The 71,371-nt window shown below is 42.8% G+C and overlaps 3 protein-coding genes across 19 annotated transcripts in view; 1 reads left to right on the plus strand and 2 right to left on the minus strand.

Annotated features, from left to right (window-relative positions):
* Positions 1 to 3,076: 3,076 nt before the first annotated feature.
* On the minus strand, positions 3,077 to 29,337 carry PIAS2 (protein inhibitor of activated STAT 2). The gene is given in 15 exon segments (XM_039566617.1): positions 3,077 to 3,187; positions 3,189 to 3,353; positions 4,033 to 4,070; positions 5,915 to 6,054; positions 8,234 to 8,405; positions 8,829 to 8,962; positions 9,563 to 9,723; positions 10,566 to 10,639; positions 11,207 to 11,312; positions 13,256 to 13,390; positions 16,703 to 16,793; positions 16,888 to 16,938; positions 17,534 to 17,618; positions 19,882 to 20,356; positions 29,235 to 29,337. Coding segments are annotated over 15 exon segments (1,875 nt in total). The 5' UTR covers positions 29,259 to 29,337; the 3' UTR covers positions 3,077 to 3,163.
* Positions 29,338 to 35,196: 5,859 nt separating this feature from the next.
* On the plus strand, positions 35,197 to 64,055 carry KATNAL2 (katanin catalytic subunit A1 like 2). 14 transcript variants are annotated; one of them, XM_019291985.3, is made up of 18 exons: positions 35,258 to 35,345; positions 41,219 to 41,473; positions 41,653 to 41,798; positions 42,184 to 42,350; positions 44,382 to 44,424; positions 44,834 to 44,957; positions 45,241 to 45,288; positions 45,931 to 46,026; positions 46,537 to 46,635; positions 47,422 to 47,499; positions 50,680 to 50,778; positions 51,337 to 51,400; positions 52,628 to 52,746; positions 54,835 to 54,926; positions 56,446 to 56,556; positions 61,876 to 62,116; positions 63,193 to 63,295; positions 63,614 to 64,055. In XM_019291985.3, the coding sequence occupies exons 2-18, from the start codon at positions 41,444 to 41,446 to the stop codon at positions 63,751 to 63,753; spliced, it is 1,800 nt and encodes a 599-aa protein (XP_019147530.3). In that variant the 5' UTR covers positions 35,258 to 35,345; positions 41,219 to 41,443; the 3' UTR covers positions 63,754 to 64,055. The 14 variants fall into 14 exon arrangements, with proteins under 14 accessions (XP_020440807.2, XP_019147531.3, XP_019147537.3 ...); XM_020585218.2 differs by lacking the exon at positions 41,219 to 41,473 and having other exon boundaries at positions 35,197 to 35,345; positions 44,834 to 44,855; XM_019291984.3 differs by lacking the exon at positions 35,258 to 35,345 and having other exon boundaries at positions 35,492 to 41,473.
* A 1,347-nt stretch (positions 64,056 to 65,402) lies between these two features.
* HDHD2 (haloacid dehalogenase like hydrolase domain containing 2) overlaps positions 65,403 to 71,371 on the minus strand; it is a 13,646-nt gene continuing 7,677 nt past the window's right edge. For all 4 annotated transcript variants that reach the window (XM_039567262.1, XM_039567261.1, XM_039567263.1 and 1 more), the window contains 3 exons: positions 68,563 to 68,779; positions 67,751 to 67,814; positions 65,403 to 66,548 (listed from right to left, as the gene is read on the minus strand). In XM_039567262.1, coding sequence (XP_039423196.1) covers positions 66,445 to 66,548; positions 67,751 to 67,814; positions 68,563 to 68,779 — 385 coding nt within the window. In that variant the 3' untranslated portion in view covers positions 65,403 to 66,444. The remainder of the gene's footprint in view (positions 66,549 to 67,750; positions 67,815 to 68,562; positions 68,780 to 71,371) is intronic.

The raw sequence follows: 71,371 nt of genomic DNA on the forward strand, positions 1-71,371 counted from the left end.
GTCAGGGACTTGTGCAGAGCCACAAGGTCCCCCCTGAGCCTCCTTTGCTCCAGCCTGAGCCCCCTTTCCCAGCTCCCTCAGCCGCTCCTGGGGCTCCAGCCCCTTCCCAGCTCCGTTCCCTTCCCTGGACACGCTCCAGCCCCTCCATGTCTCTCTTGTCCTGAGGGACCCAGAGCTGTCCCCAGCACTGGAGGTGCCTCAGCAGTGCCAGCACAGGGGACGGGCCCTGCCCTGGGGCTGTGTCACACTATTTTCTGATTTAGGAAATGCCTCAGTTCCTGCTGCTGGACAGGTGCAGAATCTCCTGGGGCTGGTGTGGTGGTGTTAGGCAGCAAAGTCCTGCCTCCATAGCTCTGTGACAGCAGAGTATACAGAGTATGAAAACCAGAAGCCACCTCAGGCTGAGAGCCTTGGGGAGGGAGGGTAGAAGCTGTCACTAGAATTTTAGCAGCTAGTTCACTTCCAGAAACAGCAGAAAAAAATCACAGCAAATGAATGGGTGAGGAAAAGAGGCCAGTTGGTGCAGCAAGGCTTTCACTGCATGCTAGTACCTGTGCAATAGGGAGGACTTTGTGTGTCAACCTCATCCGCTTTAGTTCCCTTCTGCAGCTGGCTCGAAGGTGTGCTTGATACAGCTCACCAAAGCAGCAACCATAAACTCCCACAGTGCAAACAAAGACGCAAGAAGTCATCTAACCTTTTCTCCAAGATTCTTCTCGTGTTAGAAGTTCTTGGATAGACATTCTGATGCGTTTTAGGATGTGTTGAAAGAAAAATAAACTAAAGCCACACCAAGCTACACTGGCCAGTTTTGCTTAGCAGGGCAGCAGTAGTGCAGGCCCTACCTCAGCTGCAGCCTCTGTCCCCCTCCCCACCCATCCCAACAAATTCCTTGTTCTCTTGTGGAAGCAAGAGGACAGAAGGGGTACTGCACTGCTCAGACCCCTTGGTACACCCTCACCCTCAGCAGAGTTAAAGGATTTAGGGGTTACACAAGCCTTATAATTACTGGCACTGCAGGAAAAGCACTCTTCTCAACACCTGCTTCACACTGGGGCCCGTGACAATCCAGGCTCACATGTCTGCAGCTCGCACTGCTGCTGTCAGGGGTCTGGAAGGTTTGAAGCTAAATGCACACAACAGCTGAAGAACACAATCCTACCTCGGCCCCAATTACTGCCTCCTACACAGGGCACAGTAATTTACAAAATTGCAGCCATACTTTATTATGCCCTGAGTGGTTTAGAGCACATCATAAGATGGACACTTGTCCTTGCTTCACTTTTCTAATGTACCTGGGAGATGTTCTCATCCCCTCAGCCCATTCAGCCACACTTGAGTTTGACATTAAGAGCACAAACAGCATCTGCACCAGAGACCAGTTTTAAATCTTTTATTCAGAATTACTTTGGAACCTCTTTCCACACTCTACTTATAGGTCAAGTCGACGTGCAATGGTGATGCAGAAAGTACTGATCTGCTGCAGGCCATCAGGAAAAACTTCATGAAAAGCATGGTTTTATTGGAAATAAATCATGCTAGAAACTGATCCTTAACAGATACAAAATATTAAACAGATAAGAAAAAAGAAAAGAAAGATTGGATGCACTATTAAGACCAACATGTGAACTCAAGACTGCTGTGAAAAATCATACAAAAAAGGCAATAACAAACAGTAATGCAGCATTAAAGGTGGGGGTACAGGGCAGACAAGAGTTACAAAACATCCTGTTTCAATATTTCTCATCCACGTACTTGGTTCAAATACTGTAACAGTACTGGAAGGCAAAAAGCACCAGACATCCAACTAAAGAGATAAGAAAAAAGGAACATAAAATTAGCAAAAAAAGTAAGATCTGGTCATTAGTGAAGGAATAATCTCAAATACAGTTACTTAAAACACAACACTTGGAAAAGCTGTTATTTCAGCATACATAGACAATACCATTATTCCAGCTCTATGGAAATGACTTGGTTTTCCTAGTCTGTAACCTCTTCCACATACAGTACTGCTGAGGTTATCCCCAGAGGTGTGTGTGGGCAGACACTGCATACACACAAACAAAGCAGCACGGTCATCACAGGAGTAAAACAGGGGGAAGTTGTTCCCTTTGAAGTAGAAAAGCAACAATCAGGAGGCCAGGAAATATGGGGCAAAGCATCATTAAGCCCTAAACACACAATTCAAAATTAGGTGGGGACACTGCGCAGCTATGGCTTCTATCTCCTAAAAAGCCAAGCCTCCCTCACAGTCCACATGGAATACAGAAGCTACTGAAGAGACAGAAACCATAATCAAGAAATCCTAGAAAATCCTCCTGCCCTGGAGAAAGCAATTCCTATTTTGTCTCCTTAGAGCTGCCACAGAAAGCAGCTGCACACTCAACTGTATACTGGGAGTTTTTGGTGGTGGCGAGGTGTCCCAATTATAACATGGGGGCACAGAGACTGTGTGATGCAGGGTTTGCATAGATAGTCTGTCCCCTTCCTAGCTCAAAGAACATAAAGAGGAAGAGGTCACAGCTTAGGCTCTAGTTGCATTTGTGAAAAACATGGAACTAGAAAAAAATAATAACCCCAAACAACTCCATTTATAGAGGCTTCCTGTACGTCCCCAGGTGAGGGGGAGGTGGGGAACAAGACATATAACACATGTCATGGCTATTTCAAAGCTTCATTCTCTTAATGAAGTTTATTACAGGCCCCAGTGAAAATCTTAAAAATTCACTAATTCTTACACTTCTGCACCTTTGTCCTAATTGCTGTCCTAGAGTGATTAAGTGCTTTCCTTTATTAAAAAAAAACTCAGTTTGTTTTTACATTATTGCTGTGTTTTACAACAAAATTAAAAATCACTTATGGAATCCACGCAGCAACAGAAAGTCAATATCCCCAGAACAAACCAAAAGCATGAACACGTGTTCTCAAAAGGGCCTTTTCTATACCAGCTATTCAATGAGGGGGGAGGGTGGGGGAGAAAAAACAACCAAAAATCATCCTATCGCTTCTCCTCCTAGCATCAACAAATTCACCCCACTTTCCCAGGAGGCAAATCGTTTCAATAAATATCAGCGTGAGCTCCGAGGTGCTGGAATTCCAGGGGGTAAGGAGGAGCAGCAGCAGCTGTGTGCAATGCCTGCGGGGTCCCGTGCTGCCCCGAGGGTCAGTCCAGGGAGATGATGTCGGGGCGCGCTGCCGCCGCCGCTGCTGGTGATGACGCCGGCCTTGGCCTGGCCCGAGGAGCTAACGTGCGTGCTGCTCTCGTGATGGCTGGTGGAGGTGATGATGCTGCCAGGCGTGCTGCTTGTTAAGGTTGAGGTGAGACTATCCAAAAACATAGGAGGACAGTACTGCTTGAAACAAACAATGAAGAGTGAAGAGACTCACTGCACGAGGGAAATGTATGCTCTGAAGATACATCTTCCCCACACAAGCCCCAGACATGTTCCCAGTGGGACCTCGGTAAGGCACACAGAGCAAGAACCAGAGTTCTGCAAGTCACTGACAGACCAAGAGGGGACAGCAGCCACAAGCCCTCCTCCCTCAATCCCCCCCTTTTTGTTCTCCAGAATGGTTTGGGTTGGAAGGGATCTTAAAGCTCAGCTCATCTCATCCTATCCCCTTGCCATGGGCAGGGACATCTTCCACTATCCCAGATTGCTCCAGGCCCCATCCAACCTGGACACTTCCAGGGATGGGGCAGCGACAGCTTCACTGGGCAACCTGTGCCAGGGCCTCACCACCCTGGGGGTAATGCAAGTTAGGGCTGAGCATGTGTTTGCTTTAGAAGGCAAATTATCAGTAAAGAAAGTTTCCAGGCCTGGATTCATCATAGAAAGGCTAAACTGTATCCTCCTTAATGCATCTTCATTACCAGTTCTTGCTAGGAAAACAGGTTTTCCAAGTCTGTGGTTAGGTCTAAGCAAGTGAACTGCAAACACAGTTTGGATGATGGCATCCTGATAATTACTGGAGCACAACACCACAAAAATCAGCCTCAAAAATTAACTCCACAGAAGATCAGAAACATACCTGTGAATCAACTGGGATTAGCGAAAGAAAATCCAGACCTAGGAAGAAGAGAAGGGTAATAAATTAACATGTCTCTCTTTTATGCATGCACGACAAATTTAAGGATTTGTTTTGGTGGTTGTAGAACAGATTTTGCAATTCATACAGAGTTTCTAAATGGAATATACCACTGTGACACCACTCTCAACGACTACTTCAGGCAGCAGCAAAACGAGTTATCTAGTACAAGTGGCTCTTTTTAAGAATGAGGATGACATAATGATGTATTATTCACTGGATATTGCAGGGTGGTTCAATGTGGTTGCTTAGATGGAGGTTGCCATTTGGAGCTGTTGGTTCATAATGCAAGTTTCACTGCATATTGTACCTGACTTGGCCAAACTGGGACATGAAGAGTGTCATCACATTAAAGATGCTGGAATGAAGTAAAGTCACAACATGCACAAGTCCAAAAACAAGCAGCAGGTCTCTTCCTCCACCCACGGGCAGCCAATAAGGAAACATTTCTAATATCATCCCCGTTTTGTGTCTAGACAAATAAAAGGAACGAAGAAGAGGAAACTACAAGTAGTTCAATGTATATCCTCTAAGAGCAGTGACAACTAGTGTCCATCTTAAACACCATTAGCATGTAAGCACTTAGGGCAAGATGTTTAGAATTATGAAACCAATGAAATTACCACATTTTTTGGTTGGTTTTTTTTTTTTCTTCTAAATATTGGCCTTGTGTTTGCTATGTCAACAGAAAGAAATGGTATACTCCCTCCCTCTCCCCTCACCTCCAAATCTCTTCTGGCCTGTGACATCTCTCCTCCTCTTCTCCATTAGAGAAAAATTTTGAAGGAGATTTTAAAGTTCAGCTGCATTTACAGAACTTCTTTTGTCTGTGCAAGTTCTAGAACTTCAGTTGATAAGAGCTGGACAACAGTTCTAGACTTCTATTCTCTCAGCACATTCTCCTATCCAATTTGGGAAGACAACTGATTTCTTAACAAGGGAGAAGTGGAGGGAGGGAGCAGTAAGGGAGCCAAAATGGAGAGAGAAACAAGGGGAATGATATCCATCTCATTGCCAAACTGGTGCTGAAAGAAGAGGAAAAAACCCAGAGATGTTGCAGGGGAGGAATGGAGACAGGCAATGGAGCAGGGAAAGGGGAAGTACAGGAGGCCAAAGTGACACCTGTCACCACAAGTCACCACTTCCTGGGCTCTGGGTTTGTTACAGCCGGCCAAGAGAACCCCCAGAGTCCCTATATACAGTGTTCTTTTCAAGGAGCCAGGATAGAAAACAATCAGTATCCCCACCTTTTGTCTGATATTTAGCAGCAGTGTTGAAGAATACATCATAGGCATTTAGGGTATGTCTAGGTAAAGAAAGTCAATAGAGGTCAGCTCACAGATTGTAGCTCACCTTAACCTTTTTCATACAGTCTAGACAGAGCACCACTACAATCAGCTAGCAGAGTAACTACACTGAGGGCTGGGATGAGTCAGCACCCTCACACCTCTAGTAACTAAAACAAGCAACTACTCTCACTTGCATCTACAACACATAACCACCAAATGTTTACACAAAGTCTGGCTGAGCATGGCAAGAGCAGTTTCCGGCTGCCGTGCCCAAGTGCCAATTTGTACCCCAAAAGCAGTGTTTGTCACATCACTGTTGCAAAATGCAACCTGAAAATGGGCAGAAAGCCTGTACTAGGCTTGTCTAGACATCACATCAGTGCAATACTGCATATAGACTTGTTCCATTAAAAAAAAAAAAAACAAAAAACAAAAAACAAAAGCAACCAAAGAGTTAATCAATTCTTCCAATTTTTACCCACCCCATAAATTAATACTGCTGTCAGAACACCCATGAAAAACACTCAGCACCTTACCTGGCAAGTCTGATGAAATACTGGATATTGGTGGATGATGGAATGGTACTGGGTAGTCTGTTAATGAAGGAGGAATAGCAGCAGCATCGACCGTCGTCACACTGGGCACTCTGGCAGTAGATGGCTGATACATGAGAACCCTGTTTCAAACAGCATGGGAAATTACAAACAACCTGGCCGTTAGTTGCAGAAGGGAAACCATGCACTGCTGTGCACTCTCATTCACAAGTCACCGTGTGACAACACAACTATAGCGTGGCTACTCACTACCAGTACTCCACTCTAATTTCCTTTTTCATAACAGTCTTCATAATAACATGACCGTATCTTGGCTCTCAACAGCAGCTGTGACATAAGAGCAAGTTGGCATTAAAACAAAGTACAGTGCTGGAGTCATTGGCAACAGTCAAAGATAGAAATGGGTGTCTGTGAGCAACCACAGAGGGATGTGCAGGTGACCAGAGCCAGGAGGAGAGTGCTCCATTCAATTTCTCCACAGAACTGCTGCTCGGTGCCCACCTGTTACACCAAGGGCATGACTGACTGTTATCCTGCCCCACAGGATGACATAGATAACACATGTGGGAATTAAATATCAGCCTGTCTTTACTCACAGCCTCCAGTTCAGCTCTCTAGGAGCATGCCACACCCTCCTGGCAGAGCAGTTACAAACACCACCACAGGTGCTCAGGCACCAGCCACATACATAAAACAGTTCATGAACTCCGTATCAGGTGGAAACAAGCAGAATTCTGCTCCCAGATGCTTCGCATCACTTCCTCCAGCCATCAGTGCTATACACTCATCTTCCTTCCCAGACTCCTACCTGTTAAGCTACTTTTGACATCAGAAGCTTGAATTTCAGACCCTCCCTTCTCAGGCACCTCTCATACTTCAGCCTACACTGTTGCTGCCTCTAAGAAGACACCCCAGTTTTCCCAAAACTGGCATTCAGACAACACTGTTTAAAGCAGGTAAGATATACCCCAAAAGCCTGGCTTTGATTTGGATTTGAAGAACGAAAATATGCCATATCCATACCCAAAAAGCAAGGAAAATACATGGGTCACAGAGAGACAAGAAAAGTCAGTCCTCCTACAATTACAGTTGCAGGTAGCCATCTCAAACACAGGAGCACAGAAGAAGTCTTGGCGCCTTCTGAAACTTCATTAAGAGATGTATTTGTAGCTACATTTTCTTGTAAAAGTAAGGAAGAGTCTCTTGCAGAAGGACTCGTCCACAATCCTCACAAAAAAGCAACAGCATTTCAGTCTCACTGCTGAAAAAGGTTGAAGATGACCAACTATTTGCTCTCCAAGGACCACACACACATTCCTGTGGACTAGAGACTCAGCACACCTGCTCATTACTTTTGAAACAGAAAGGGAACCTTCAAAACAGAAGGGGATTTGGTTTATTATTATTATTTTAGTACAAGACATAAGCCACTACACAGAGAGACAGACACACACCTCATGCAGGCAGCAACACTAACTGATGAGCCATTGTTAAAAGCTGAGCTTGGAGCAGTGAGTGCTGGTGAGCCTGACCAGTGGCCCCCACTCCCTGCAGGTCTGGGCTGCCCCAGGGGCCAAGAGCAGGAACATTATAGAAGCTACAAGCAGCACCTGAGTCGAGGTGCACAGATCAGAACAGACAGAAGGTGGCACAGCAGGAGAGAAGCTGGTCAAGCCTGGTGCTAAAGTCAGGCCAGACTACAAAGATGGAGCAGTTGCCAGAGGACTTGGGCAGTCATCAGTTATGCTAATCAAGGTGCAGGACTGACTGATGACCACAGCCAACAACAGCATCCAAGACGTTCCAGAATTTAACAGAGAGATGAAGGAAAAGCTTATCTTGACTCAAAACAGCAAAGTGGCTCCCTTCCAAGGCTGACAGGATGGATGAAACACAAAACACAGCCTCGTCCCCTGGGCACTGGAGCAAATTAGATAGAGAGTACAGCAGACAGCAAGAGAAAAGCCTTTAAGATGACACTAACTCAGCAAGAATGCATAAAGTTCCTCCACTTGGCATAATCTACTTTCTCAGAACACTGCCCATTAGCTTAGTCAGCTTCCTTTTCTATGCAGAAATGTCCCTGCAAACACAGCAACAGTCAGCGCAAGTCTTTTGTGAGGTGTAAAACTATTTAATAGTGTTTTGCCTGTACAAAGTTACTGTATCAATACAACCTTCTACAGGAGAGGCCTAGACATTCTCCTCTGCAAGTGTAGAGCTGGATTCCAAGTCCATTTCTCTACAGATCAGTTTAGCTGAGACATTACAGAATAACAACTAACTTTAAAATTGACAAACCCTTTGGTTGGGCTTCCGTGTATTTCAGACATAAATATGCACTTCCGTTTGGCTGGAGGATCTTCCTCTTCATCAGAAGAGCTTTCTATTGTCAAGTCGATAACATCAACTTTCTTCTTGTTTACCTCACTGGCCACTGTCACGGAACATGGTTTGCTAACAACACTGGAACCTGAAGAAGAAAATAAAAATCATTGTTCTCCAAAAGCTGGTGATGTCAGCAGTTTCTATTTGCAAGAGAACCAGGAACTCAGATCCTGTGTAATAGATCACCTTTGTGGCCATTACAAAGAATGTTATGCCCCAGTACCTGCTTTATGACTCTTCTGTATCAGACTATTAAAGAACAAACTTTTGTTTTCACTTATCATTTTAAGAATGTAAAACAAAAGGAACCTTTCATTTCCTTAACTGCTATTATAAAGAGCAAAGACAAAGACGAAAAATGCACTCTTAGAGACACAACTCTTTCTTTTCTAGTTTAAATTAGAAGAAGGTTAGAAGTAGTAAGCCCTACACAAAACAAACACCAACAGCCACATGCATTATCCAAGCACCTTGTGCTGGTTTGCAACCAGTACCCAGATGTACATACTTTCTATTTTGGTGCATTGTGGACTTGACACTTTCACAGCTTCCTTCTTTGGCCTCATGGGGCACCAGGAGCCATCTTCCTGGAATTTGATCTCATCCACATCTGAACATTCATTAAGGATTTCCATAAAGAGGCTGAAAAAATAAAGTTTCACTTTTGATTCTAAGTGACATTTTTATTCTAAGTGAAAAAGAGACACAGAAAAATCTAATTATGATCACCTTCTACCCACTGTGTCTACTCTCTCCCTAGTTCCTCTTACCCGAAAACCTGTAATTACAGCCATTGCAGATATCAGAAAATATTATCCCAACCTATCCATAGTTCACTCCAACACTATTGCAATGCACAGATTTACATACTGAAGCAGAAATCATCATCCCTTGAACCAAGTTAGACCACTGTTATCAGTTAGAAGTTACATTTTGAAGTTAACACCTTTCAGGGATGGAGACATGTTTAAAGGAAGATCTACCCCCAGGTGTCACATTTACATTTCTCCAGAGGAAATATCCTGAGACTCAAGAGTTTGATGGTGCAGTTAGGAGAAAAACTTATATAGTTCATTACATGGGAAGAGAAACTGTTTAACAGAGTTTAATGGTTCCTCCAGTCTGAAGTATTTTGACAAAAAGAAAGTATGAAGTGGCTAAAACTCAAGTCACATAAGTAGCTACTGAGTACATAATGAAAAATTTTAAGTAACTGTGTAATCTACAAAGGCAGTCTCTTACCCATCTAGTATTAGGCTCTCATAAGCTGCCTTTTTGTCACAGACAGGACAGATCCAGGTAGGCTTCTTTTCATTCATTTGAAGATAAAGAGCAGCATCAAAACATTGCAGGTGTGTGCAAGTCACAGCCCGGCATGGGATTGTCAGTCTCATTTTTCCCAGCTGCAGCAGATGCATTTCAAGGGTGTCAGAACAGAAGACAGACAAACAGGCCTGAATGGTTAAGAGTGAATCCAGAGGCATTTGGTGAAACAGCTCTTCCTGCTCACTACAGAGGTGCCCAGGGCTAAGGGTGCCGCAAGCAAATCCACCCCATCAAAGCACCCACAGTGCTCTTAAAAGAAAAATTAATCCCTGCCCCAAGGCTTCACCACGCTGAGAACAGTCAGGAACATTTTTAATGGACTTGAAACAATGTTATTTACAGGATTTCATTTTTATTAAACAACCTACTGAAGCACCCACTTCTACAATTTTCTTATAACCCAGTATTTCAGGTGTTTTCCTGAGCTCTGTGTACTACACTCAGAATGACCAATTTCTTCTTGGAGAAGAGAATCCCCAAGGCAGCATTACCTTACTGTAAGGTGATCAACTTTTTTTAGTTTGCTACTGTAGCTACAGTATAAGCAAAGCCACCAAGATGAGGAGATAAGAGGTTTTAATTGTCACTGTATCCTTTAATTACTCTGTCAGCCTGCCAGATTACCCTCAGCACCTCAATATAGGAGATTAATCCTTCTACAGGCCTCACTGTGCACAAGCAGCAACATGACTCAGTGCATCACAGCTGAGGCATTCACAGTCCTAAACCACAGCTGGGTGACTGCTGCTACAATCGGGTGCTTGTAGATGCACCCTTCTCCCCACTATTTTATCTTGACTTGTTAATATAAAATACAAAGCCAGTGAGGTTTCTACAGCAAAGCCTTTGAAAAGCAGCCCAATTCTGCACTACAGATGAAAATATGAATCTGTATCTGGAAGTTTCCAGCCATACTTACAGGACACATCAGAGAGACCCGCAGACTGGTTGTGGCAATCTCACTATCAGGATCTGCAGTTAGTTTTTCTTTAACTATTAAAATAAATAAAGAAGTTATACACAGAGATCATTATTTCAAATGCTAACCTTGATTCAGCAGTACATGCACTTTTCTTCCAGCTATCTAAAAAAATTAAGCATCTAGGAAACTAGTTCATAAACAACAAAAGTTTCACTGTTTATAAGCAACTGGCAAACTGCATCACAACATTATCTGATGTTGTTTGACTGCAGATGCAGTAACAGCCATACAGAGCAAACTCAACCCAACATGTGAAGAGATAAATAAAACAATCAGGACTGAGTGAGGTGCAAGTGAAGAGAACTCAGGACATCTAGCTGCACCTCACAGCCCAGCACAGTAAGAGGTGCTCATGGCATTCCCATAAGCACATTTCAGATGAGACCTCTGGGTATGCTCCCTAAAAACTCTCACTGAAAAAGAGTGTGATGCCTCACCAGCAGCCAAAGGAACCTGTGAAACCCTGGGCATGGACTTTCTTTACAAAATACAGCAAGTCTCTTCTGTATTACCAATTCTAGTTTTAAAGAGCCACTGACCACCCTCCAAAAGTACAGACAGGCAAGTTTATTACTTACTTAGTGCTCTGGAATGATCAGGGTTTCTGATACCTTTCATTTTCAACCTCTGCAAAAGCATAGCTGAGGTGAGCTGGCGAACCAGATACACAGACATGGAGTAATTCTACAAAAAGAAGGATTAAAGATTAAATGCTGATTTCATACACTACTCCCCCTATGACAATAGCTCACTATTTACTCTAGTTGTAGCACACAGTAAAAACAAATGTTTCTTTTTGCTTAATCATTATTAAGAGCATTGACAGACAATTTGAATTCTGGGGAGGTCCAACATTCTGCCAGAATTCTCTGGCCAATCAGGTCTAATTATCCTGCTCCAGTTATAACTGAACTAAAAAGTAATTCCACAACTAAGAGACAATCTGGGCTCTTCTCCTGGAAAGATAATTTATATGTGACACATTTCATACATGTAGTCTTTTAAGAACTTCTCACATTGTGTCTCCTTAATCTTCCCCTTTTTTCCAGTGTCAGTGGGGAGCTCAAAGGATCACATGACAAAAGATAAACAGTCTTTATGGTATAAACAACACCTTCAGAAGGTACAGAGCTGCCCCAGTTTCTTTGTACCCTTCCTTTAGCTTGTTCTGTACTTCTAAGCCCAGCCTTGTTACACCATGTCCATTCCACTGAGCCTGGCCCCATTTCCCAGCATTTTCTACTCCTCCCTAACTCACACCACTTGTCAGCTTCTTTTGTTCAGTGTTCACTCCCTCTTCTAGGTCACTAATGAAAAGTCTGCAAGCCCCAGTGCTGCAGGATAATAATAATGGTTTCATCGATTTAACAAGAACAACCTGTGACCTCTTATTTCCACTCTCTGCCAGCCACCTTCCTATAGCTCCTACGCTGCCTGGATACTGCACAGGAACTTCAAACAACTCCTACAAGCCCTGCTCCTCCTTTACCACCTATAGGAAAATCAGCTCTTACCTAGAGAAGCAGATAAAGTGTTCTAATTGCACATGAAACCACTAAGAAACCCAGATTTTTGGGTTTTCCTTAACAAATGGCCACCTGTTGCCTACAGAGAAGATTCTGTAGGCTCAAGTCTGCCCAGCTCTGAGGGGTTTACGACCCCTTGGCTCAGCAGCCCTCCTGTATCAGCCCAGTCCATGCCAACAAGCCCTTACATGACACCCTGCGCTGTTCCCCAGAGTCTCACTTTGAGGATGAAAAGCAGCAAATTCTGGCACCAGCATTAAACCACAGAACTTGCTTCACCTCTCAAGGCAAGGGGAGGATGTCCAAGCATTCCGAGTCATCTGCTTCCATCAGAGTATATTTTGGCAATACAGGGAGGAAAGCTAGCAGGCATCAGCACAAGAGGCCAAGACCACCCACAGGACTGCAGCCATTTTAAGATTCTGTGCTTTGACTGGGAAGCAATGGCTCAGATCTTTCTCTCCATCCCTGTTCTAGAAAATTGTCTTTTGATGTCAGCATTGCCCTTCACTAATTTTTTCAACATTAGCTTTCAATCCAATTTCTTTTTAAAATTTTAATATAAAAGCTTATACTGAAGTCTCTTTGAAACATGTGGTATCTTTAGTCCAGAGCATTTGATTTTGAAGAAAAACTCAAAGAGAAAACTACTCTGATAACTGAATCCAGATTTTACACACCTGCTCACAGATAAAGCAATCAATAGTTCTTGACTTGCCAACAGCTGGAAAGGTGCTGCAACAGTTATTCAAACCTATGATGAAGTCAGAAATTCCTTGCACTCTCCTCTTCTTTCCTTAATAAATCTACAGGGAGATTTACTATTCACACCACAAATAGTTTGTTATCTTTGACATGAAATTCAGGAAAACCTAAAAGCAGACCTTCTAATGTGAATCCTCTAAGAAAATCTTCCCATCTGTATGTGTATCTCACACACATGTTACTGGAAACTACCACAGTTACAGTTGTTTGCTGGCACTGATAGCAAGTTCAGCCACCTAACACAAAACACTTGCCAGCCACATCAGGCAGTAGGGGAACAGGAATGCTCAAACAGATTTAGATGACTTCCCACATCCTACAGAACATGCAGGTTACCTTGCCAATTTCAGAAGCCCAGGAAATGGAAATCTGATTTGGCACTGCTGACGACAGCCTAACTAGAGATGTGATGTTCAAGGGGCGCCCAGGTCGCTTCTGTTCAATTCCATTTTTTGGTGGTGGAGCATATCCCTGTGGAAAAAAAGGACAATTGATGTGTTACCCAGTCTTCCCACTGTACTCTGAAACTGCTGACACAGATTTGTTAAACAAATCTATGAGAAGCAGGTAAACTTCAGAGGCTCTCTACTCTGGAGAGCAATGCCAGCATTTATGCTGAGAAATAATCAGACTTTCACAATGTAACACCGTAACTCAAACATAGTTATAAGGCATTTGTTGTTTTAACTGGGTTTTACAGAAGTACTGAAAAGGTGAAAGAGAACAGTTTGGGTCCAGCTGAGTTCACTGGAAGAGTAAAAGGTCACATGGATGTTTTGTCCCTTTCCTCCCCATGCCCTACTGGAACAGAGTGAAACATCACAAGGTCATAGCCTTAGTCACAGAGTAAGTAATGAAGACTTTACTCAGTGTTTCACACACTGAAAACACTCTACTGATTAAGAAACTATTACGTCTTGTTCCAAGAGCTCCACATCTCCTCAGTGACTGCTTTGCCTCGTATCAGTTACACCTGGCTCCATTAGCAACAGGTGTCACCTGTCCTCTGCCAAGGCCCCTGAAGAAGGACTGTATATGGAGTACCAGCTGTATTTAAGAGATCATAGAATCAGAGTGGTTTGGGTTGGAAGTGACCTTAAAGATCATCCAGTTCCAATGCCCTCACCATGCAGTAAGCCTGCAGATTATTGCTCTCGCCCTGCATCTGTCACGATGAAAACAAGCCACTCTGCCGCAGCTACCCTGAGAATCCCTGCTCTGAGCTCACAGTCAGCCTGCAGTCACTCGTCTCAAACTCATCCTGCACCTGAAGGACGCCAACAAGATGCAGCTCTGCATCTTGCACAGACCTTACTGATGCATTTCATTTAGTTCAAGGCAGTGTTGTTTTATACTCAAAACTCACCCAGAAAGGATATGCTGGGAAAAAAAGTACGTGGTTTTTTAACCAGAGAAACACATACATTCACAACCTAGTGCTTGGGAAAGCAGGTACTTTGAAAGATGCTAAGTCTGGAAATGAAAACAAAAATAATTTAAAAAAAATTAAATATAAGCAGCCTCTTCCACTCACTAGCCCAGTGTGCCATGAGTGCTTTACCCCAGAACACACAGGCAGCAGACATATGGGAACTGCTGACAACTTCATATTTAAAAGACAGAATGATTTCAAAGGAGACTGAATGCAAGTTCTCTTACATTTCCAATTTTTTTCTTTTAGAGACAGACTCTGCAGTGCACATGCCTCGTTTCAGTGAAGCTTTCAGTGTTTTCTTCCACAGAGCCTGTTCCTGAGAACAGATTCACTCTCGTACTCCTACAATTTGGTACCTTCCCTTCCTATCCTTCTAGGAGCACTCTGCTTGCCTCCCAACCAGCATTGCCAGGCAATGTTTAGTCAGGCTGCCAACTCTAGTGGCAAAGCACTGCCAACATTATTTGGGCCTTCAAGTCTTCCATGGCTCATCAAAGAACCGCACCACTCAAGGCAGGTATCATCTGCTACAGCAAGGAAATTCATCAAGAGAAAGCATAACTGCTCATTTATTTGGCTTTTCTCAGTGACACAGATGCAGGAATACAAGGAAACATGGTGTTAACATGAGCAAGACCTGGAGGAGTACTGGCACATGGGCAGCATTTCTCTGAAGCTTCTGGTAAGGACTGCAGGCAAGGAGATGACCAAGAATAATTTACAGACATCTGCACAGGCATGAACTGCCCTACCAGGCAAAGACAGAAGTTCACTTACGAACTGTGCAAGTGGACAATAGAAGCTGGCACCACTGGTTAATTACCTAACACTACTGCGACAGACAACAGTGGTCTTTGAGGCAATGAAGTTATCTTACATTTGCTGCAACAGAAAGGAAGTGCCAGATGATGCAGAGAGACCAAATCAACAAAAAAAGTCTGCAGAAGCCTTCAAATGACTATTTGTCATTCAGCTCATAGTGAAAGAGGAGGGGAAGGGAAGTTGTCAAGACAATAGTGATTTATTCACTTTCTCACCTAAAGTTTGGCTGAACAGATTAATGAATCATCTTACCATGTGCAGGAAGAACCTAGAGGATTTGGGTCTAAAGCAAAGTAATAATCCAAGATTAATATTAGTTTCTGCTACAACTGTGACATGTTACACACAAAATGGAGAGAACAGCAGGGTGTAAACTATATTAACAAGACTGAGAATCGGCTGACACTGATGTCCACAAGATAACATCAGACCAAATTCTTTTTGGTTGGTTGCTGAAAGACAATCTGCAGAAGAGAAAACCCACAGTTACCCCATAGAATGTAACTGGCATTCACAGAAAATACTGACAATTAAACACAAGAAAGAAACCCTCTTATAACCTAAAGACTGAAGTAGGAGGAAGAGAACCTAAGGAGTCTCATTTAAGCTGAGTAGAGGCAAAAATAAAAAGCAGTCACAGTTGCATATGGGAGGAGGGAAGGTACAGAACAATACAGTGTGACACACCAAGGTGGTCACAAACATTCTGAGAAAGAGGTTTCACACATTCTCTCTCCACAGAGCATCTTTCCAAACCCCACTACTGAAAAACCCCTCTGTACTATGACTTTTTCCATCCTTTACAGCCTCAAGAACTATTTCTGAATGGGTTGTGTAAGAGTTTCTCTGTTCCATTGAAATAAAAAAGAGAAACCCATTTGTGAGATATTTTGAGAATGAGGGAGCTTTTCCCTTTGTGTCTATTCCCAAGCCTTGAGATGACCCTGTGACTATGTACTAATTTTTGCAACATCAGACACCCCTGAAGTGTGACTGCCAACAGTGTTCTGTTCCAGTACCAGCACATGCTATGAACCCTAAAACATGTCTGTTCTTCATCCACACAACATATTGTGCTCTAACCAGACAGATGTAGAGCAGTGTACAAGTTGCACACAAGAGGCTGGTGTTGGTCCCTCAGAACAAGAAGGAACTCAAGCCTATCACAAATATAGGCTGCCCACACAGTGAGGGCTACCACCCTGAAATAAACTCAGCCTGAGGACCTGTGAGGAGGATTTCTCCATGCAGACACTGGGTTGTTTTTAACATATTTAGCTATATTAACAGCAAAAGACAAGGTTTGCTATAGAGGGCTTAATCACATTTAGTCCATGCAGTGGCTGTAATATGGTTAACAGCAGTAATGGTTATCTCACACAGCAAATGGACAAACTCCATACCTAACAGAGAAATCTGAGTGATAACAAACAACTTGACTGTTTCTGCAAGCTAACATTACAGAAAAACACATACACACTTCACAAGTCACTAAGAAGCCACAAATATGTACATAACATACTTACCGGCAATGGGAACAGCTTCCCATTTACTTTAATGCACAAACTATTAGGATAATTATCCTCTTGAGGGCAGCTTGTCTCTGCTAGGCATAACCTGTATCCATAGAAAGAGAAATTATCATTTTCAAGTGTCCCCACAAACACCCATTAGCCAATTAAGTTTTCAGAGAACACTATACAAAATGTACCTTAGCTGAACTTGGACTGTGTAATCTCTCCTGCCTCCAGGCAAGAAGTCCCTGCGACAAAGAAAAAGAGAAGTACCGACTTAGCAGGACTCATATTGCAGCCATACACAGAAACAACTGACACACCTGCCCCAGCATCACTAAACTTTGCTCTTGTTTTTCTTTTATTGAGCTATGAACACCTTAAAAGTGACATTTCTGTTTAACTACTGCCAAGTTACATAGGACTTCAGGATCAGCATCCTCTATCAAAAGATCACAGCAACAATAAAGTAGGACGCTGCCAGGGATGAAAAAGCACCTATGAATTCTCATCGTTTACAACATCAACACTGGGAAAAAATAGCAAAGCAGGCTTCCATTCCTGCAGCCAGGAAAAACACAGGGAAGCTTCCCACCTCTCTAAACTGTGAGAATCCTTTGGAACAGAGTAATTGTTAACTCTTTAATGGGGTAGGATTTACACAAAACGCACACAAATTCTGTGCACAGTTGGTCCTGAAGAAAACAGAACAGATATAAACTCAAGAGTAACTTCAGTGAAGATTAACACTCTGCATCTGCAGAGTAAGTGATGCATATAATGAACCAAAACCTCCCGAAATTTTGTAGTTTACCTACACTATACCACACACTTAATTCTTACCTGGAAATACAGATTTCTCTGACCTGTTGAGGTGTTAAAGCAAAGATAAAAAACTTCTCCTGGAACCTCTGAATACTGCTCTGTACTAGAAAAAAAAAAGACACAAAAGAAGTTGAACCATGGTGATTAAAACCGTTGATTAAAACAGGATCTGCAGTTGAGCTTTTCCTGGAACAAGGCATAAGTCACTGAATATTCTCAAATGGTGGCTGAACTGCATGTAACTGTTAACAAAAAAAGCAATGGAACAAATCTTTCATTAAACTACATTCAGATGGTTTAGTATCACATTACACCTCAGTACTAAAGCAGCCTGGCTTTTTTGTTTTATTATAAACCTTTCTCCCAAATGAGGAAGGTTCAAACAAACACACAACAAAATATTACATTCAATACCTCACAAAAGGAATACCACGGAGATGCTGGCAATTCCTGTAAGGTACTACAGGAAGAGCATGTGCACCAGAAGTTATTAATGGACAGCTGGAAAATTCAGAAACAGCTATAAGTAACTAAACCTTTGGGGAGGAAGGGAAGGAGCACAACCCTTCACGGCAAAGAAGCCAGATAGACTTCATGTCCGGAATTACCCTTCAGTGCCATATGACAAAAAAAAAAAAAATATAATGTTCACATCAGAATCCAACTTGTCTGTCAGTGATGGGAATTGGCAATATTTTAGTATTTAATGTCCATAGAACACACATGTCACTGTCCTACTTTCTTTAAACTTGAGAAGTTAAAAATCTTGACCTGAAATAAAAGTAAATTAGACATGTCCAATTTAAAATAAGCAGCAGGGAGGACAAATACAAAAACAGCACAACTAAACCAGGCAAATTTTGAAGAGTTGGACTGCCTTGTGCACGGTGACATTTGGGGGAGATTGTTTCTATGCCCAGAAAAAAAACACACGAAAAGGAGGCAAACATGAAATGGAACCCAGATGGAGCAAACACACACCAAGTTCCTCAAACAATTCCAAATAGCTACAGAGTGCATGTATGCACACACACACACAGAGCACATCTGGTATTTTAGAATAATACTTGAGCACATGTAAAAAAGACAGTGGAAGTATTTTGTTACTTAATTCAGTGTGGGTTAAAACCAAACCCCACACTTCCATTTGTGCTCTCGTATTAGTGGAAAGGAATACCACACTCATTCTTTCTAAAGCATGAAGCAGTGAGGGGGACTCCTAGCTCTCTGACTTACCTATTATTTCAATACAACTCCCAAATGCACAAAAAATGTGAGCATCACTATGCACAAAGAGAAGTGACAACAGGCACTGTAATTAATGTTTGTTAGTAAAGTTTTCTGCTCTAGGTACTGGAGGATGGCAGATGATCAGTACATGCCTCACTGACGTACAAGTCACAGCCTAAAAGGATACATGATCAGTTAAGAAACTAAAGTGTTTAAGAGGATGCAAACTATTTTATAAGCATACTACTAAATAGTTAGGGAACATTTTTTGCCAGTAAGGTAAGCCAGACTGAATTTCAAGACATAAGCTGTAGTTCCAAATAATTAAAAATGTTCACGACTGAGGCACTTGGGGAAGATAAACCCAGTTTCAGGTTATCTGAGAGACAAATGTTCGCTCCATATTATAACATACAGTACTGCAACAACTTGCAGGCTGAGAAACTTCACTACTCTGAGCACAACACTGAACATCACAGCACAAAGTATCTATTTCAGTGCCAGATCTCAGAGCCTGCAGAATTGTTGGGAGTGAGATAAGGGTAAAGTAAAAAACCAATGAACTTTTTCTCTTTACCCTGTTGCAACTTGTAAATTACTGACCCTGAAATCCTTTGTGTGTTACTCCTGACAAAACTGCTCCTCATTTATACTAGACAGAAAATTCAGGTCCAAATCTTTCAGCCAAAAAGTGGAGGTTCAGACTAGGTACTAGGAAACATTTTGTTACCAAGAGAGTGGTCAAACGGGGTTCTTGGAAAAGCAGTTAATACTGTAAGCTGCCAGTGTTTAAAAGGGACTTGGACAATGCCATAACTATTACTCTCTAACTTTCGGTCAGGCAGTTGGATGATCACTGTAGGTACCTTTAAATTGAATTACCCTGCTCTATTATTCGATATTCAAAAGACAAAGGTCTTTAATCATATTACTTTTATAACAGAGAACACTATTTTCTGAAGTGTGGCTTTGCACTTTTGGGGAAAATGATAAAGAAAGGGAAAGGTAAAGATATAAAAGGAAAGGAGTTTCCACTTGTCCCGGCAGCAAAAACCCACTTAAGCCTGGGCTCAGTATTGTCAGAAGCAAAGCTTATTTAATGAATTAAGCAAGCTGCAGAGGTATTAAACACTTACCTAGACTAGTGGGTTTAATGAGCACATCAAGCACATCATAAAAAGGTAAGCTTTTCAGCTGAACATCAGGATGAACAGGCGGAATTGGAGGGGATGGCTGCTGCATCTCGAAGTGGGGCTTAGTGTCTTGGAGGAGCACGGAACTGACGGGCGAGGACGGAGACTGAGGCGTGACTGAAGTTGAAGGGAGTGGGTGAATGCCTGCAACAGCCAGGTCAGGCTCGACTGGAGAGGAACTGCTGTCCAAGTTGAAAACCGCAGGTTTTATAGCCGACAAATCCGACAGTCCTTCAATCGTCCTTGGGTACCGACGCCTATAGAGTTCTCGGATTTTGATCTGAACTGCTGGGCTGCAGCCGCTCTTCAGTAAGTGCAGTGCCCTCATCAGGAGGTCATGTTTGCGCCCACTTTTATTACGTCCAGCAAATCCCAGCAGCACTTGCAGTTCAGAAACACGAAAACTTGATACCATATTCTAGAAAGAAAGAAAAGCACAGGTGAGCCAATAGCAGCAAGGAGGCCTTTCCAAGCAGCATGGTGCGGCATCTTTCATCATCTAATCTGACAGCTTGTTACTTGGTTATGGCTACTGCCCACACCTTTACAGAACACAAGAGCACAGTTAGTTTAAAATGAAGAAACAGAGCGTCCAGGATGCAGGTTCAGTTTGCCCATGTTAATGAAAGATTTGTTTCCACGCTCAAACAATAGTAACAACAAAATCTTAAATTCACAGCACAAGCACAAGCTGTACCACAAAGAATCTGTCTCACTTTGTGGAACAAAATACCAAACCAAACAAACAAAAAAAAAACAAACAAAAAAAAAAAAACAAAAAAAACCAAAAAAATCAAGTGAATCAGTATTATCACCTGTTTTTCAACACATTTTAAGCACTTCCTCACTTTATTTCTTAATTTCTGTATAGTTTATTGTGAAACTCCCTTTATTTTGGACACTGTGTTAAAGGCATGCATAAAGCAAGATAGGCACATCAGGTTTAATTGCTGGAAGAAATGCACAGCAAAGCAGACAGTTCTTAAAAAGCTACTTTATCTATTGTATACTGTGGAATACAAACAACATAATTGATTCTTCAAATGTCTCCTTTTCAGATCACATTCTGGTATCAAGTGTCACAAAGACAGCTTCCAAACAAGTAATAATGTTTACTTGGTTATCAGCGTCAGTTTTGGAAGACTGAGGATTGAACTGCAAAGTTACAACATTAGAATCCTTCTGTTTATGAAAACAAAAATAAAAAAATTTAAAATCCCACTATGCTTTAAAAGGAAACAATCTTCTGCCCCGCTACTACTAACAATTAACTTTGCACAGGTGCTTCATCTCACATTTTTGTGAGCATTTATACCTCCATTTCAGAGGTATAAAGTTATCCAGAATACTTCTCACCAACTTCCTTCCTATTTCTGTGGGACTCTTCCACCATAGCAAGGAGATAAAGTTTTTAAAGGCGAAAGAACACTTGCCTTCAATCTGTGCTGCTGCATCATGACAACTCCAGACTCGAGGACTGGAGATGAAGGTGCTAACAGAAGGTATGAAACACCAGACATCTGGGATCATAACACATTTTTAAAAACAGTTCAGAAGTGCATTTGGACGTTTAATAAAGCTTTGGGCATTGATTCCAGAAGGGATACAACTCAAAACACAATGTTTTGACTTTACCTTCCAAGTCTTTACTACACAGAGTTAACACACATGTTTTAATACATCTGACCTCAGCTGAAATTTTAATGACTTTTGCCCAAACACTGAGTCAGTCACCAAAAAAGTCAAAACCCCCTGTGTCCCTGGCTTGTTCCCTGTTTTCTCTTTAATATTGTGAAAAATCTTTTGGCAGTAAGACCAGTGAATTGTGTCAGATGAAAGAAAACTGGAGTTAAAATCACAGAATCATTTAGGTTGGAAAAGACCTCCAAGATAGTCAAGCCCACCCATTCCTCCAGCACTGCCAAGGCCACCACTAACCCATGCCCCCAAGTGTCACATCCACATGGTTTTTGTATGCCTCCATCCACAGGGTTTTTAAATCCCTCCAACACTGCCCTGGGCAACTTTTGCCAGGACCGGACAACCTCCTTGGTCAAGAAATTTTTCCCAGTATCAAATCTAGACCTCCTCTGGAACAACTTGAGGCCATTTCATCTTGTCCTCTCCCTTGTTCCCTGAGACCTGAGCCCAACCCCCACTTGCCTCCCTCAGCCGCTCCTGGGGCTCCAGCCCCTTCCCAGCTCCGTTCCCTTCCCTGGACACGCTCCAGCCCCTCCATGTCTCTCTTGTCCTGAGGGGCCCAGAGCTGTCCCCAGCACTGGAGGTGCCTCAGCAGTGCCAGCACAGGGGACGGGCCCTGCCCTGGGGCTGTGGCCACACCCTGGCTGGGACACCATGGGCACCTTGTCCACCTGAGCACGTGCTGACCCAAGTCCGGGTACATGCTGTCCCAAGTCCAATTCAATGGCTGTTTCGTGTGCCATTAGAACACAGCAGGAGTAAGTAGCCAGGATCTGCCTTTTCAAGGGCCACATTATTTATGCACATCAAAAAGACCACCTAAAACACTATGGCAGAAACATCATCTGGCACACCCTTTCCTTATCACTGATGAGACAAGATTATCATATTTCAGACCCTGATTTTCGACATTTCCAGACAGCCCATTTGGATCCAGTGACACTTCTATCAAGAAGCTGTTCTGATCACAGCTAACACAGCAGCCTTCACACAGTTATTCCCCCAACACTCTGTCTAGAAATGCACCATGGACACAGCAGCCAGAAAAAACAGTCACAAGAAGCACTGAGTGGCTCACCCAAACTTCTGAAGAGGCCAACAGCAGATCTCACCTTAATTTCATCCCAGCAACTTCTTTCAACAATGAAACAATACAAGATGGAGAATGTTACTTTCCACCTGGCATTCCCCTTCTACTCTTCCTTACTCTCAAATAGAGTGAGGAAAACAAAGTGTTTCAACATTCATAAGAAACGGCTTGAAATACTGTAACAGCTTTATAGTTATGACATAAAAGAGAACCTGTGTTAAAAGATAATACTGGTATTCATGAATTTACAGAAAACTTCACGTTACATGCTTCTGTAGATAGCTGCATAAGCCTGATAGCAATGCCAGCTCCTTTATTTCAGATGCAGGCAGTAAGCATGATGCTGGATTCCATAATCACAATGCAAATGAGTAAAATAATCCTTTACACTGAGATTAAGGAAACAGCATGTATTGCAAAATACTATCTATTACCCTGCCTGCTGCCTTCTATGCATTCCTGCAAGTTAATCAAGGTGAAATGTGCAGTCCGTCACGCCTCGACACAGCTAACATTTTAGACAAAAATTCCACAAACTAGCACTTTGTTACTAGATGGATTTCATCTTACTACAAGACATAGCCTGGCTTCAATACCATAGTCATCAAAATTTTAAATTAACACCCACATTAAAAATGCTTGCAAGTATAAAAATATACATAGTTTTGCCCACCAATGCAAAAATCTTACACAGGCTTTATAAAAAAGACTTGCAAAGAGCGAGGTTTACAGAAGTATTTAAACAATAGCTTTTACAGCATTTTCCCTCTAAAGCTGATTCTACTTTCCCTTTAAGGTAACAACAACCACGTGTATGAAAAAAAACCTTCCAGTGCCTAAAGGGGCTCCAGGAGAGCTGGAGAGGAACTTGGGACAATGGCCTGGAGGGACAGGACACAGGAAATGGCTTCCCAGTGCCAGATGGGATACCGGGAAGGAGTTGTTCCCTGTGAGAATGGTGAGGCCTGGGCACAGGGTTCCCAGAGCAGCTGTGGCTGCCCCATCTCTGGAAGTGTCCAAGGCCAGGTTGGACAGGGCTTGGAGCAACCTGGGATAGTGGAAGGTGTCCCTGCTCATAGGAGTGAAGCTTTAAGGTCCCTTCCAAACCAAACCTACGATTCTGTACCGATCTTCCTACTCAATTTACAAATATAAAGTGGACATTCACTATCATCAAACAAACTTTTATGGAGACATACATCTGAAAACACTTAAAATCATGGTGCAAGGCATATACTGCTTCCAACAAACCCTTATCAAGTTATTTTCTTTTGGTTTTCCAGCACACTGCAGAAAGACTGCAGCCTCGTTATTAATATGCTTTTCACATCACTCAATTAAGATTAGACATTCAAGTTGTGTCATGTAGATGCCATTTTCTCTTAAAAGAGGTTCTTTACAGCTGCACAGCCCAGTAAAAAAGCTTCAAAAAACCAAAGCCATTTTAGTTTTAACATTATTCCATGAACACAAAGAGTAGTTTGACAGAACTCTAAGGAAGGAAATCAGACTGGATAATTCAAGCACTTTTATATTCCAGAAATATTTTTTCTGCTGAAATTCGTACTTGAAGCTCCTAAGAAGTTTCATAGGTTATTTTGTTTCTTACAGTTGAACTTTAGCAACCATGATTCATCAGCAGAAACACTGTTTTAAAGCATTAAGCCGTAGGTGTATCTGGAATGGCATTAATTTCCCAGGAAGGATGACATTAAGGAGCCCAGGAAATGCTGACATGCCGCTGAAACTAAGGGGCAGGCATGTTTCAAAGCAAAGTAAGGGATCAAACATCTCTCCAAACAAGAGCTGCGTCGTTCTCCACACTCCCCTGCAATATTAACAGTCACTCTACATCTCTCTCTACCAATGCAAGGAAACTGAAAATGCCTGTTTAATTCTTGATATATGTCTACAATAAGCACCAACAACTGTGGCTTTCAGGTCAAGTACTGCTCAAGCAGCGAACCGGATACTTGCACAGCAGAAGCAATCCAGCCTACTCAGAAGTACTGGTCAGCTTGCCCCTAAGAGCTCTGCTTCAGCCCCACTGGCTTCCAGACAATTTCCGAAGTGTCTGAATGCTCTGTACAGAAGGAACACACCAAGGACAGGTTCCACAAATCCTCTCTCCTGACTTTAAGCCCTTTCATGGACATTCAGCAACAAAGTACATTTGTGACATCTTTTGCAGTAAATCTGCATCCATGCTGACTTACAGCAGGCTAGAAATGGGTAATGCTGGTAAAGAAAAACAACCAGTGTCCTGGGATGGTTGACGATCTCTCCGCTGAATGAAAATGTGTTCTCAAACTGATATAACCATGGATAAAGACATGCAAGGCACAGGGAAAAATGAAGATGCCGTTATTGAAACCTGTGTCAGTAGTACAGGACAGCAAAAGCAGCTCCAAAGAAAACCACAGTCAATGTAAATCATAACCACCAGATCCTAAGTATTATGGAGATTTTCCTTTGCACTGCCTCTAGCCTGGCTCCACAATTAGGAATTAGCTCCAAAGCTGCATGCACTTAATAACAGCAAAAATCTAAAGTCAAACAAACACAAATATTTAAGACATTCGAAACAAAGTATGGCCATTTCATTGCAGCCTCCTTTTTAGAGTACCCTAAACTCCATTATCTCCTTCCTCTCCCCATCACTATATCTCAGCACAATCAGTTAACTGTTAATGATTTTACATACAACAAACTTTTAAAGTGCCCCGATAAACCTCAGTGATCTAGAATAGTGACTGTGAACATATGGACAACACAGGAATTTTGTGCAGATACAAGGTAACAGCACATTATCACAGGTTATTAGGAGTATTTTATCTGCACTTATTTAATACACTCAATTTAACTGCAGCCTACGGATCATTACAGAACGAGCAGCAACTTGTCGATATCTATTCAGTCCACCATCTTGAGTTTAACCCAGGTCATCATGTGGAATTTCATTTCTACATCAAATACATAAACTGGTCGGCATATACAATACAATGATATTAACACAGATAAAATAAAACAGTGTTTGGCAGTGAGCTTGAGGAAGACACATGAAAACAGTTTTCAGCATTTTCTTGTTAGCAGTTTAGCACTAAGCACTGCTTCACCTGGTAAATGTGAGGCAGTCATTTACGCTGTCATTCCAGACTGGAAAAATAAAGCAAGAGGAGTGGAAAGACACCAAGTCTGGCATGAACAAGAGATCCAATATATAAAAGAGTGAGAATTCTGTATTCTAATATGGTATCCAAACCACACTGCTCTTCCCAGTTTGAATCATGTGACTTCAATACCCAGGTGTGCAACAGCAAACAGTAGAAGTGGGACCTACTTCCAGCACTTATAAACCTGATTTTCCAGTAAATTTTGTGCAATCTCTCCTGCCAAAAAGGATATATTAGCACAATTCCATCTCTTCTCAATCAAACGAGTTTTTACACAATGGCTCTGAAACTAGTGTCACAAATTAGTTTTGGCACAGGCATAGCCACTTGCCTATAAAGAGCCCTCTTTTTTGCCCTACAAAGATGACACTAACAAATGACTTCAAAACCTGATTAAACACAAACTATGTGACTGATGCTTCACCTCCTAAACTACTGATCTGTTTCAAAGACTGCATGCACTCCACATTATTTGTTTCCAATTTAGACTCAGGACACCAGCAGAAACACAGAGGACCCAAAAATACTCTTTCAGTAATATGTAACTGATCCTCTTATCTGCAGTACTTTGTTGAGATTCAACAAGCTTCAAGCCAAGTCTTGGCTAGTTCAGAATCTGTTGGGAGCTGGAATCGTTTTCTCACAGATTGCTCTCAGAAGGAGCTGTAGTTCCCCACTTCTGGGCCAATTCTGTTCAAAAATGTGTTTACTCGTCATCTCTGGCCTCCACACCAGACTGATGATTCTGTTCCACATCCGCCTCTGCCTGTGTAATACCTTCAACATTTACTGCGCTGCTCTGGAGAGGGGATCATGGATAAAGGTATGAGTCAGGTTTAAAAACACATATGGGAACAGCAGCTCTGGAAATGGTATCTCAAAACTAACTGTATCTCACAACTAGACACAGGTGTGCTCTCCACAGCTTCTCAGCCACTTCCTAATACTCCAGAAAACAGTGATCTACAGAAATTAATAAATATTACTAGTTAATAAAAAGCTTAATCATGATGGTCCGGAAGGGTAAAGCTTTGACCAGGCATTTTCAGCGGTATCTTGAAAAGTAGCAACTGTGGTTAGTTGCATCCAAGTCCTTTGACAAAACTGAAGACTTGCAAAAGGTCTGATGTAACAAGGCTTCTTTCAGTCTAGTTTATTTCACTACAGCCTCTCAGTTATAATGCTTGGATCTCAGCTCCACAGAATTTTTACTGTGAACATCCAGAGGATGCCAGGGATAGTCCTAACAAATATTAAAATGCTCCTTTGCCCTGAAAAGAGAAAAAAAATGCTGCTCCTGCATGTTTCCCTCAAGAAACAGGGTTTAAGAAAGAACTCTGACCTCCTGCCTTTAGTCAGTCCTCAACAAATTACCAAAATGAATTCCACTCTCAAAATGAGCCCAAGTGGCCTTTCATAAAGCAGGTAGAGATGACATACTACAGGAAACTGCAGTCAACAAGAGAGCAGCAAACAATACTGCCATAAAAACATTCAGTACGTTAATCTATAAAACAGCCATTTCAGATCACACCTAAAGGTAAATTCACAAAATCCGCTGGGGGTGAGGAAATCTCTCTCATCTTTGGTCAAAAGCAGGAAGATTTGGTTGTCTGAAAAAAAGTTTAAGCCTCAAAACCAAGTGCCTGGTATTCAAGCAGGCACATTCAAATGCATCTTCAAATGCAAAAAGAAGAAGAGAAAAATTCAGCCAGGGCCTTGGAGACATGAAGCAGACAATTACATTCTCTTCCAAAAAAATATATAGACCTTTCCCAAAACAGGTCATGAATTATTATCAGATGGATGCTGAACATTTAGAGAAGCTCCAGGCTAACAGATTAATCTCACAGGCACTCCAGTTTACAATTAAGATGAATGGGAACATCAAAAGATATGCCTTCAGACTTTTTTTTTTAACTAGTGGCATCTCTTCTTTTGAGTGATGAAAGGGCAGCCCAGCAGTTGGCCTGAAACACAGTTCCCTTTTCCCTCCATATTTCCTGTATTACTTCTATCTATGCACCTCAGTTGCTTGTCAATTTCAAAGGTATTTATGTACCTTATTCCCTGGGGGAAACTATCAATACTTAGGGATATACAGATAAGCGATTACAGGGCTTTGGGAGAGACAGACCACAACTCCAGCTCAAGATTGTAGAGGAAGAGATAAAGAAAGAAGAGTCACCCCTGGCACAAAGTTTACACTGGGACTTTAGCCAAACCCTTTGAGACACCTTGGAATGAGGGTTACGAATGGGTGAGAACACCGAGCAAGGAAATGTGTAAACACAAACACATCTAAAAGGGAAAAAACCCCCAACAACACAAGCACAAAAAAATAAGCCAACAGTTCCTAAACCTGAGACAGAGCACTGATGTCCTCAGACAAAGAAACTCAGTTCTTTCCACTATATTTTTATAAGTGAGCTCCTCAGCTGCACTACCAGTGCTAGTGCTGGAAGAAGCCTCAGCATGGGAAATTCTCTGGCGATTGCAGCACACTTCCCACTGCAGGTCACACCAACACTAGCTCTTCCTCTCCACTGAAGGCCAGCTCACAGTGGTTCCTATTTAACCGGCTTTTATCCCTCCTGTAACAAAGTCTGGAGGGGGGGGCGGGGAGCGGCCTGCACGCGGAATTCCCACGAAGAATTCCACTTCTGCAGGTGTGGATGCTGCTGAAGGATAACCTCCTCCTTCTACACAAAGGTACCAGCAGATTGTTCAGGAAATAGGAGGAAAAGCACAAACTATTCAGTCAGCTCTTTGTGTACACACCTTAGCAAAATGAAAGGACACACGCAGCACACACCCACTCCGACAAATCTGCTACAGAGAGTCCACCACCACAATATGAAAGATAATGAACCGAAGATAAAACACGTCTGAAAAGCAGCACTGGGTTTCACGCTGGGCAGGCACAGCTTTCCCGATTGGAAAGCGGTCCACGGATTTCCAGAGATTCCACAGCTATCAGCATTTTTAACAGCCCCGTGGTTATTCACCGCCCTCCCTTCAGCCGCACGGGGCGCGGGGCCCAGCAGGAGCCGTGCGAGCCCGGGGGCCGCTCGGCAGCGCCGAGACGGCTTTAAAATGTCCGAAGGAGCGGGAAGAACCCCCCCCGGCGGCAGCAGCAGCACAACCCACACGGCTGTGTGGACAACCGGACACTGACAGGGAGGGTCTCCCTGGGAAGACCCCACCGACTCCCGGGAAGTCGGGGCGGCCCCGCTCCTTCCCTCCCTCCCCTCTCACCCCGGGGATGGCGCGGGCCCCCCAGCACCGACATCTTTCCCCCGCCGGGACCTCTCTCCCTCCTTCCTCCTCACCCGCAGCTCCTCGAAATCCGCCATTTTCTACCCGCCGCCGCCGGGCGCCGCCGCCACCATCATCGTGCACCCGGAGCGCGCTCCCGCCACGTGACGGGGAGGGCGGTCGGGCGGGAAGGACGGCAGGGAGGGGCGGGGGACCTGAGGGGAAACCCGTCCGGGGTGGCATAGACACACCGGGAACCCTCAGGGGAGACCGGCCAAGGGTGGCACGGACACACTGGGAACCCTCAGGGGAGACCGGCCAAGGGTGGCACGGACACACCGGGAACCCTCAGGGGAGACCGGCCAAGGGTGGCACGGACACACCGGGAACCCTCAGGGGAGACCAGTCCATCTGCACACACGCACTCCTGTAGGTACCGCCGCAGTTCCACGGGGCTCCTGCAGCAGCTCCGGGCTGTGAAGAACTCAGGTGGTCCTGGAAATTATCCCGGAGGGATCACAAAATAAAGATGATCTCTCGAGATCACCCAGACCAAACTCCTGACAATGCAGGGTCACACAGGAACTCGTCCAGGTGGGTTTGGAATGTCTCACAGAGGGAGACTCCCCGACCTCCCTGGACCCCCTCTACCAGAGCTGAGCCATCTTCAACGTAAAGAAGTTCTTCCTCATGCTGAGGTGAAACTTCCTGTGTTTTAGTTGTGTCCATTGCTCCTCATTCGGTCGCTGGACACCACTGAAAAGAGTCCTGCGCCATTCTCTGGACACCTGCCTTTGAGACGTTTAGCTGCATTAATGAGATCCTGTCTCAGTCTCCTCTAGGCTAAACATGCCCAAGTCTTGTAGTCACTCATCATAAGACATGCTCCAGACCCCTCATAATCCTTGTGCCCTCCACTGGACCTCTCCATTAGCTCCTTGTCTTTCCTTTACTGAGGAGCCCAGAACTGGACACACATGCCATGTTTCCTCCCCTCCAGGATTAACACTCTGCTTTTTAACTGAATTGTTCTATTAAAAAACAAACAAAAATAAAACAGAAAAACCAACCAAACCAGCAAATCATAGAATAAATAAAACATAATCCAGTTTGCAATTGAAGTGGATTAAATAGAAAGCTTGCAGTTTTACAGCCGAGTTTATCCACCCAATCAAGAGCACTCATAATTTGTGTTATAATGATGATGCAACACATTTTATTAATAAAAAATGAAGGGAAAATGTCACCAGCAGTAAGCTTCAAAAGCTGGATAATGAGTTTCCCGCTGCAAGGGAAATGTTGAGACATTTACAGAAAAATAAACATCAAGATGCAGCCGAGAATATTGTTTTCAAAAGCAGCCAGAGATCATTACCTAGTCACAATAATTACCTACTCACAATATTCAGTTTCATCGGCAACTTGGCTGTAAAACCAAACAACCGATTTATTGCAATAAAAAATAGCAAAGACTCAGCCAACAAACAGGCAAGCAGCCAACACAACCCTAACAAGAAGATGAAGAGACACTGGAAAAGAAAAGAGGCCTGAAATGCAAAACATATTTGCTCGTATTAACTGAAAGGCAGCTAGTTTTGCACGATCGACACATCCAGAGCAGCAACTAGAAGAGTAACTTATGGGCCAAGGGACACGCCACCTTGGCAGCAGGCTCTGCAAGGAGGGATGCTGGCAGGCAGTTTTGGGAACAAATAGCTGAGCTTTTCTAGAGGATACTGATCCCTGCCGTACACACTAGTTATGGGCACTTAATACTGCTACAAGATCAAGGAACTCCACAATTAACATCATTAGCTGCAATTCTGCAACAGCTTTCTGAGACAGGCTTTCCTTTTTATTTACTGTTTCCTCCAAAATAAACCCTTTGTTGTGCCAAAGTTTTTCACTATAGGCACAGATACCTAGCCCTCGGCACAAACAGCTTCTTTGCTTGGTCTTAAGACACCCTGGAGATTTAAGCATAAGGACTTAATTAATTTCAAACCCCTTCTGTTAGTCAAAACCAGGAATCAACAGGCTAATAAAACATGCCATCTGCCACACCACTGCATGAGTTCAACTCCTAAGTCCATCAAATGCTCATTTTTCCTTCCAATGCAATACCAGACTAAATGGGCAAGCTGCAGGTTAGACTCTCTTAGATCATTAAAGCATGACCAGACCAAAGCATTCTCTTTTGTTCTTTTAGCAAACCCTCAAGTGTTCCTTCCTTCAAACACACAGGGAAGGACATCAATGTTCAAGCTCACATCAGACCCAGGCACGTCTTTTCTAGAGTACAATCACCTCTCACTTCATAACCACATCTTTCAACCTTTCCATTCTTCTCATCCTCAGTATCTGCGAGGATAAGGGCAAACATTATTTTTATACACCTCACATGCGTAGGATAACAAGAGTTTACATATTAGCTTTCCCTAATATTTTTACTGAAGTGTTCCTTCATCGTATGTTGTTTTTCTCCCTCCTTCCCTCACAGCCTTTCTACTACACATCTCTGGGGCCCTAGCCTCACAAAAAGAAAAAAAAAAAAAAAAAAAAAGCCCTTCTTACTTTTGGTCCTCCTCAATTTTTTTCTTAGAGCACAGGCATTTCCTCTCCCATTCCATTATCTCCACAGAAAAATTTCTTTCAAATCTCCCTCTTCTGTTTTTCCAGTAACTAGAATTAATCCCCCCTTTTGCTCTAGTTCTTCAAAATCCTGCTGTTTCATGAAAACTTCTCACACACACACATCAACTCCAGGCTTACACTCCACGGCTACCAAGTCATCTTAGATAAATTTCAACATTTCCAATATTTCTCTTTCCACCATACTTTTAAGAAACCTACCTCAAATGTCAGAGATTCTTCTGGGATCTGAAACCTTTGCTTCTTCTTGCACCTCCATCTCCGATACCCCTTTCTTCTTCTTCTCCTCTTTCTTCTCTCTAAACCTGCTGCTGCATTTCCTAAATCATTTCCCAAGCTCTTCCTTTGAGCATTTTCCGAATTTTCAGTGAAAGCCTTAAAACTCGGCCCAGCATCAGCCATTGGAGGAGACCTTCCCCAAGACAGCCAGTGGATACTCCTATCTCCCAGGATATCACCGAAGCAGTACCTGGGGTTTTTGTCTTCCCTAATAGGCTCTAATTAGGGTGAGGAACGAGCCTATAGGTGCTAAGCAACCTGCCCCCTAAATTGAGGCTTGTTAGGGGAAAAAAAATAGTCTGGTTTCAACCTTTTCTAGTAATATTTCTAGTGCTATGCACAGTATGTCCATACAAGCACTGCCTGTTCCCACAGCTGCGTTAGCTACGGAAAGACATCTGAACATCCAAATAAACCCTCCCAGCCTTCCACAGACGCTGCAAAAAATACCAAACCAAAACAAAACAAAAAACAAACCCCAAAACAACAAACAAAACAACCCTACAGCTGCTCACAGGATTGCAACAAGTGCTCTTATCAGCATTATACCTCATCAAACCCCTCCTGTGCTGCTTAACCAGCTGCTAATAGACAACAGAGTGTGAACTGCAAGCAGGGATGGGGCTGGGGTGACTAGGTGGAAAGTGGATTTGTTTTGTGTGTGCTGTGTTTAAAGGAAAGAATTTTATGAGGTCAGCCTTAGGCTCCTCCATCATCTCTGATATCCCACAGACATGTACTTTTTAAGGTAACATTATAAGGGAATGGCAAAAATATTTAAGTGGTAGTCAGTGCCTAAAACCTCTTAGTGCGAGGTCTAGAGCTGTGAAAGCACAGAGGCTTAAAGACACCCTTAATCGTGCTGCTGACATTACAAATGTGGGCTCTGGCTATAAGATAAGACACTGTTGAGCTGGGTACTCAGGTTGGACGGGGCTTGGAGTAACCTGGTCTAGTGGAAGATGTCTCTGTCCCCGGCAGGGCATTGGAACTGGATGTCTTTAAGGCCCCTTAACAACCCAAACTATCCTGTGATTCTCTGATTCTGCTTATTGGAAAGAAATCATTTATGTAGCTGCATTGTATCTGCACTTTCAATGCAGCTGTTTGGCGAAACAGAGTTTGGATGGGACATAATCTTCTGTCAAGGCATATGATGAATATAGTTATATGTAACTACATTGATGTCAGACTTAATAGACATACTAAAGTTTAGAAAAATCCAAATTATAAACCTAATGTGTTCTTTTATATATAGATATACACATTTATATATTCAGTTTTGATGAGGAAATATTAATTTTGCCTGGCCATCCTAACATACCAGGGTGATACACCTATATTTTGGTTGCAAGCCCAAAAGCAAAATATTTAAATTTTGCTATGAAGTTGCTTACTTGATCATTATTATTTTTATCAAATTATGCCTATTGACATAGGCCTAGATTTCACAGTCTTGAACACAGCCTCCCTGACTGTGGGTGAGCATTTGCTTCCATGGACAGTTTTTGTAAAAATTACCCTCAATTTTTGTTCAAAGGATTTGAAGTGTCTCTTTTTCCATCAAAACTATAGAAAGCCACATATGAGGGTACCACTAGCCCTTGAACAGTAATGATGGAAAACTCTCCAGTCAAGCACAGTCCTGAACCCAGGCTATTTTCCCAACAGTGATGAACTTGGGATGGCTTGAATCCTAACTTCGATTACAGGAACTTCTCTTTCAGAGCCATAAAAAAAGATGCCCACAATCATGGAAAAAAAAGATGTGTTACCCACTGTACTGCTACATTAAGGCCAAAAAATTAAGCACAAGTTCTAGTAGGTGGGGACCTAAGTTAGTTAGAGGGACATCGATCCACTTGGAAAAAACTCCATGTTTTATGGAACAAATGTAATAAAAAAATATTTGTGTTAAACTGCATCCTTGGCAGGATGAAAGTATGTTGCATTTGCAGCACAACTGCGTGAGCTGTGAACACACACTCAAGCCTGTGTTGGCAGGTATCAGATTGGGAAAGTCTTAGAAAAGGGCTGGGGAAACATTCCAGAGTGGGAACAGAGTGACACCAAAAGGACAAGGCCGTATGGGGTACTGACGGTTATACTGAGGAATATGTTTGGAGGAAGATCTGGATATCTGAAAAAAACCAGGATATCTGTTTTTGAGGATGAGATGCTAAGCAAGTGTGGTATAGAATCCCAGAATGTTTTGGGTTGGAAGGGACCTTAAAACTCATCCAGTTCCATGCCCCCTTCCACTAGACCAGGTCGTGTTGCAGGGATGTGAGAACCTGGTCATTACTCTGCCCAAGACCTGAGCAGCTGTTGGATTTGGGAACAGGGCTGATAAAAGCCCTTCCCACCAAGCTGTTGGGTGCTGTGCATGTATCCACCAATCCCTCTTCCCATTGTGCAGGAAAAGCACAGGATTCCTCACAAAAGAGGAGTCTGGGGAGGGGTCCTGAGACTGAGTTTTAGGTTTCGTCTTGCAGGATCATAGATTCTCCTCCAGCTGGACTGAAGCTGGACCATGTCCAAAAGGCACAGTTCACCCCTCCAGTAATTCACACGCTGAACCCAGGAGGCTGCAGCAACCAGGCAGCTGAGTTGTACTCCAAAAAGAGCGCTTCTCACAGCCCTGTGTTCCCTCACAGTGGTGGTCTCCATTTTAATGCCCACTGGCACATCCTTGATGTGAGGGGTAGACTGCACTCTGTTGCTTCTCAGGCACAGCTTAGCTGTGTGGGAGAGCTGGGCATGTTTAGCAGTGGAGTGAGCTGGGCTGTGCCGATTCGGGTTATTGTGGCTTGATTTGGCTTGCTTGGCGTGGGGTTGGGTTGGATTGGCATGGTTTGGGTTGGTTTGGCTTGTTTGGGCTTGGTTTGGATCGTTCTGGATTCTTTCGGGGCCAGACCACTGAATCCCCTCAGCCCGAGCCCCCTACCCAACCGCCCCCCACTCCGCGCCACCCAGGCGAGCCCGGCGCCCATTGGCCAGCGCCGCCTTCCGCCCACCCTGCTCTACTCGTCATTGGGCAGACCGTCAGTCAATCTTTCACCTTCCGACGTTCCGATTGGCTGCGCCGGGGAGGCGGGGCGCGCCTGTCCCCCGCGGGGGTCGGCGGGGTGCGGGTCGGGGCGCTCGGTGTGTTATTCCGGGCGGCGTTCCCGGTAGCATTCCCGGTGGTATCCCCTGCCGCCATGGAGCTCTTCTGCCAGGCGCTGAGAACCACCCGCCAGGCGAGGGAAGCGGTGAGAACCGGCGGGGCGGGCGGCTCCGCGTCGCGGTTGCGCGTCGCGGTTGCCATGTCAACGGGGGGGCGGGGCGCTCTCATGCGCGTTGGGGTTGGGATTGTCATGGCGGCGGGGATGGGGCTGGGCATGATGGGCAGGGACGGGGGTGGATCCCGCACAGCCCCTTTCTGAATGGTTCTGGAGCAGCAGGCACGGCCAAAGGAGACAATCCGTATTCCTTCCTCCCCTGGTTCTTGTTTCAAAAAGCCACAGCTATACTGCCCCATCCCTGGAAGTGTTCCAGTCAACGCTGGACGGGGCTTGGAGCAACCTGGGCTAGTGGAAGGTGTCCCCGCCCATGGCAGGGGCTTGGAACTGGATGGTCTTAAAGTCAATTCCAACCCAAACCATCGTGTGATTCGATGATTCTATGGTTCTTGTCCAGAAAGCCTAAAACCCGCAGGATTTTGAATTTCGTAACCTGTTCTTTTGCTTCCATCTGCTGGTTAAATTTTACCGGAGTGAGAGAGGCTGCAGGGATGCTAAAAGCCTTTCCCGTAAGGCTGTGGGGGCTGTGCATGCATACGTACACCAATCCCTTTTCCCACTTGAGAATGAAAAGTACAGGATTCTCCACAAAAGGGGAGTTTTGGGAGGAGTCCTGAGACTGAGCTTTAGGTATTATATCAACCTCTTGTAGAATCATAGAATGTGCTGGGCTGGAAGGTACCCACAAGGATCATCATGTCGTAACTCTTGGCCTTGCACAGCATAGCCCTGAAACTCATACCATGCTTTTGAGGGCATTGTCAAAACACTTCTTGAACTCTTGCAGCCTTGGGGCCATGCCCATTGCCCATTCCCTGGGGAGCCTGTTGAGTGCCTGACCACCCTCTGGGGGAAGAACCTTTTCTTGATGACCAGCCTAAACCTCCCCTGACCCAGTTCCATGAAGTTGCCTTAGGTCCTGTCACTGGTCACCAGAGAGAGAAGAGATTGGTGCCTGTCCACGAGTTTTCTCTCCTCAGAAAGTGTTAGTAGGATAGCTATATTTACCTAGGAGCGGGATCCTCCAGCACAGTTTCTTTCTGAGCTCTAAAATGGATTCAGATCTCAGCCATTGAGAATGGAGCCTGAAGGCGTGGTATTGAAACAGCATTAACATGCAGGAGGAGGAGAGGAGAAAAGGGGACCTGATTTTTAACCTCACCAGTGGGGATTTGCATGGCCCTCATCCCAAGGGTGGTGCTGGCTACTAAATGCAAAAATATTTGTGGGATTGGGAACTAGAGGGCAAGAGCTCTTCCCTGTTAGCTGTGTCACAGGGTTTGGTTTGATGTGCTTTTGGTAAACTGGCTTCTCCATAGCCTTTTGGCAGGATGGATTTGAAGATAACAGTCTATATTTTGGGTATAGAGAAGAAGCAGTAATTTGTGTTTCACAGAGGAGCAGAAGTTTGGAGACTTTTCTTAAAACTAGTGACTTGAAGAACCACCTGAAGCTGCCAAGAGGGTTTTTGGATTCTTGTTCCCAGTCATAAGTTCTATGGTGAGCTTGCTGTATGTCTTTAATTATGAAAGCTCATTATAAGCCTTGAAAAACTTTGGCAACTTTATTGTTTGTAGCAGCCTTGTATAATCTGGAAGAGAGAAGAGGGCAAAGCGCCCTTTCTTTGTCCTGGGAAATTCTATTCAATGCAGCCAAGTTATACATTGTTTAAAACTCACCAGTTCCATTCTCTGCTTGTGTTTCTCAAAAAGTACGGTCAGCAAGCCAGGCAAGAACTGAACATTCAGCCTTCTGAAAAGCCTGTCAAGGCTGCAAATATCCAAAGGGCTATGGGGAAGTGAAAGCTGTGGGAATACAGGGTGGTGGAGGGAGGAGGAAAACTAGGTGAGCCCATCAAGCCTATCTGTCCTGGCACATGGTGCCAGCTTCATCTTGAGGAACCCCATACTGTCAGCATCCTGTGATCCCAGAGACAAAGAGGGAGAGGGTTCTGCATGTGTATTACAATCAGTGCTTTCCCTGTGTGATTTTACAGCTCTCTGGTTGCCTCTTGTCTGAATTCCTAATCTGAGATCCTTCTGAATGCATCCTGGCTGCCCCAGTTGGATGTACTTAGAGTGCCTACACTAAAGCAGAATAGCTCTTATTCCCAAGCTCCTCAGACCATGATTTACTCTTGAAACTCTCTATTTCTCATCCTAACAAACATATTCATGCAGAATATATAGGGTCAAATGATAATGAAATGTTACTGCGTTAAATTAATCTTTTATTAGGTCCATTAATTTCAGGAAATTACACAAGAGGTTTGGTTGATTTATAGTATAAATGCATTTTAGTAAAAGGTGTGGAAATGACTAAACAAACAATTGCACCTAAAGATGCAAACTCTATTAGAGTTTAATTTAAAATGACTCAAAGAAAAGGAATATGTGCCACTCTTTTGTTAGGCTAGAAATAAATAAAATAACACTATAAGTGTTGAAGCTAATTAGTTAAGCGCCCAACTGTTTCGTTTTTAAAACAAGATCACATTTAAGTGCCTTAAGGTTTTATTAATTTCATGGACACCAAAATCCCCTATAGTAATTGAAAATTTAATTACCTACATTTTTCTGTTCTTTTAAGAATGGAAGCTTATTAAACTTTAAACATTTAAACATATATTGAAATACCAGTGGCTATAAACAACATGCAATTCTAAATACTAATTAAACAGGAAGGCTAAATCACTATAAAGCTAAACTGAATTTTAAGTAACTTTGCACTAGTAAGTACTCCTGGTTTTTTTCATGCTGTGTAAGATTTGCCATTTCCTCTATAAGCACAGCAGAAGCCCTGGGCAGTGTTAGTATCTGCCTGTACTGTGGCAGGCACAATTTTGTGGACGTAAGTGCAGTGGGTCAGTCCCTAGAGGATAAACTGGAGTTCAGGACAGCAGACAAGGGTGGGCAGAAGGGAACAGATAAAGCTGCTGGTGGCACTTGTACAGACAGAGGTTCATCTGCTTCATGGAAGGAGTATGTGCTAAAATCAGACTGGTGAAATGCAGGAAAGGGATTGGTGGGGCTGGTCAGGCAATGATCCGTGTGCCGCTGGTTCACCAGATTCATACCTTGGTAAAAGTTGCATGTTAAAAGAGCCTTGATTTTTCTTTGTTTTATAGAAACCTCACAGAACTGGGCTACCAGAGATACCTTTGTTTTGTTTTTCAGGTCCAACCTAATGCAAGTCATTGTCAGTGGGTCAACTGATTTACAGCTTTGTTAATTTTCTTTGGACACATGTCTGACTTTTCAAAATCAGCCATTGCTGTTTGCATTCTTATTAATATACATTAAAGACAGAATTAACCTCTCAGTCTAAACTCTTCTCATTTTTAGATGGGACTCTTTTGGGATGTAAAGGTTAATTTTTCCTTCTGCTTGGTCAGCACAACCAGAAGAATACTGGCATGTCAAGGTTGAAGTAGGTGGCTCACATGCAGACACAATGTTATCCTACATCCGAATCAAGTCTGTACTTAAATCATTTGAGATGCTGCCAATCACTGTATCACTATTTATACTAGAATTTAAAATGCTTTAGGGATAGCAGAAATAACCCAGGGGGATGAACAGCAGCAGATGACATGCCAGAACACAAATTCTTTTCAAGGAAAGTTCCAAGCATGGATCATGAACCCTGTCAGTCCATCAGGAAGAGGCAATTCCTCTCTTGTCAGAATATCCATGCTTATTACATGAAACACTTGGTGTGTTTGTCTTCTGGGGCAGCCACTGTGTTTGCATACTGTGTTTTAAATATTCAGTGGTAGCTGTAACCTTGCCCTTTGATATGTTAGCAAACACAACAGTTAATCTTCCTCAGCATAAACCTTAGGAGCAGTTGCATTTTGAAGGATGTACAGGTGGGATTCTCAGAAAGTGATGACTCCAGCTTCCTTCTTGCACGTCCAGATGTGTTTTGGAAGATTCAGGTCATCCAGGAGAAATGGTAAAAGGGCCACAATTCAAAATCTTTTTTTCAACCACCAGCACCTCAAAAAATTTAGAAGGAAAAGACCCTTTCATCTCAGGGTGTGTGTGTTCTCTCTTTGCTCATAGCAGTTCTCAGAATTGGTTCATTTCTTGTAGCACCTCCCAGGAACCAATCTGCTTCATTCAGGAGTTACTGATCTATGAAACATTTAAACAGCACTCTTTTCTCCCCAAAATGGTTCAGAAAAACTGTCTTTGTACCGCCACTGAAATGGTACTGTAACTTCCTTTTGGAAGTACTCTCAAGAGGGTATCTAGGGTAGTAAAGGTAGAAAGGGGTTATGGTTTCTTCACTTTTCCCCAGCCAGGTTTAGCCTTCATTCTAGAAGGCCAGAATGAAGATTCTACGAATCTTTTTTGCAATATGTGAATTGCAAATATGCTTTGACTCTGCTGGAGCCGTTAAGAGCAAATCCCAGCTCTTCCTTAGTCGTGACACTAGATGGCCCCACGACTGAAGCAAACGTCCCAGGAAATACCTGCTGTACTGCAATACCTTTTCTCTTTTTACAGGCTGGCAGGTTTTATTTTAAAATAAAACAGTAGCTGATGGTCCTATAACAAGTGTTGAAATTAGCAGTGGAAATACCATGTGATACCCAGTGCTGTGGACAGAGCAGACACAGCAGATAGGTCTAACCTAGTGAAGGAATAGTTCATAAAGAGGTAAATTGATTTTGCACCACCCAAAAAACACCTTTGATTTTTGGAATAAATGATTCTCTAGTATCAACAGTTTGCTGTAATGATTGCTCTCTCTTCCAAGTGACTGGAAAGAATAGAAAAATAGTCTTTCTGTGTGTATATTTCTTTTGCATCTTTTGGGATTTAAAAACATCAGCCTTGGTCAGTAGTAGTTCCTTGGCATCTCCGTGTGCCAGGCACAGGCAGAGAGCAGCACAAGCCTTTGGATACAGATGGTGGGGCTCTGTTGGCAGTATGAAAAGGACAGAGATCCGTGTGTTTCTTACCTACAGGCAGCACTCTTGGGCTGGGCTTTTTCTTGGGGGTGGATGCAGGCTCTGCTTCATTGGGATAGAAGGGAGGGAAACTGGGGGAATCAAGAATGAATCAAGAAGTAGCAGCCTGTGTAGCTTTACTGTGCAGTGTGATCAGGGATATTTGTGTGTTGTGCAAGCAACAGAAATTGCTGCTCTTTCCCTGTTCATTGAGTAAGTGCCACTTTTTCATGTTCACACTGGGTCCTCATAAGTAATCACAGAATCATAGGAAAGACAGAATATCTCAAGCTGGAGAGGACCCATGAGGATCATCGAGTCCAACTCCCAATGCCTCCCAGCCTGAAAGAGAAGGGAAATCATTAATTTGCCTAAGTGTGTGTTTGGCCATACGTGCCTTTTCTGTGGTCACAATTTCGAGTCCCAGCGAGGCAGACCAAAGGCAACATGCTGATTTCTAGAGCTCTCATTGTAGCAACTTCTGTTACGACCCTAAAATCTCGGGAGTTTTCTGCAGACACTGAGCATATATGGCATATTTCATCAGAGTAAGGCTTTATTCCAGCATCTTGCATGATTTCTGTTTCCACTGCCCCTGTTCCTCTGCTTGATATTGCATCTGATACTCTCTCAGATGAAGCTTCACTGAATGAAGACAAAAATGTTTTATGCTGCCTTGTTTTTATTGCTGAACCGTTTGTGAATGAATTTGGCTTCTCCAGTCTGTGCCAAGAAGTCCATGGGACTGACTCCATATTGAAATTTCTGTGTGTTGAGACCTGATTTTGGTCACTCCTGTGTTAAAATTGTGCAAGTTTCGTGTTATCCCAATCCACTAATACTTCCAGTGTCTGCGTTTTATTTGTCGTGTTTATATATCAAGGCCTATGAAATGGGAGGTGTCCGCAAGTGTTACAGCTGGTCTTTGTAGTAGAGTCATGCAGATCCCAGACCTGTTCTCCAGCCCTCCTTCTCCAGGCACTCAGAGAACAGGTTTCTGGTTGCAAGGGAAGGACACAGCCAGGATGGAGCACGAGATTTCCTTGTACAGCCCATGAAGCATTGAGGTCTGCAAGAGTCCCACCCTGAAATTCACAGCAGCCTGAACATGTTGGGAGCCATAACCATAGCAAGGGAAGTAAGTTATTTGTTCAGCCTTAAAGTAATTTTCTCTTCTCTAGCAAAAGGTTTCTACCCATCCAGTAGCCCTGATAATGTGTAAGAAAAATTAGATTGAAAACCACTTTCCTTGTGTTTATTAACAGTGAGTTGTTTTACAGTTCTTACATGCTGTTGTCTTAATTTGTTTGTTTCCAGAGGCTACATTTAGATGCTGTTTACAGCAATGAAGAGAATATTACATTTGATCTAGAGTTCTGTCTTAATTCACAGGAGGAGATGCGAACAGAAGCTCGTCGGAAAAATCTCCTTATTCTAATTTTGCATTATTTAATTGAGGAAGGGTATGTTTTTTAAATAATAGTGCTTCACCCTTGTGGGATTGTGTGTATCTGACCTGCTGTACTGCATCTTTCTGTCCTCTGTTGGCTGAAAGGGACAGTGTGGGTCTTTGGGTTGATGTGAGAAAGTGGTAAACGACTATTACATATCCTCACAGTTTGCTTTGCTAAATTGTTTCAGTTTCTGGAACAAAAATGCCCTGTATAGTTTAAAAATACCTTAGATCAACCAGCAAAGTTTTTTTTTAAAATAGAGTTTATACTTTTATAAAAATAGGATTGTGGACAGGTTAAAGATACCATAAACTTACTAGTGCCATTGTTTGCTTCTTCGCTCCAAAATCAGAGTTTTTTATCTTTGTTTGTTTTGGGTTTTTTTAATTACCAGATATGTTGATGCTGCAAATGCCCTGGAGCAAGAGACAAAATTGGGTTTACGTGGCTTTGAAGTTTGTGACAACATTGATCTTGAGACAATTTTGATGGAATATGAAAGCTACTATTTTGTAAAATTTCAAAAGTATCCTAAAATTACCAAAAAGGTCCTGAACACCGGTATGTGGCTCTGTTCCAAAAAGAAAGCTTTGGTTTCCAAAGTCTAAAGCATGTATTTCCCTGCTGTGCTTACAGCCCTTGTCATGTATATCAGCATTTAATGTTCCAGCTCTTATAATTACAGATCTGTAGTTCTAGCACATAAGGCACCAGAATTGAGAGATGTGGCCTTGAGACCTTCTGCTTTTCCTTCTTTCTTTATATAAAGGAAACTAGAAGGTGGCATTTTTCTGTCTTTTAAAAGCTACATTGGTATTGGAAAATGTCAGCTAAGCACAAAGCATTATGGCAAAGATATATTTATCCACTTTCCTCTCATGGGGAGAGAATAGTAAGTGAATGATACAGAATAAGGCAAATCAGAATATGAGCATACTGTTATGACCCTGAGAGCCTGAAGGGGTTTGCACTTGAGCACAAAATGTAACTTGGAGAAGCCATAAGAACAACTATGTGAGAATAACTGATTAAGAGCTTGAAGGATATAGGTTTGGATTAGACATTAGGAAAAATTTCTTCATGGAAAGGGTTGTCAAACCCTGGCACAGGCTGCCCAAGGAAGTGGTGGAGGAACATCCCTGAAAGTGTTCAAAAAATGTTTGGATGTGGCACTCAGAGATGTGGGTCAGTGGTGGCCATTTCAGGTCTAGGGGAGTGATCGGACTCGATGGTCTTAGAGGTGTCTTCCAACTTACAGGGTTTAGTGATTATTTGCATGAAAAAGGGCATGTACATCTACAACATATGGATTGGTGTTAACACAAAGAGGAAGAACAGCCCTGCAGGACAAAACAAAAAGGACTTGTTATGAATCAAGAATGAAAATGTATTACAAAGAATTTTTTCACATCATAGTCAAACTGAGCAGTAGTCAAGACTGAATCCATGACCTGAGTGAAAAAAAAAACCCAAAAAGTCACTCTTGGACACTTGAAAGCTCTCATTATTCTTTTTTTTGGCAGTAAAGCTTCTCAGGCATGGAGTACTCTGCTATTACCTAAGCTCAGATTTGTGACCATGCTGGCAGGGAGGCATCATCCTTTTTCCCTGAAGCATAAGCCTCTTCTTCTCCTGCGTGAAGTTTGCCCTAAATTGTGTGCATGGCCAGACTCATATATCTAAACAAAATCCTTGGTGTGGTGCTCCTTCCTACTGAATTCTTTGCAACACTCTTGGCAAGTCCTACAGAAACAAGCTGGTCATTTCCATGCTGAATTCCAGTTGGAAGCATTGTAGATACACCCACAATATTACAGGCTTCTCCATGAGCTCTGCTGCCCCTAAAGACAGCATGCTCCCAAGCTCCTTCAGGGAAAGAGCTGTTTGGGAAGGATTATTTTAGTCAAGTGTGTGAGAATCATGAGTGGAAGAGCATTTTACAGAGAACACTGAAAGGGGACGTGTTTTGGAACAACCAGGGGCATGCTGGTAGCATACAAACCCTTGGCTTTATGAGTTCACATCTGGGCTTTGAGAGTTTGACATTTTGTGAAAAAAAGCTATATTTTGACAGAAATTGTTTCAAATCGTATAAATGCAAAAGATAATATAGTTTGACAACCAGCATTGCAATGTGGCATTTATTCTGTCTTGTTATGTTGAACATGATTCCTCTTCAGAGGAGCAAGGCAAATTCATATTTCCCAATTCAGCAATGAAAAAAATTATTAGCATTAAATAAGCATTCTGTGTGATATATTAAATTATTGTACTTAATCTAATTTTGGGTAGCGTCCATTTTACCATGAACATGATACTGGTTTTAAAATGTAAGCAGAGAAACCAAAGACTGAATGAGCTAAAATGTAACATGCTTAAAGCAAAACTACTCTCACCAACACCAGTTTGTTTTCAATAAGTTTTTTGCAAGCTTGCAGTGCTTTTACTCACACTGTTCCTGTTTATGTGTTATTATTTCCAAGGTCATTAATGTGTGCTTAAAAATATTTTTAAAGGGGGAAAAAAAAAGGTTCAAATTGCCCTTTTTTATATCCTTAATTATTTTCCATTTTAATATTAATTTTGCCACAGCAGAAAATAAACAACAGCTGAGAAGTGGGGGAAGAGCAAAAAGGTAAGAGAAATGTGTGGGCTATTTTTATGGGCAAAAAATTTTCCCAGTAAAAGCAATATGCACAATGGTTAAAATAATGTTGTAATACCAGGGGAGTAGCAAAGCCTAGAGCCATGCTTCTGACTGTGTGGAGCATTTCTTCTGTATGTGTTAGAGGAAACTAGAGACTCATTTCTCAAATGGAGAAGCAGACAATTTACAGAGCTTCTGCAGTGTGGATAAAGCGGTGGGGCGTGTTTGAAAAAAGCAAGCATTGAACTCTGCTGTGATTGAAATTAATGCCATAACTTCAGTGGAAGCAAAGTTAGCCCAGAAGTGCTTTATTTGACAGCTCTGGTTTTTAATCTTTTGGTATTTTGAAGAAAAAGGAGAAATTCTGGAAGTCTTGCATTGTTTTTCTTAATTCTAGGACAGCAAGTTCTTCTCAGAAGGTACCAAGGGTCAAACAACAGACAGTGCAACGAGCAGTGTCAAAAACTTCACCTGGGAGTACAACAGAACCTAAATCCTCCACCAAAGGGAGCCCCAGACAGGTTTAAACAAGTTTTATCTTGGCAGCAGTACAGCTGAAATTAATGTGATTTTATCTGGGGAGTCTATAGGCAGCAAGAGGATGGGAGTAACACGATTAATATTTGTGCAACTAATGGGTTTTACTGATTATGTCATTTAAGGGTGCAAGACTTCAAGAGAATTTCTGGCTGTGAGTTGGGGGGCAGTCACAGGCAAAAATTAGAGGGAAAGGAGGTATATAATTCAACGTACACTGAAAGCAATCAGGGTTTTTCCATTAATACCAATATATTCATCCTTCAGTGCCAGAAAGCCAAACAAAGAAGTAAAGAAGAAAGCCTGGTATCAGTTGTAAGCATCTTCACAGTGCATAAGTTGTTTGAGACTGGGGGAGTGATTTGGCTCTGTAATGCTCATGTCTGAGAGTCTCATTTTGGTAAGATTGCTGTGAAATCTACTTTATTATCATCCCTTTACAGAGGGTGAAGCAGGAACAGCAGGTTGGTTGGTGGGCAAGCACTGGGTCTACTGCAGATTTTTTTTATGGGCTTGGCTATAATTCTGCACCAAGAGGAACTCATCTCTGACCTGTTGTTACCCCTAAAAATACCCCAAAACATTACCTTTTGGATTTTACAGCAGTAACTGCTGTGAATACATAATCCTAAAATAGCTCCTCATTTCTGAGTTGACATGCTGTGCCTTGTACTTGGCCTGTCATTTCCACTGTTCATAAGTATTGCTTCTTATGTAAAATGCAGTTTTCTGCTCTGTACATGGAATAACTTCTCTGCTGAGCTCCAGAGCTGTGGCTTTCACTGCTGTCACCAGTCAGGTGAAGTCTAACTAAATGTACAGTGGTGTTTGAATGATCGGTATTACTCTTGGAACTTCATCTAGGCCTATATGAAGAGATGGGATGATACCTATAATGTAATATCTTCAGTTCATCTACTTAGCAACACATCTGTTTTAAAATGCATTTTTCTTTAGAATAGTGATGGTGCAGATACTCTAGATCAATCTGACTTTGGTTTAAGCATCTCAGGAATCAGCAAAACTGGAGTGGACAGCTCTCACCCAAGAAAGGTTGGTGGAAACCTGGTGTGTGGTTAATCAGAGAAATATGAATGTAGGAAAAAACCCACAAAGGTTTTCAAAAATATCAAATGGTAGGGTTTTCTGTCTATTTTTATATAAAATGTTTCTGTATAGTCAGCTGAAGGGTCAGTTTTATAATTTGGGTAATAATTCTTTGCATATAAGGCACTTTTTGCATGAAATACTATTTAAAACATACTCAGGGAGGAATATTTCTTTTTTAAAAACCCAGTGGTAAATAACTATGGTTGAAGATAAATTTTGAATTCCTGAATGAGGTGATGAAAGGCTCTACAGTTAAATTGTTGAATTGACTGAGTTGTGTGTTCTGTCCCCATTGCTACCATGGGTTTTGTGTCAATTTTTGCCACAATTAGGACTGAATATGCAGTAAGGAATCCCACTGCTGTAATTGAAAGCAAAATTTAGTCCAGTGTATTTTTAAGAGTAGTGGTACTATTGTGGTAAAGTCTACTGTAGCATTTTTTTCTCCTTTAGGGCCAAATAATTGACTTCCACAAGATGATTCAGGATGCTGTCAGAGTGTCACCAGATGGAATTCCCTTGAACAGCCTTAATTATGATCCAGACCCATCAGTAAGTTTTCTGTTCATATTTCCATCCAATCAGTATGAACTTGAGTTTTGCATAGCCAGGAACAAAATAAAATACTACAACAATGTTGGTTTTGTTCCCAAGTGCTAAAAAAGGGCTTAGATTTCTGAGAGGTGTATTTCCTCCTTGAAGGGACAGTCACACTTGATAGTGGTCTAATTTGATGACAGTTGTTTACTCTGATCGTGAAAGCAGGCAACAAATAAAAAGGATACCTTATGATGAAAAAAAAAATAAAAATAATTGCAGACACCTGCAGAACTTCTGGGGGTGAAATTCTGGTTCCTTTCAAATCAGTATGTCTCTAGCATTCGCCTCAGCTGAGACAACACCAGAGTTTAGATGGTTGAGATAAATTCTGTGTTAATGCTCCAGACACAAGCCAGAACTTCTCAGAGAGTGCATCCAGCGTACATGGTGCTCGTCTGCCTGGCAGCTGCTACACTGGAAGAAACTATCCAAAAAGAAAATGTCACAAATCTGTGACCTACAGTTACATTTTTCCCTGCTCTTAATGTATGTAGGGCATATTTAGGACTATAAGTGCAATAAGAAAGCTGCTCATTTTAATGTTGATTCAAGTTAGATTCTGTCAGAGGAAAAGATGACTTACTGCAAATATTGTTTACTTCAAAATTTTTATTATTACCCATATTTCTGCAGCTTTAAAAGTTGATATTACTATGATGTATCAGTTTTTTAAAAAATATTTAATAGTTTTCTAAAAATCCTTGCAGTCTGACAAAAACGTATGTTTTTCTCTTTCAGGAACGATTATTGAAACCACTTAGTGCTTTTATTGGCATGACTGGTGAGATGAGGGAACTTGCAATGGTTGTAAGCAAAGTAAGAGCAGATCTCCACGTCATTTGTAGAGAGATGTTGATTATCTTTATCAACTGGGAATGCTATTTGTTTCTTTCTGCTGTCACTGATAGTGCTTATTCCTGAATGTGCAAGTTATTTTTTTCTCCATGTAGCTCCCCAACAAGTAATTTCTTTACATGTAGTGATGTTTCTTTCTGATATACAATGGGAGGAAATAATTAAGGCCATTCCTTTCTAATGGGGAACAGGTAATTTAATCATGCTGGGGAGACTGTCATGGCTTTCCTCTTTGCTCTTAGTGCTACAAAAAATGTACAATACTTCACTGAAAAGAGAGATTTAAATATGTTAGCTAATACCAACTATTATCTAATGTTTTATCTAGCTGTGATCAGATGGTGGGAGAAACCTTGATTCCACCCTTTGGCTGAAGTTTCCATTCAAGGCCTAGGGCTGTAGTCAGTGTGGATGGTGTGCCAGTATCACAGCAGTATCTGGATTCTGAATGTATCTACTAGATGGCATCTACCAAAATTATTATTAAACCCTGATATTCCAGCTTGGTTTAGAATCAGAGAATCATTTAGGTTGGAAAAGCCACCTAAGGTCATCAGGTCAAACCATTCCCCCAGCACTGCCAAGGCCACCACTGACCCATGTCCCCAGGTGCCACATCCACACGGCTTTTAAACCCCTTCAGGGATGGGGACTCCAACACTGCCCTGGGCAGCTGGGACAGGGCTGGACAGCTCCTTGAGTGAAGAAATTTTCCTTAATATCCAACCTAAACTTCCCCTGGCCCAGCCTGAGGCCGTTCCCTCTCCTCCTGTCCCTGTTCCCTGGGAGCAGAGCCCGACCCCCCCGGCTGCCCCTCCTGTCAGGGACTTGTGCAGAGCCACAAGGTCCCCCCTGAGCCTCCTTTGCTCCAGCCTGAGCCCCTTTCCCAGCTCCCTCAGCCGCTCCTGGGGCTCCAGCCCCTTCCCAGCTCCGTTCCCTTCCCTGGACACGCTCCAGCCCCTCCATGTCTCTCTTGTCCTGAGGGGCCCAGAGCTGTCGCCAGCACTGGAGGTGCCTCAGCAGTGCCAGCACAGGGGACGGGCCCTGCCCTGGGGCTGTGGCCACACCCTGGCTGGGACAGCCCAGGGGCCACTGGCCTAATACTTGTCCTGTGCCTTGCTTTGTGCTGCCTGCACGATTTGCACTCCCTGTGCATTCTCACGTGGTGCAGTTGAGAGATGCTGCAATTGTAGGCTCTGCAAGCAGTGCCCACATACCAGCACTGCTGGAGCAGCATCAATGATAGACCATATCCCAGGGCAGGCTTGGGGATTCTTCCAGGATGTACAGCTTGACCCCTGGAGGGAACCACAGCATTGTCAGCAGCATTTCGTTTCACTCCTGGGCTGAGGTGCAGTCTAACAAAGAGGCTCTGGGCTGCTGGGGATCTGTGGGTACAGCACAGGTAGATACTTAGCATCCACCACCTGTGGATGAGTCACTCATCTCAAAGGATTCATGGCACCATGAATGTGTTGGTAATGTTGTGACTTTCTGCATATAAACATCACAAGTGGTATCAGCTTGGGTAAACCTGCTTCTAATCATCTTTCTAAAAAGCCTGGAAGATTTTCGCTTACAGATTTTTATAGCTGTGTATGGCCCAAATTCTTGGTCTGCAAGTCTTGCATTTGTTGTTTAGTAGAACTTAAGAAATGTCTTAGGAAATTTCCAGCCTTAAAGTAAGAAAATTCTCATCTGTTTCAGTTCCTGTCTGGTCTTTAATTTATGGTAGACCTTTAAAATAATGCTGTTCTTGCTGCTACACTAACAAAAAGAGCAATAAAAAATTGCTTTCCCTTTGTTATGGTATGTTTTTTGAATTGTGCTCCATTATGGTATGTTCCTAGTTGCTATGGTAATCAACACTGTATAAATCAATAAAAATAAATAGCATGTGATATCTATTTCATAACACAATCTAATTTAATTTGGAAACAACTATGGAAGTCTCTACTTAATAGCAGAAGTCTGGTTCATCTTAATTCACTGTTAATAGAAAGGGAAAGTGTAATCTACTCTATATAAATAATTTTTTCTAATTGTATTAAATCATCTTTTCCCCTTGGATACAACCATGTAATTTTTCTTCCGTCTGTATGCACTATTTTTGTTGGAGAGCAGAATTTATCCCAATTATTTGTAATGAGGATATGATATGTTTTGCAGAACAATTAGCCCCTGGAACACAGAGCCACAAAATATTATGAAGGCAAATGGAAAGATTCATAGAAGATTTGGAAAGTTTGATGAATTAAATGAAATTAATTTATTGAGTGCTTCAGGGCATAGACTAATTACCGTCTATTGTTTGATAGATGCTTAGGAGAAAAATTTCTTCCTGTTGCAGTTTCTCAGAGCTTTTCTTGCAGCATGTAAAATCTTGCTTAGTGTGCAGTAAATAGCAATTTTTCACTGTTACTTACAACACAAGTAATAATATAAGTAATAGGTAATAACATTATAATAGGTAATAAGTGGTAGGTGCAACCATAAAGTTACTGAGCATCAAGTTTAAAAAAAAACAAAGTATTTTCATGTTGCACATGAGTGAGCTGTGGAACTTGTGACTACAGAATAAACATGTTTAAAAAAGAGAAAAGAGAAATTCACTGAAGAGTGAATGTCAAAAGGTGTTTCAACTCAAAGACTAAGATGTAAATTGAATTACTGAAGTCCATGGATGGGTGTAAACTTGAACCAACACATCCCTATTATTCCTTTTACTTCTTTTTTTAAACATCCAGTACTTGCAGCAATAGATACAAAATATTAGGGTTGGCAAACCTTCATATCACGATCGCTCTTGATATGTTTGTTGATTACTAAATCAAACTCACAGGAAACAGATCTGAGGAAGATACACATTTATGTTATCATATATTTTTATATGCTGAGCTCAGCATGTACATTTGGCAGGAATACATCAGGGAAACTGGGGCCTGGAGGGGAAGTGGAGGGGAAATGATTGCTGTGTATGCCTCCCTCCTGGGAGATCCCTGGTACCTAGGGTTAAATAGTACAGCCTGTATCACTTAACAGCACTCTTATTTTATCGCTGAGTCGATCCTTTTACTTTGCCAGAGGTCATTATCCTAGTGCAGAAGGAGTTTTGCTAACAAGATGTGATGTGTGTTGCAGGACATTTATCTCCATAAGACGAACGTGAAGTGGGATGATATTATAGGATTGGATGCAGCTAAAAGGCTGGTCAAGGAAGCAGTTGTTTACCCCATAAAGGTAAGGTGCTAAACAGGTTTGAGAAACCCAGTGCTGGGCTTGCTAGCTTGTTTCCTTGTAATTAGAGTGGTGTTTTAGAGTTCTCACTATTTCTGTGCTTTTGTAGGCCATTCATGTTAGAACTGTTGGTGTTCCTGTTTCCTGTTAGAACTACTCCTGTTCCATCTAGAGCAGCACAGGCATTCTCCTATAGGAAAATTACCTTTCACTATTAAAATTGTAAGAGTTAGGTACAATGGCACCTTTGGCATTGTAAGGAGTGCTGGATTTGGCCTACATTAATTCCATGAAAAATGACTTACAGAAGAGAATATCACATCAATTTCATTTGAAAAAAAAAAAAAAAAAGAAAAACCACTGGAAACAGATTTCAAATGTTAAATAGTGTTTTATCTCAGTACTCAGATTGTACATGTCACATTGTTTTGGTGCAGTTTTATGTCTCTCTTCAAATTTCTTATGTTTCTTGAATGTGGTAGGAGCAGTGAAGGTACAATCCTTGCAGTTTGTTTTAGATGATACATTTTTAATCCCTGAATTACTTTTCTGTTTCTGCAGTATCCAGAGCTGTTTACTGGCATTCTGTCCCCTTGGAAAGGTTTATTGCTGTATGGACCACCAGGTATGGAGGGCTTTTTACCACATCTTTGTGTTTGTCACTGCTTCTTGTTTTGTCCCACGGATAAATCATTGCTGTTAATTAGATGAGATTGATAAAAAGGACGTGTTCTGTACATAAATTAAAAGGAGAGACTGTTGGATGGTTATGTCCATCTCTGACACTCAAACCTGGCCCTTGTCCTGAGCTTTGGCTATTTTTATACTCAAATCTTCCAGACACAGTACTTCCACTAACAATTCAGGGGAGTGAAAACTCAGACCTTTGTTTTCACTCAGCTTGGACCATTTTAATCAAGTTTGGCATGAACCTAATCCTATGATACGTCAATAAATCTGCCATGGACTTACCTCCTTAGTGAAAAATGTCCTTCCTTTCTTCTGCTTTTAGGGGTTGTTTTGGGAATGGGATGGAAGCTTTGCCTTCTGCCAGCTGGGTGTTTTCCTTGTCAGTGCAGCTTCCCTGCTCCTTCTGCCCCACTTTGACACAGAGGTGTGGCTGGAAGGGGACAGAGGGCACAAGAACCACCCGAGTCAAGTTGCAAAGCCTGTCTCTGCAATGTTCCTTTTGTTCCTTTGAATGTTTAGATGTTCCTGCCACAGAAGGCATCTGACCACTTCAGCATGCACTACTTCAGGATTTGGAGAATGCAATTTGCAGTTCTGTATTACCTGAGTTTCTCCAGACAATCCTGAAAGGGCCACAATATATTCCGAGGGCTGGAGCCCCTCTGCTCTGCAGCCAGGCTGGGGGTGTTCAGCTGCACAAGAGAAGGCTCCAGGGAGAGCTCAGAGCCCCTGGCAGGGCCTAAAGGGGCTCCAGGAGAGCTGCAGAGGGACTGGGGACAAGGCATGGAGGGACCAGGACACAGGGAATGGCTTCCCAGTGCCAGAGGGCAGGGCTGGATGGGATATTGGGAAGGAATTGCTGTCTGTGAGGGTGGGCAGGCCCTGGCACAGGGTGCCCAGAGAAGCTGTGGCTGCCCCTGGATCCCTGGAAGTGTCCCAGGCCAGGTTGGACAGGGTTCTGAGCAATGTGGGATGGTGGAAGGTGTCCCTGCCCATGGCAGGGTATTGGACTCAATGCCATTTAAAGGTCCCTTTCAATCCAAACCATTCTATGTGGTTTTTACTGTTTTTTCCCAACTGGTAGGAGAATGAGAGGAATTTATTCAAATGTTTGCGTTGCATTCCTTTGGAGAGTGAATTTCTCAAACACTGTTGTTTGTAGGTACTGGAAAAACTCTGCTTGCTAAGGCTGTTGCCACAGAATGCAATACAACCTTTTTCAACATATCGGCATCCACCATTGTCAGCAAATGGAGGGGTGACTCAGAAAAACTTGTCCGGGTAAGAATTATTCTCTTGTTCATTATATTTTAACATCATGTTCCCACTTAAAGAACTGGGGTTCAGCACAGAACTGGAAACAAGTGTTCCTCTGATACTCATAATCTTTCCTGATTTAGACAGAACATGACTTTTTTTATACTAGTTCTGAAAGCAGGAATAACATCACTTCTGCAGAAGTCTCATAATGGATTCTTGCTGTGGGACTTCAGTTCTGTAATGTAAGATGGAGCAGATGTTCTGAAGGCAGCAGAGATCTTTGAGTGCCTGATTAGGAGTCAGACAGTCAGAGTTCCAAATCTGTGTGCTTAGTGACCCATTCAGAGCACTTCACATCCATTTTGCAGGGGTTGGCTCGTAGGCGCCCTGCAAAATATTATTTGGATTCCCAAATTCTCTATTGTTCTTCATGGCACTAAATGGGCAAAGAACTCCCAGTCACAGAGATCTTCCAGTCAAATACAGATGTAATGTTGTTTCAAGGAAGGTAGTTTGGTGGTAAATGGGTAAATCCATTTTTGTATATACCCTAGTGAGAAGTGTGCATGGCTCAGCTGTGGTACAAAAATATTCAGGGGTTCAGGTGTAGCATCCTTACCCATCTGAATCTCTCTATAATATCTACCAGCTCAGTGGAAATCCACAAGCCCTTAGCCTGCCTTACCCTCATCTCTTGAGCTGCACTTTAAGTAAATGCAGAGCTCTTGGAAACAACCACAGCAAACTGTTCTCTGCAAATGGCATTCCAGGCATTATTATTCTCTCTTGAAATGTAGGCAATGGCTACAGCACACTCACTAGTCCTGCCTCCTTTGTCCTTTAAAATAGCATATTTTTCTTCTGACATTGCCTCCCTCTTTTACTGATCCTCTTGACATCTGTCCTGACTAGCTTCCTGGAATTTTCTTTTCTGGCAGGAGTATGTGGGGACAGTCTGGTTTCTGCCACCATCATCCAAATGGTTTTTGAACATGCCACAGCATTTACGTTGATATTGAATTTGTGGCATTTTACCCTTAATTAAACTAATGGCAGAATCAAAAAATGAAGTAAGATTGTGGATTGGGAGAGCTCTGAGAAAAGTATTGTGTGAATTTATATCCTAAAATCACATGAGGCTGGCAATGGAGTTTTCTGAAGTTGGGGGAAGGATATATGGGGTTTGTGGTCATTTGGGGGCATATCCACTCATCCTGTTTTCCTCAGTTCTACACTGTATTTGTGTGATTTTATATATTTTATATATTATATGTTATATATTATATTTTTAGTAAAATTGTATACTGGTCATGGTCTACTTGTTACTCTGGGCACATAATTTAAACCCTGTGTTTCATGCTTACAGTGAAGAAAATAATACGTATCTTTTAATATTTTATTTTTTTAAGTATTCAGATTTAAAAGTGCTGGACTAATATATATTGTTAGTGATACTTACCTAAAAAGCCAAAAAAGCATTTTACTGAAGAAGAACTGACAGTGTGTTCTTACTCCTAACACAGGCCTCTCCATGTCTACAGAAAATTAGATGAAACTTTGTTCTCCAAAGAGCAGATCCACATTTTTTGTTTCAGCTTAATAGTCCATTTTTTAAAATCTTGATTGTTCAAGCAATTTATATTTGTTTTGTTCAGGAAAAAAAATGAGTGTTTGATTCTTATCAAAAGAATCAGTCCTTTTTCTTTCATTGTGCTTCAGCTGACCTGCAATTTTTTTTCCTCAAATCCTTATTTTAAAAAAACGTACAAATGGAGCAACAACAAAAGGCACATGTTTAGTCTCAATAACAATTTAGGAGTTCCCTGAATCCTCTGTTGGATCATTTTCTTCTATCCCATTATTTTCAGAGGACTCTGATAGGATTTAGACAGAAAGATTTACACATAAAGACAGGATTACAAGGCTGTGTTCTTTATATCTCCTTTACAAACCTCTCAGAATCTGAGAGGACTCAGGGACCCTCAGCCTACTCAGAGCCTTTTGCCAGCAGATATCCTTTGGGATGTGGGTGCTGTTAATTTATCTTCCATGCCTTTGGTGTCTTCTTGTGTTAGTTTCTCTTTCACATTTATTCTTCTCTCCGAACAGGTGTTGTTTGAGCTCGCCCGGTACCATGCTCCTTCCACAATTTTCTTGGATGAGCTGGAGTCAGTTATGAGTCAAAGAGGCACTGCTCCTGGGTAACTGGTGGGACCACTTTGGGGATTAAAAGAGAGAGGTGTAGTGGTTGTGTCAGTCACAGCAGCCAGACAGGTTGTGTGAGGATTAGCAAGGGGCAACAAGAAGGAGGGAGGGGCAGGAGTTTACAACCAGTTGTGCTATGCTTTAAAGGGATTTGAAATGGAAATAAAGGCAGTGGTGGTGGGGAAACAACAGGTGAACTGTTAGAGGTAAGTTAGAAGCAGCTTATTTTGTGACACTTTGAACATAGGCATAGCAGAGTAATAGGGAGTGTACACAGTGGACTGGCATTTTCGTTGGTGACAGATTTTGGTGGCATTGTCAGGACTTCCCATTGCAGGAGTGGGAGGATGTTGTTACTTTCATCCAAGATGTAGACAGTTTTTAGTTAAAAACACATTTAGAAGATTTGGAATGGGAAAGAAGCAGGAGAAATATAAAAATACTGTTATAACCATTAGGAACCCATTACAGTGGATTTTACATGCAGTGAATTACATGATCACTTTATTTATATTGTATTGTATGTTTATATTACATGCCTGCTGCTTATAAATAGAATATGCCCTATTGTAAAGATACTACTTGTAGTCATTCTCACTCAATAGATGCAAATAATGTGCCAAATTTCTCCTTCATATGTACTTTTAAAAGCTCTCATTAACATCACTGGGTTATATATTCTAATAAGGGTTTTTATCCTAGATGTTGTACTTATTTTTACATGTACTTATTAAATACTGACTTGGCATTGATGTTTGAATGCCTTTGCAGAAATAAGTCATTAAACCTGAAATTCAGCCCTTACCATCTAAGGTCCTGATGTTTTTCCTGGGTTTGATCCAGGACTTTCCAAGAGCTTCACATCTGGAACCAAGAGTTCCAGCTGGTTTTCTGCAAAACAGATTACCTGTATCAGGGCCAGAATTCTTAGCACTTTGCTTAAGTTCTCCTTTCTTGAAGAAGGATCCTTTCTGTGTCGTCTCTGCTCCATTTCTAAACTCGTATCAGTATGGCATATTTTTCTGTTTTCTTTTGATAGAACATTTTGCAAAATGTTGAATTCAGTAGTAGGTTTTTCTTCTTGTGGTCACTTCACATTCACTCACAGAAAAATGCTACCCTGAAGAGGTAGGTGTACAAGTTATTTGATGGCAACTATCACATTTTAAGAATTCCCTACTATAGATCAATCAATCAATCAATTGGAGCCTTAGCTCTTTTCCAGTAAATATTGGTCTTGCATGGAGATTAACATGAAGAAAAAAATAAAAATAAATATTTTCTTTGGATCCAGTGATAATGAATTCTCCTCACTTTAATGCACTGAAAAGAGTCAATTTAAGTAATCATTAGAAAGCTTGATTTTAATGCTTAGATGTTAGCTAATGGAGCTTAATCATGCTTTGAACTGGGGCAAAACTGTGACAAGGGCTCAGTTGCTGTGAATGACGCTGTATAAATAAAGATGATTACTTTAATGCACTGAGCAAATAATATTTCTCTGAATCTTGGTAGTGGTGAACATGAAGGAAGTCGGCGGATGAAAACAGAATTACTGGTGCAGATGGATGGCTTGGCCCAATCTGATGATCTTGTATTTGTTTTAGCAGCTTCCAATCTGCCATGGTAAGAGATCCAGAGAGTACATTTTGAATACATTTTCATGAGCTTCTAAGCACAGATAAAGATTTTATTTAGACTTCTGCAGAAAAAGCCTTGATATTTGGTTAAAGCATTTAAAGATTAATTTGGAGCTTTTACTTTAAACTCTTCAATTCTTGCTATTTGTGTCACATGAGAATAATCCATAATAAAGTCAACATATGCTGGTTGTACCAGCTGCTAATATTTAAAATGGAGTATTTGACTTTATAGGCAAGTTATTTACTATGTTTAAGCTAAGAAGGGTTTTCAGCCTGGAACTATAAGGTGCTTAAAACATCTGGTGCTTTGAAAGATACTCCATAAATAGGAATGTTGGATTTTACTGGTATCAAATGTGACTCTGAAAAGTTGAGGGACGAAATTCTTCAGTTTTTTTAGCACAATTTAGTATAGAAGGAAAAACAATTTAAAATTGCAACCGGGGAATTCAATCATGTTGGTTCTCAAACTGGGCAGGACGTGTATTGGGAACAAGGCAAGCTGGAGAGCATGAGGAAGGGAAAGTAACATTTGTAGTGTAACAGCTGTGGATGCTCAGGAGAGGAGTTGCTGATCCTCATAGCACTGAGATCTTTCTGGATACCCCTGTTCCTAAAGGCACATGGACCTAAGTGTGTCTGTTCCCCTCTCACATGTAGAGGAGCACAAGCCTGGAGTCAGAAAAGCAGAAGACAGCAGTCCTGTTTCCAGGGAACTTCAAGCCATGGTCTGGGAGTCGTTTGCTGGAGCCCAGTGGGAGGTGTTCCCAGGAGTGACCTTGTGTGAGCAGCATTTCAGCAGCATTTCAAGTGGCAAAACTTGAAATTTGACTTGAAGGTGCTTCGTTTAGTGAGGTGACACTTGCCCAGCCCTGCAGTGTGACAGCCACAGAGCAGGGCACCCAAAACCAGCTGGGAGTCAGAGAGGGCTCTGTACCCACAGAACCGCAGGCTTCATTCGTGGATTGTTTTTCAAGATTAGTGATTTTTGGCTGAATCTTACAAAGTTGCCATGGGGACAAATGTTGGAAAAGCCTCTCTGTGTGACCGGAGGGCTCTGGGTTGTGATCAGCAGGCTGTTGGGAGTGTCTGAATCTGAATGCCACTGGGTGTGTAACCACAGCTGCTTGCTTTTAAGTACTTATAAAAAAGTCCTAAGTCCTAGAGCATATGTTATTTTGAACATACAAATGCACATTTGTGCATATCACCAAACGTTCTCTCACAAAGTCTGTGGTAATGCTTATTCCTCTTGTCAGCTGATCCTCTCCTTGGCAGGCCTGGCTAAAAAGGTCCAGGGAACAGGCAGATAGAATTAAACAAAAGGAGTGGAGTTTTTGCCTGAGAACTGAGGCTCAAAGGTAGTATTTTCAATCAGTCCCATGTGGCAGGTAAGCCCAGCTTGTCTTGTCCAGGGCTTCCAAGCTTTTTAACTGAGAGAATGGCTGTGTGAACACCAAGAATTTGTGTAGAAGTTAGCTGTACAAATTAGGCTGGTCCCTGCCCTGGGCCAAAAGTGTGAGTACAGAGCCACCACAGCCTTTTTTTTATAACCATAATAGCAAAGTATCTGTGTTGGTTTGGGGGAATTTATGTCTTGGACAAACTCATGAATTTAAATCAGTGCAAAATCCACCCCATTTTGGTACAGTATCTATATAAAAGGAACTGCACTGGATTCAATTTAATTATGTTCCAATTGTGTAAGAAAATGCTGAAAAAAATAACTGCTCTCTGTGTGGACAGTTAAGTTTGAAAGAGAATTAATACAGTATTAATACATTTTTCTCTGTTAGTAATACACTGTAAATGTTTATTTCATTGCAACATCATTGCCCTTTGACAAGAAGAAGAAGCTCTGTGCAGTGCATTGCACCTTTCTGTGGTCTCTTAAATTGTTCTGTGAGATAATTATCCATGCAGAGAGATTTCTGCATGTGTTTTGTTATCCCGTGTCTGCCTTACACAATCAGTAAGCTTTCTGGGAAGTTGTGTAAAATATACAGAATTCAGTTTTGAATATTTTACATATTTGATTTTTGACCATTTTGTAATAGTGAAGTTCTAATTTCTGCAAAATTGCTTCTTTGAAACATCAAAAATGACAGCCTTTTTTTTAAGGTTGATTCACCATGACAAGGTTTCTGTTTTGAGGGACCTGCCCTGAAACAAAGCTGTTCGTCTGTGTTGGGACCAGGGTGGCAGCTGAGGTGTTCACTTCTGAGTTTTGTACCTGAGACTTTAGAACTTCCTTTTGGACTTTCTTTCTTGTGGGCAGGTTGGATTTTGCTCTTTCTTAAGCAAACCTAACCCATGAGTGTACTGACTAGAGTGTCTGGCAGAAATGTGCCTACCACAGAGAAAATGCTCTAAGAAGTGGCTGAGCAAATGTTTAGAAAGATGTTTGAGGGAAAAGCCTGAGCTTTCACGTCATTGAGGTTCTCCAGCCTCGAGGAGTTTGGGATTATCTGCCTCCAGAGAGGTCAGCAGGTTTTGAACCTTTTTTAGGATCCCAACTATACATTTACAGATTATTTTTATGAGCATTAGGTTACATTTAGCCCCACTGTCAGACCCAGACTTCATCTCCACAGGAATATTTCATAACAAAATTTCAAAATACCTACTGCTACCTAAGTTGTGGCTTCACAGCACAGCCCTGTGCTCTTGCAAACATTTGTTGTTAAGCTGGATTTCAAGAGATTTGTTTAACATGGATATTTATTGATCAGGGGAAAAAAAATAGTACCAAGCTGCTTTTAGAAGAAGGAAAAGAAGCCTAAACAAAGCTCTTTACACTGTCCTAAGCTCCACTGCAGCTATTGATCTTCCTCTTCAGCCTGTGCTTGTTGCCCAGCCCTGCTTCCTGCTGCTCATCTGCAAGATGTTTGTAGACAAATTACTTGTTGAAATGATTGAATGTAATTAAATAAAATAAAGGCCTCGTTAGTGAAGGAATAAAGAGATCCTTAATCATGTAGTGAATGTTTCTTAATGTATCAGGACATTTAATTCAGTTTTCATTGTAGTGCTGTTTTCTTCTCATCCTTACCCTCAGGGTGGGTGAAGTTTTGGTGCAGGCCAATAGATCCAACCCAAACCATTCTGTGATTCTGTGGTACCTCCTAATGTTAATTACAAAAATTCATCCATCTTATGGATCTGTCGAGCTTTGTTTATCTTTTCATGAGCATCTCTCAGTACTCCCATTGGCTATTGTTTCAGAGAATATTTAGGTTGGCTCAGGGCTTTGTATTCTGCTCTGGTTAATGTCACTTAACCTTGCATTTGATCACTGACAAAAAACAATTCAGCAAACAACCTAAACACTTCAGATAACAAAAACATTGTTTCTGTATTTCCCTCTTCAGCCAGCAGGTCACTGTAACCTTCTGGATAAACAGAATCATAGAATCACAGAATCACAGAATGGTTTGGGTTGGCAGGGACTTTAGAGCACATCTAGTTCCACTCTCCTGCCACGGGCAGGGACACCTTTCACTAGACCAGGTTGTTCAAGCAACCTGTTCTTGAATACTTCAGGTATGGAGCAGCCACGGAGCAACTGTGGCAGGGCTTCTCTGGGCAGAGCAGAGAGACTTCTTTGGAGACTTACTTACAGAACATGGCTAAGGAGGCTTATGAAACTGTGACCTTGGGGGGACCTGAAGCAGAAGGAGTGATGGAAAATGTCATCATCTGGAGGATTTCCAGGCTATTTGCAAAGACTGGCTGTGATTGTCCTTCTGCAAAGGTTTTTTAGAGTACCTGTGTGGGCACCTCTAAAACCCTGAGAACTTCTGCCCTCTTTACACAGATGATGTTAATATGGGTATTAATAACAGGAAAGTGTTGTCAGCCAGAGTAATTCTTTCCAGCCAAGCAAGGTGATTTTAAGAACTTGAGCTGAAAAATACATTTGGAAGGTGAAAGGAGACTGGTGTGGTTCTTTGTCTGTTCTGGGTGGGACCCTGTGCAGGAGGTGTTGCACTTAACACTGGACAGCACCTGAAACAGCCTAAAAATATCAATAATAATAATAATAATAATAATGTCACTATAGCGACAGCTGTTGCTTAACAAATTCTGGTATTTACTTCTGAGGCCTTGCTAAGAAGCACAAGGATGGATCTGAGTGCATTCCTGTTGTCCTCTGGATTCCTGGTTTTCTGATTTTTGTGTTCATTGCTTGCATTAGTGCATGTGGAGCAAGGTTTCCCAAGCCAAGATATTGTTTCTGGGGAGAGGGACACTTCTGTTCCTGCTGAGCTGACAGCCAGGCATGCTGAGGTCTGGCAGGCACCTGTATGAGGGTTTGGGAGCCCATTTTTGGGGTTTTTTTAATCATGTGCTATGCCATAGAAAGCATTTGGTATTAAAAAAATAAGGACAAGTCACCAAAGTTCAGCTCTAGTGTTGTGCTACAAATCCATCTTGAGCTGGCTTTGAGCTCTCTGTAAACTAAAAGGGGTTTCATACGAGCACTCTATTTGTTGCTTTAATGTTGACTTTTCTGGGAAAAATATTTCACCCAGGGAATTGGGAAAGATAGGGGCAGGTTTATCTAAGTGTCTCTGCAGTCCCAGGTTGCTGATAGAACCCTCCAGCAGCTGATTCCTTGTACTCAGCCAGCACAGGTAGAAGTAGTGCTTAGGGCTTCTGTTCTTCTGCCTGCACAAGAAACTTTGAAGTGGGTTTCCCCTAGGTGAGAGTTTCTTGCCAGGTATGAGGACTAAATAATATTTTAAACTGGAATAAGGAGTCTGTGACTGAGTGGGGCCAGTAAAGAAAGATTGGTACAGGACCTTTTTCTTATCGTTTTTTAGACAAAAGATCATAATCAGCGTTGACATTGACAGAATCAAGGTTTTTGTTCACTGACACATTTATCCAGCCTGTTCACCCTTCACATGATCCTTTTTATAAGGATAATGTCTTTTGTGGCTGTATTATTTATAATTTGTATTGCAGGTGCAGTCTCAGTTCAGCGTCCTGTTCTGCCATAATACATGGCCTCACATCCAAGACCTTCAGTCTGGATTTTACACCTACTGAACATCCCTTATTAAGTAGCAATTAATTAGTCCTTAGAGTGCCCCAGACAGGCAATTTGTAATGACTCCTTAATAGCACAGGGGGAAAGGGAGAGGTTGTTGCTGATGAGACATGCTGCAGATGAGTACCAGGGTGAGGGATGGAAACTGCAACTTCTGGTTGTTTTTGTTAGCCTCGGTGTCACAAGCCAGCATATCACTGAACAGGAATACACTGGATATTTAACCCTTTTTGTTTTTTGGCACAGCTACAGGCACGGATCTTGCTGTCAAAGCCACGTCTCCACTCCGAGATGCGCTGAGACACTCTCCTCCTCTGCTTTCAGGGAGCTAGACTCTGCCATGCTGCGGCGGCTGGAGAAGAGGATTCTGGTTGACCTGCCCAGTGAAGAGGCACGGCGAGTGATGATCCAGCACTGGCTGCCCCCTCTGAGCAACAGCGGCGGGGTGAAGCTGAGGACGGATCTGGACTACAGCCTGCTGAGCCAGGTGGGCGGCACCGCGGCAGGGACAGCGGTGCTGCAGCTGTTCCTGGGCCACAGCACTGACCGAGGGCTGGGACAGCACCTCGGGCTGCAGCCACTGCCACACACACAGCTGGGAAAGCGCCTCAGCTCACCTGGCTCCAGTCAGAGGGACACTGGTGGGACACGGGGCTGAGCATGGCACAGGCATGGGGAAATCGCCGGCTTCACTCAGCTCTGCCTGCAAAATGGTGTGTCCTGGTTCTCTCTGCTGGGCAAGCTTTTCAGCCTTAAATACAGGGAGACTTCCAGCAACAGCAGATTTTATCACTGTTCTCACCAAGCTGGGAGCACTCCAATTCTTGAGGGTAATGAACAGTTAATTGTGTAGGGAAGGTTTGCCACAGCTCCGCTGCTGCAGCAGAGAAGAACATTTGACAGTGAAGAGATTCACTAGATACCCAGGCTTCCTTCATTTAGCCCTTTGTCACATCCTGAATTCTTTGGAAACAGAATCCTTTAATGGTTTGGGTTGCAAGTGACTTCAAAAATCATCTTGTTCCAACCTCCAGCTGTAAGCAGGAGCACCTTCAATTAGCCCAGGTTGCTCAAGGCCTCAGCCCCTAAATATTTTAGTTTACCCAGCTGAGATTTTTTACATCTGTTTACAGAGACAATACTGCTCATTTCTGGGTTCATAAGTGTTAATAAGGAAATACAGTTATTTCATTAACAAGGAAGTTGAGGATGGACTCAGAAAGTCTGATTTGACCTACAGAAAGTCTTTATTTGACCTACAGAAAACTGACATTTAGAAAGAAAATGTCCAGTATTTTCCTTGGTCCTACAATGTATTGTAGACATTCAAAAGAATAATGAGGTACATCATTTTGAGGGGAGGATACACATAAAAATAGATTCATGTGTGTGTGTCTGTGTGTATATAAATGTATATTTCAGACAACAACAGACCTCACAAGTATATATAAAAATACATATACAATATATATACAATATACCTGTAAATTCCATTTCGGTCTGATTGATTTGTAATTCATGTATGTGAGTTGTAATTCATGTGTCATTCTGATTCTGTCACAGGAAACGAATGGATACTCTGGCTCAGACATAAAACTCGTGTGCAAGGAGGCAGCCATGAGACCAGTGAGGAAAATCTTCGATGCTCTTGAAAATCATCAGCCAGGTACCTCAGCTCTGAGCAGAGAATCCGGCCTGGGAAATGCTGTAACTCTGGGAACGATCATTTTAACTCCAGCAGGTGGAGCTCTGATATCTGCCTGGAAAAGTTTTAAACTGTACAGTTTCTAACCCACTAAATTTCTAAAAATCGGGGCTTCTTTTAAAGCTGTCATTATCTGTGCTCCCAGCATAAATACAATTTTTAATTTATCTCACTACATTTATTCTGTTGTTTTCCTATATTAAGTGTTGGATTAGGCAGGGACATAAAAGGGTGTATTTTGGTAATAGTAACAGTATTTATTAATTCTCTTCTCTTTAGGTAACAGTAACTTGCCCATGATCCAACTGGATACAATCACAACAGCCGATTTCCTGGATGTGATCACCCACACCAAGCCATCAGCAAAGAATCTAAGCCAGAAGTACACGGCTTGGCAGAGAGAATTTGAGTCAGTCTGACAGAAAAAAACAAACCAACCCCAAAATCGAAAACCTCCGAAGCCTTCTGCTATCCAAAGTGGCCTCCAAAGGATCAAATGGTGATGGGGAAGGAAGTGATGTTGTTTCAAGGAACACAAAACACAGTGACAAGTGTCAGAGGGAAATCTTTACTTTCAAAATGCAAGGGTGGGTGAAGGGGTGGTGGTTATTCTTTATTAATGACCATTCAAAAAGTGTTCTTCTTGGAATTCATGTGATGGCAGCTCCTATGCATCAAAGCCTCTAGCCTTAATTTTATGTATAAAGACTTAAAAGATTGATTGGTTCTCAGTCTTTATTCATGACAGATTTTGAGTAGAACTGGAGCAAAGTTTAAAAGCAGATAGGAAATTATTGCAATTCTTCATTTCTGACACTCACTAGAGCATCACAGTCAGGATAGCTTTACCAGGAGAGACCTGCACCCTTCTTAATGAAATACAAAACAGGAGTTTTCAGTGAAATTCAGGACCTTAGCAGGGACATGTAAATTTGGCTGGTTTGTCACTGATTTCAGTTGAGTTCAAAGCCTTGAAGTGTGTTATTTTCCTGTTAGTTTGCTGTATTTCCAAGGTGGGGAAAAAAAGGAATTAGAGGAAAACTGCAGAAAATCAGCAGATTTAGGGTAATTAACTAGAAACTTACTGGTTTGCAACTAGAAACCCACTGGTTTGCAGCCAGCCATAAAACAGAATGCCAGAATGGGTCAGGCTGGAATGGACCACAGGGGATCACATCTGGTGTCACCTCCCTGCTCCAGCAGGGCCATCCCAGAGCACAGGGCACAGGATTGTGTCCAGAGGGCTCTGGAATATCCCCAGGGAGGAGTCTCCACATCCTCTCTGTCTCTGTTCAGGGCTCAGGCCCTGCCCAGGGCAGCAGTTCTGCCTCCTGTGCAGGGGAATTGCTGGGCTCAGGCCCTGCCCGTTCCTCTGGTGCCACTGCCAGGCCCCGGAGCAGAGCCTGGGCCCTGAAGGTCCCTTTTAGTTCCAGCATCAATCACACATTATTGGAAGTCTCCAAGGGAAGTACCTTCACAGGATTTTGCTGATACGTCACCCACCTCCTGCACCTGACTGACCCCAGGCCACTGACCTCCCTTACATCCTTCCAGCAGGTTCAGAACTGCTGGCACGAAAACCAGGTGTGTGAATTTATGCAGAACTGAAGCTGACAGTAGAAGGGCCCAGAGACACTATGTAAAGATGGCTTCTGTTCCTCAGAGGTCTCTTCTCCAGGGCAGAAAGTGACATGATGAGAGGAAACAACCTCAAGTTGCACCAGAGGAGGTTCAGCTTAAGATATTTGGAATTATTTCTTCCTGGAAAAGGTTGTCCATCCCTGTCCCAGCTGCCCAGGGCAGTGGTGGTGTCCCCATCCCTGAAGGGGTTTAGAAGCTGTGTGGATGTGGCACCTGGGGACATGGGGCAGTGGTGGCCTGGGCAGTGCTGGGGGAATGGTAGGACTCCATGATCTTAGACAACTTTTCCAGCCTAAATGATTCTGTGATTCTGTGATTTATTCTTGTGTTTCTACTGCAAAATCTCCTCCATCCGCCCATTGTGTTTCTGACAGAGACTGAATCTGAACGTCACAACCACCCACCAAGTGAGGCTGCAGAGACACTGTCACATGCAAGGAATTCATTCATCACCATGGTTTTGTTTAACAGGAACGAGCACGGCTCATTAACACAAAACTGTATTTTCAATAAGGTTAATACTCCAGTAATGCATAATTGCAACCTAATAATTTAACACACAGGAGCACTGTAAAACAACTGTAAAGGACTTTGATTATTACAGTTTGCAAATGGACCAGAAAAGCCATTTACCATCATTACAAAGTTGGTTCATATTGGGGGATGTAGTGCATAGGAAAAGCATTGCACACTACAGAATTAAATTTCCTTTTACAGCTCTGCTAACCAACTGTAAAAACTGGAATCTGTCCCCATGGCTTGTGAAGGATTTTTTCCATAACATTAAAAAGAAACAAAAAAATCCCCAACAACAGTGGAATTTTGCAACTGTAGCATTAATAGGACCCTGCTGAAGCCTAATTTTAAGAAGTCACAGTCTCTAAGGCATTTAATACCAGAGTTTTGTTTCTGTATCATTCTTTTTAATAACAGCATCTAATTAAAACATCTGTAAAATGCTGACAGTTTTTAATTTTATGTAAAATTTGAAAAGCAAATAACAGGATCTGCTCTAGTGAAAGACAGCCACAGTAGTTATTATTAATCAATGGTGATATTTCCATTTAAGAGTAACTTCTAAAAGTGGATAATCTCTACCTTTAAGGTAGAGCAGAGCAGAGCAGAGACACTCTGAAATCACTATAGGCCCACTGAGGCTCTCTTGGTGTTTGAGTTTTATTTACTTGAATGTTTTCAGTGCATGTTTTCAGTTCAACTGATTCTGCAGAAGGTGACACTTTCCAGACGGGGCTTTTCATCAGGTATTCTTTGAAAAGTGAAAATAAGAAAAACACTGCCACACCGTGTGTGTGACTGTGCCAGGCCCATACAGATCCCCTGCCCCTGACAGCCTGGGCAGGTTTCTGATGGATGCCACGCATGCATTGATCTTGGGACCTTAATTTTTGAAGCAAGAATGAGGAAAATGGTGTGAAACAGATGTTTCTTCAAGCTGGCTGTTCCCTTTCTCACAGCATCTGCTTCAGGATATGTTCCACTGCCTCTGGGAAATTCTCACAGGTTAAGTAGGGAGCTGGGTTGATTTTGTCTTCATCTGCTGGCCGATATTTACCTGTAACAGATTAACACAAAGATCCCTTTACCAAACTCCTCTGAGTAGCCTTCTTTTTTCCCCCTAAAAATTACAGCCTTGTTACAGCAGTACCAACCAGGAAAATGCCCATCTGGGCTTCTCCTGCAACAAACATCCCACAAGGCTTCCCTAACAAACCCTGAGCCCTACTGGAGATTCCTTCAGGGGCAAGTGTTACTTGCACTGGTTTACTCTGCAGTACTGGCAAATGTCCACATTGTAGGTTCTTAAAATGTCATTTTCACTTATACCTGGAATCACAGAATCCCAGAATGGTTCGGTTTGGAAGAGACCCTAAAGCTCATCCAGTTCCACCCCCTGCCATGGGCAGGAACACCTTCCACTATCCCAGGCTGCTCCAAGCCTCATGCAGTCTGGCCTTGGACACTGCCAGGGATCCAGGGGCAGCCACAGCTGCTCTGGGCACCCTGTGCCAGGGCCTCCCCACCCTCACAGAAAGAATTTCTTCCTAAAATCTCTAACCTGAATTTCCCATCTTTGATTTTGAACCAAATACTCCCTGTTCTATCACTACAATTCCTGATGAAGAGTGCATCTCCAAAGACTATTCTGAGGAGGAGGAGGAGGATTACTTCCCTCAATTTTCAGCATATCACGGCTGCATGAGCATGAGCAGCTGCCACCTCAAAGAGACCTTACCCAGTCCACGGGGCCATCAGCAACACTGAAAATACCTGCCAATCCCTCCAGGTTCCACTTTTATGCAAATCAAAACTAGATTTATAACAACCAGTGTAATTAATGAGGAATGTCACCAAACTCCTGTACAATCAGAGGTTACATTGCTGTGACTGATTTTGGCAATCTGAAGTGTGACAGTAACAGTTCTCTCTGCTCTGTGATTACTGCTCAGGATTTTTTGAGTCAGAGCAAAAATTCACACCTACAAGAGCAGCTGTCCCCAGCTACAACTTTGGTCACCCTGCCATCATCTGGGGGTCTGTGCTGTGCTCTAGCCCTGTTGTGACAATGTCCTGCTTGACAGGCTGCCTCTGCATCACCCCAGCAGGGATGTGGAAGGAGTGTCACACAGCACCACGGCTGTCACACAGCACCAGGGCTGGCCCCAGGGCTCAGAGTGTACCTTGACTTTTGGGCACAGGGTGAGATCACTGAAGGCACCACTGTCTCCTGAAACGACCGATCCATCGCATACTTACCCGTCCTTACCAAAATCCCACGCATGCCTGCCTGCTGGGCACCACCAACATCATCCCTGCAGTCCTGGGACACAGCAGGAGAGCAGTGGGTTAGCAGGGACAGACACTTCCATAACCTTTTCTGCTTTCCACATCACTTAAAAGCAGCAACACAGAGTCAGATCTTCCAGCTACCCGTTGGTCACACTGTCACAGGAGTGGTTTTCTATGTGCTCTCTGCCTGATCAAATAGCGACTGAAGAGAGGTAACCCCATAGATCACACACTAAATCCTGTGAACTTTCATGGAATCATTTAGGCTGGAAAGCCTATCTAAGATCATGGGAGTCCAACCATTCCCCCAGCACTGCCCAGGCCACTACTAGCCCATATCACCAGGGACCACATCCACACAGCTTTTAAACCCCTGCAGGCATGGGGACTCCAACACTGCCCTGGGAAGCCTGTGCCAGTGCTCAAACTCCTATTTCATTAAGAATTTTTCTCTAATATCCCATCTAAACCTCCCCTGGCACAGCTTGAGGCCGTTCCCTCTCCTGTCCCTGTTCCCTGGGAGCAGAGCCCGACCCCGCCGGCTGCCCCCTCCTGTCAGGGACTTGTGCAGAGCCACAAGGTCCCCCCTGAGCCTCCTTTGCTCCAGCCTGAGCCCCTCAGCCCTCTCCTGGCGCTCCAGACCCTTCCCCAGCTCTGTTTTCTCTCTAGAAATGACAGTCCCATCCTTTGGAACCCTGCTGTGCAGGCCATGCACACCATGCAGGGCAGCACTGCACTGCCAGGCAGGTGAGGGCAGGGGGGGTTTTGTGCCCACATACATCTCCGATCATGACGGCCTCCTCGGGGGCACAGTCCGTGCCCCGCAGAGCCTCCAGGAAGAAGGTCTTCTCTGGCTTCCCCACCACGGTGGCTTTGGTGTCCGTCGCGTACTCCAGCCCTGTCACAAAAGGTCCAGGTCCCAGACACAGCCCCTCCTTCTTCTTGAAATACCTGGCTTTATGGATCGCTATGAGAGGTGCCCCGTCCAAAATCAACCTATAGAATGAATGAAGAAGAGAGTACAAAAATTATGTTAAAGAAATTATATTTACAGCTGAAGGCCTCACAGAATCCCAGAATGGTTTGGGTTGGAAGAGACCTTAAAGCTCAACCCATCTCCCTCCCTGCCATGGGCAGGGACACCTTCCACTGTCCCAGGTTGCTCCAAGCCCCGTCCAGCCTGGCCTTGGACACATCCAAGGGCAGCCACAGCTGCTCTGGGAAACCTGTGCCAGGGGCTCCCCACCCTCACAGGGAACAATTTTTTACAGGTAGAGGATGAATCATTTGGCCTTAACTTTGTATTTTAGCACTGAAGGAATTACAGTAACAGGTAACATAAAAAACCCCACAAAGCCATTTGATGCATTCCGGTCCCTCTGAATTCCCCAGTGGGGAGTTTGAGCGGGCTCGCTTCCACAGAACCTGCACCTCATCTCTGATTCTCATATTTCTGTTATGTGCCCTGCAGATTTTCCTTACAGCAGACACAGCATCCCCCTGTCCTGCAGCAAAGGGAAGCTGTGTAGGTGCTGCACTAGAGGAACGCTCCTGGTCCACCAAGCACAGCAATATTATTGCTGTCCTCCCCTCCCAACAAGAGCCCTCCAGACAGCATCTGGGCTGCCAAAGCTTTTCCCTCTGATTTTACACTTTCTCCAGGTAATGCAGGTCATTCCAATCTTTATCACAACAGCGTAAAACACTGGCTGTTATTCTCAGAGCAGAAAGGAGGATTCATTTCCCCCTTAACCCCTGGTTAACAAAACCAAACCAAACCAAACCAAACCAAACCAAACCAAACCAAACCAAACCAAAGCCTTTAAGAAAAGAAACAAAGTCTTGCTTTGCCCCTGTTGTAAGAGGCTGGCTGAGGTGAGCTGGATTCTCCCTGGAGGATGTCTGCAGAGCAGCCTGGAAGCTCTGAGCAGGACATAAATGATATTTCATTTCACTTAATTATCACAAAACACTCCTATTGAATCAATGCATTCCAAAGCCAGCTGAACAAGAAGAGAGCTGGGTTGTGCTTCTGTGAGCAGCCAGACACGTTCACGATGGGAGGATGCCTCTAGGACACAGAAAAAATTAATCTGACAGCATCACCACAACCACTATGTTCAGCAGTTTGCAGGAGAGATCTCACCTGAGAGAATTCTTTTAAATGTGGCATCAAAATCCCGCATATACAGAAAGAGAAATTTAGTCTCAGTCATCTCAAGTGGTGCCTGGAGAACGGCCAGACTCTGTGTATCTCATTTTGGGACTCGTGTTGGGTTAGATTTACCCAAGTTAATGTTGGGTGTCAATGGAATACTTGCCTACGAGGTAATTAGTCAGCCTGGGCTCCTCACAGTCAGTGCAGAGGAAAAGGCACTCCTAGGGCACAGTTCAACTGTCCTATTTTAAGCACTATCGGGTAAAAAATGCTGTAAAGTGCCTCCCTTATCCCTCCAGAGCCCAGATCACCAGCACAGACACAGGAATCTGCACTGCAGATACCTGCATTTAATCAGATTCACCTCAAAGTTCTGCAATCCCGATGCAACTCCATTTTCAAGGCAAATCCCAAGTGACTTAATTATCTGAGTAATAAAGGAGAAGGAATAGGGTGAGGCTTGACAAGAAGAGAATGTGCCAGTGGTCAGTATTTCCATTGGGCCTAACAGAACCGATGCCAGCAAAAGTTTATCCCCTACAGAGGCCTGGGGGAAACACCCAGAACAAATCAGTGAGGTGTTACAGATCAGACAGAGCTCATCCTGGGTTTTTTTAAGTGTCCTGGTCTTCAGCCTGAAGCAAACAATGGGTATTATTCACCAACTAATATATTCAGGACAGAAATACCAGTCAGTAAATGATGCAAGCACTGGGATACTCAATAGGTTAAGCACATGCAGTTGTGAAATCCCCTCATGATCCAAATCAAAACTCCAAAATCAATGCCTTTGGCAAGGTGCACTAACAAGGCGGACAGGCTCAGTTTGGGTCAACACCTGTTGCTATAACACAGAACTGGCAGCAGATGAGGACAGCATCGGCCTCCTACTCCAAGAAACCCCCCCAAGACACTGGTGGGCAGTAATTGATACTCCCTCTTCCAATGTTATGGGTATAAAGACAGACTAAGGTGTTTGAAATCAGGGTTTTCATCAGATTTCAAGGTGCAAAACTGTGTGGTAGCCACACCCTGTGAGCCAAGAGGAGGAAGGGCTAATCACACACATCACCAGGGCTACACTTAGCAAAAGGCTCACAGCCAGTGTCTTCAAGCTGAAGGCTTTTCAAGTAAAAATCAAGAGTGTGGAGTCAAGCCAGAACCAGAGAGAAGGACACATGGCTCTGCACACACTGTTGCAGCCTGGCTCATGGATGGTCACAGATGGAATTTATCTGATCTACCCCTTAGTGTAGAGACAAAAAAAGCTTTAGAAATAAAACAGTAGAGATCAGCTCCATAGTCCACCTGGTCCAACAGGTTGTGCTGGCCACTCCTGAACAAAAGATGCTTCAGAAGATATTGCTGGACATCCTGCATTAGGTAGGTAAGGAAAAATCCACCCTAAATACTGGATTTCCTTCCCTATA

This window comes from Corvus cornix, chromosome Z (assembly GCF_000738735.6).
Source record: "Corvus cornix cornix isolate S_Up_H32 chromosome Z, ASM73873v5, whole genome shotgun sequence".
Taxonomy (NCBI): domain Eukaryota; kingdom Metazoa; phylum Chordata; class Aves; order Passeriformes; family Corvidae; genus Corvus; species Corvus cornix.

Excerpts from the sequence above, each read along its gene's own strand:
- KATNAL2 (XM_019291985.3), top strand. The coding sequence starts at position 41,444 with ATGTTGGGAGCCATAACCATAGCAAGGGAA. Across the intron at positions 44,958-45,240 it reads CCAAAGGGAGCCCCAGACAG|TGCCAGAAAGCCAAACAAAG; the intron begins GTTTAAACAAGT and ends TTCATCCTTCAG. Across the intron at positions 50,779-51,336 it reads CAGTTGTTTACCCCATAAAG|TATCCAGAGCTGTTTACTGG; the intron begins GTAAGGTGCTAA and ends CTGTTTCTGCAG.